Source organism: Protopterus annectens, chromosome 4.part0 (assembly GCF_019279795.1).
Source record: "Protopterus annectens isolate FY-2018-M chromosome 4.part0, PAN1.0, whole genome shotgun sequence".
Classification (NCBI taxonomy): Eukaryota; Metazoa; Chordata; order Ceratodontiformes; family Protopteridae; genus Protopterus; species Protopterus annectens.
In genome coordinates, this window is record NC_056733.1 from 451,645,777 (window position 1) to 451,717,865 (window position 72,089).

The following is a 72,089-nucleotide window of genomic DNA, read 5'->3' on the forward strand; positions in this document are numbered from 1 at the left end:
ACATGAATGTTTGTACTGGTTTCCTATGGAAGGCTCCAAATTATCTCCATATAGCACTGGACCAATTGCTTTCTGTTCTACTGGTTTCCCCTTAATTTGGATATCCATTACTCTATCCTGTTGTGTTGCTTTCTGGATTAGATTTTCTACACTAAATACTTCACTTTGCAGGTACTCCATAACCTCAGTTTCTATTTCTTTAACTTCTCCATTACTAATCTTGTTTCTGCTTTTCTTCTTTGTCTTCTTATTTTTTGTATTATAAAGTTTTCCATGTCCAGATTCCTTTGCCTGTATTTCTCTTCAAATATTTTTGTGTTGCTCTTTTTGTATTGGTTAGTTTTGCTTTCTCCTTTACACAAATATTACACCATATTAGATCTCTTTTCTTTCCCATGTCCATATTTCTTCCTTGGATGTTTCCTGATCTTCTTGTTTCTCTTTTCTTTGGGGACTCACTCTATCCTGCTGTGATGTAATCTGTGTTAGACCTTCTACATCAAATCCTTCACTTCACAGGCACTCCATAACTTCAAATTCTGTTTTTTAACTTCTACTTTAGTAATCTTCTTTTCTATGTTCCATCTTTGTGATATTATTTTTTTATTGTGAAATTTTCCATATCTGGATGCATTTGCCTGCATTTTTCTTCGAATATCTTTGGGGCTACCCTCTTTACATTTATTAATTTGGCTTTCTAATTTGCATAAATATTGCACCATATCAAATCTTTCTTTCTCATTTCCATATTTCTTTTTTATACTTTTCAAATCTCTTGGTTTTGTTGTTTATATTTTTGCATTTCCTCAGATGCTTCTTTTTCCAAACAGATCAAGATTTCTTGATCTATAGACTGTTTTTCACAAATCTGTTGTATTAATGAGCACAGATTTTAATTTGAGGCTTCTGACAGTTTTTCTTGCAGAAGTATTTTTCTTTCCTGTAATTTCTGTCTTAATCATTTTGTATATCTTGTGTCTGGAAATTCGGGGTTTTTTGCATAATAGTAACAATACATAATTTCTTTCTTATCCTCTATAGTCCACTTTATTATGGCTCTTCTTTGGCATATCAGTTTTTGTGCTTTTTGTGGACTGCTACTTCCTTCTACAACAGTGGGGTCATTCCCCCCCTGAGTCTTTCCTGACCCCATTGTAGTAATGTTTCCATATTTTGAGGATTCTACAAAGTCATGTTTTCCAGTCCTGGCAGCAGTGCACCTACCAGGACTGGACACTTTTTTATCCTGGGTCTTTTGCACCCAGCTACCTTTTTTAGTTTTTGACCTACTTCTGTCCATGATATATGCTATATAAATACAGTCTATATATTGGTGTCGCCTTGGTGAGCTTTTGTGAAAACTGGGTCCATCTCGTGAAGGTACTCACCAAGACTTGGGAATGAATTAAATTTCAGCACTACTACTCTCCTTTGCTTGCTGACTTTTCATCTCTCCATTTTGCTGAATAGCTGAAAACATGAAAATCAAAATAACTTTTGGGTCAAGTGATGCTATACAATGACAAATCATGCAGGCAGAGATTCCATGTGGAGAACAATGATTGGGGAGATACATATCACGGAATCAAGCTTGATGATTTCAAACCTCACCCACTTTGCACCTAACCAATTGAAAAAAGCCAGTCTACAGCTGTATTTTACCTTAGAAATTATCTAATTTGCAAGACATCATAATGCCCATCAAGTGCTTTAAACAGATATAAACCAAACCACTGCATGTAAATTATAAGCCTACCATATTCATGATAAGTAATTAATTCAATGAACAGTTATGTTTGCTCAAAAGAAAAAAGATCAGTTAAAAGACAACTATCTCCATTCTCATTTAAAGCCAAAGCTGTGGAACAAGCCAGCCCTGCGATTCTCTTATCTGGTTGTCCCTATCCTAAACCTGCTATATCGTACTAAGTAACTAGTCATTTTTTCTAAAACTGCTCAGCCACAATCTGTCAGAAGTTAAATAAGAGCTAATACCAATTCCTACAATTTTGGTTATCAGCAAAATGAGTCACACAGACTGTAGCATTTTGACTCACAGTGGCAAAATATAAGGAATTCTTTAACATTTGCTCCCCAATTCATCCCTTCCACAGAAATGTAGAAATGAAGCCCTGTCTTAACAGCTTAGTGATCTGCTGGCCTGAAACATTTTCTTCTGGTTGTCTTCCCTAATGAGTTCTTCTATTATCTCAAATCATTTCACTGTCAAATATTTTGTTGTGTGAACCATCATAAACTTTTAATTGTATTGTTTCTCTTGCCCCTGCAAACCTACATCACTCCCCATCTGACAAATCATCTCTTTTGGTTACCATGCTTCCTGGACCACATCATATTGTGGAGTAGGAGACAGATTGTAGTGGTCAGTCATCAACATGGGCAAAGTGTTTAATTTCATAAGGCCTATCTTCTTCAGTGATTATTGATGGAACTCCTAGCAACATAGCAGGGCCTGCATGGCAGACTAGTTCATCCATAGTCAGCCATCATTGATTTGTCCTGGACCAGTTGGCATAATGGTTCAGGTCTTCGCCTCCCATGTACAAGGTTCGATGCTGTTCTCCAGCCATTGCCAGTTTGGAGCTTGTATGCTTTCCCTGTGTCTATGTGGGGTTCAACCCACCTCTGAAAAACACGCTGAGTGTTTCCATCTCAAACTCACCACTGAATGGAACCATGGGCAGCAGCACGGACTTTACATGGTGCCCTACCGGGGGAAGAGTTATACAGACCAACTGCTTTGAGCATTTACTTTGATGAACAGTATCCTCAAGATAGGAGAACACAGATCACAGACTATATGCCGTGGCTGAGCTAATCATTTGACAGTGTAAAATATGGCTCTAGGTGATTTCGATGTGTTGATAAATGTTGCCAAAATGGGCATGGGTAGTTACTGGTGATAAGTGGGTTGAGGACCTGGCCTACTCTGACCTACGCTAATGGTGGTGGGGGCGTATGTTGCTTTATTGGCATGTGAGTGTGCCTGCCATAAAGTCCAGCAGCCCTGAGTTAATAAGCTACTGGTCAGCTGGTGTCTAGTTGCCCAGCCTGGGTTACCCGGTATAGCTCTGTTTAGTGAAAGCTGCAAGTAAAATCAATCAACCTGCCAAAGATGACCTGTGAATTGCTACACTTAATCTAGGTTTACTGGCAGGATGCAGCTTGGAAGTGGATGACATGATGATATGAAGTAGGATGGACATCTTATATATCCAGGAGACAAGATGAAAGGGCAGTGCAGTGAAGCCACTTGATTTGGGATCCATAGTCTACTACTCAGGAGCAGGACAGGAAAGATATGGTGTGGGAAATGTGGTGAGAGACAGGTTTAGAAGGCAGTGAGGGATATCATCAGAAAGTGACAGACTCATCATGGCAATCAGACTCCAGTGTAATGATAAGGCAGTATTCATAATCTTAGTGTATGCCCCACACCAGATCTGTGATGGTGAGGAAAAACATGCATTCAGACAGCAGTTGCAGCACCTACTAGATAAAGCAGGACAACATCAATTTGTGTTGATAATGGGTGACTTGAATGCACATGCAGTAGAAAGTAAGATGAGAGATGAGCAGTTGATTCAGATTAGGATGTAGCACAACTGACCCAATGTTTGCAGTGAGACGGATAGTTTTGAAGAAACTAGAGATAACGAAAGAGTCCAACTGGGCATTCTTAGACATGGAGAAAACATATCAGAAGATACAAAGAAAGCTGATTTGGGCAGTACTGTGATAGTTTGAAGTCCCAAAACCATTGGTAGAATTAATGCAGTCTATGTAGAAGGACCCGATGACTCAAGTACAAACAGTGTTCGGCTTCACAGAGGGGTTCCCAGTGGATGTGGGTGTGCATCAGGGTTCAGCTCTGACCCCACTGCTGTTCATACTGGTGATGGACTACATTAGCAAACAGGTTGGAGGGAACAGATCAACAAAGTTGCTGTAAGCAGATGATGTGGCATTACAAGCAGACACTGAGTAAGAACTTCAACAAAGGATAGGGGAATGGAATGCAAAACTGAAGGCACATAGAATGAAATTAAGCACAGATAAGACAGTGGTAATGGCAGCAAACTGGTGAAATCAGAAGAAGCTTAGACCCGAGATAGAAGGCAAGATAATGGAACAAGTGAATAGCTTAAAGTATCTAGGAAGGGTGGTTGAGGAGAAGGAAAGTCTGAATGAAGAGGTCAAAGCTAGAATCAGAGGGGCTGTATCCAAATGGCATAGAGTCTCAGTTATAGTCTATGACAGAAGAATGTCAAAGAAGCTGGAAAGTTAGTTGTACAAGGCAGTGGTGTAAGCAGTACTACTGTATGGTACAGAAACCTGGGCAGTAAAGGCAGAGGAGATGAGGAAGCTAGAGGTTATGGAAATAAAGTGCCAGAAAAGGGTGGTAGGATGCACACTGTAGGACACACAAAGAAATCAGGGCATAAGAGTGGAAGACAAAGTAGCTCCAATTTCAGAAAAGATCAAAGAGAACAGATTACAGTGGTTCAGAAACATGTGCAGAAAATTCAGAAGAGAATTTGGTAAAGAAGATTTGAGATGGACACAAAATGGTAAGAGGAAACAAGGATGTCCACCAAAGAGGTGGATGGATTGTGTGAAAGAAGATCTGTGACAGTCAGGCATGAGTGTTGAAGAAGGAAGGAGTGTGGAACTGAATCAAGAGGGATGGCAACAGTTAACATGATACCCCATCCTTATGTAGAAAATGGGGAAAAGTGGGCTGATGATGATGAGTGATTTCTCCTGGTAGACATTATTCTGTATCCAGTGCCATTTCCTTTCCTTTCCTGAGATGAGCAACCTGGCGTCATGCACTCAGTCCTAACCCTCCCACCTGATTCCATCAGCTCCAGAGTAACTAACTGAGCTCAGTTTATATGGGGCATAATTAGGATTTCTTCAGTTTGTGCCATAAAGCTGGTGCCAAACTCTCCTAGTGTTACTATTTCCACTGTTCTTCCTATAAAACAGTTACAGTAAACAAGTGAGTACTCCATATCTCATATATGCCTTTAAGATTCTATCTATTGCTTTTTTCTGTGTTTTCTGAGTATTAATTTAAATTTACCTATACACATGTTCATCGGTCTTCCTCAGACTACTTTTCACTGTCCCACCAGCACCTCCACTACCAATGATAACAGAATGAGACAGTGGATGCTTTAATCTTAGTTCCTGATCTGCTTCTATCTCTTCTAATAGTCAAATAATGAGTGTATCCATTCTCCAGAACTATTAGATTCAGTGTCTCATTTAGAACTTTCACCAATCTGTTAACTCTCTCCATAAATTAGTATCCTATAGTAACTTATACCAAAGTTGCCATTTTATTAAACCAAGTGCCATAGCAACATCAAATACCTTTGACTTCTTTCTACTGTTTCTGTCTTCTGAAAGAAACCAGTTATCTCTTTCCTAACAACTTGCACAATGCACCTTCCATGTCTTAATCCAACGTTATAGTCAAAATTTTCACATCAGTTTTAGTTTTTTCAGTCCCTTCTTCCCTTCTGGTGGCACAAATACATATGCACACCACTTACTATTAGGCAGCCTTCCATAACATTATTTATAAATACTACTTCCCTCTTCTCACTTTTTTCCCTGTGTCTAAGCTTCCCACATTGCTTTTACCCTTATTCCTTCAAAAGTCATCTAACTTAATAATCTTCATCAATAAATGGATTCCGTTCATCACCATTCTTACATGCCAGCATATATTTCACTCTCCTTATCATTCACATTATGCTGTTCACTACCTGTTTTCTTACATGCTTTTCAGTCTGCTTTCTAACCTTTATTTCTGCTTCTCCTGTTCTCTGTTATATTCTCTGCTTTCTTCCATAAAAGATTATTCTCCCAGCTTCCTTAATAACATTTCATTGTTTCCCACCTCTCTTTCATGTTCCCTTCTGTATTTTCATCTCCTAGTTGTTTTACTGATGTTCATAAACTGGTATTTCTTTATCTCCCCTCCAGTCAGTTCCACTCCACTGATTCCACTCTCATCCCTTGCCCATACACCCCATTCTTCCTGCTGTGAATCCATAGCCACATATGACATAAAAATACCTTACCTCAGTCTTTTCCCATGCCATTCCCCTGTTGAGTTTCTTAGTCTTCCAGGAATATGTGTAGGAGAGCTGCTTGCTTGGAACAATCTCCAGTAAAGGTATATTCACTCTTAACCCTATTTCTTTACCTTAGTATGTATATTTATCCCCTTTGCTGTTTTCTTTTCTTGATAATAAATCTTTCTTCTTCTTTGCATAACTGTACTCCTGCTTCCTAAACAACTTACCTTTATCAACATCAAAATTCATTATAAAATCTACCTATTTTTCATTATCTCCTATTCCAAGATGTGACGTCCCCACTCTGGGCCAGTAATCAAAGAGCCTGAATCATCAACACTGACACTGGAGAAGGACATTAACTTGAAAGAAAAAAATGGATGCACCCATTATTTCCAGATGCAGCTTTCAGAATCAAGCAAAATTTCCCTTAAGAGCACACAGGGAACACACTCAGACTGGGGTCTGGGTTTCACTATCTGTCTCCCTCCCCAGTAACACTCTCCACTGGCACAGTTGTAGAGTTGAGTCCTCAGCCGAGTGTCTGAGCCAAGTTCTCCAGCACATACTTTAGGTAAAACCAGTGCTTCATGTCCCTATTCCAAGTAGTTCACACACACACTTTGAGATTTGATTTTAATACACACACACACACACACACACACACACACACACACACACACACACACACACACACACACACACACACACACACACACACACACACACCTGGGAAAGGCTGGCACAGATTTACTAGCTATGCCCCCTTCTGCCCAGACTATAAGTTAAGTACACCACCACCAGATGTTCATAAACTGGTATTTCTTTATCTTATACATTCCATAGCCAGCTACTCTAAGGCTCTTGCATGGGTACACAATTATACTGAGTGAAATTATTATTAATAGAAATGATAGTGTTTGGCCAATGCAGTGAGGCTTCCAGGAGTGGCCACAGTGTTACCAAATAGATATAGGTCCCCTCAAAGTTTAAAATATTCTCTACAGGACCAAGCACAATGAAAACTTTAAATATATTTAATAATAAATAATAAAAGAACATGAAAATGTTAAATATCTATTTACAATAAACACCAGTGTTTCAATAATGGGAAATATTAAAACTAACACAGGAGGACAGGTTCACACAGTTACAGAAAAACAATACTTAACAAATCTCACTATTTTGTCCTGACTGATCTAAAGAATTATTATTCCCTGGTTACTTACCAGGGTGAGGCAAGATGAAGTAAATGAGAGATTCTTCTTTGTCAGGTTACAAAAACAGAGTGCTCTGAGACTTCAGTCTCACCTAGTATTAAACATTATTTTTAGTGATGGATTATAGAATGATATCGCATACAGCTGACCATCTGACTTCTGGTTCTCATGCTTCCCCCCTTGGCTAGATGCTGTCATGATTTATCACATATGTGTCAATAATGCACACACAGAGAGCCTTGCAGCTCCTGGAAGTCATAAAACAATTTCAAACCTCCACCCTTCCAAAGTAGCAATTAGTTCACCCCAATGACAATGCAGGAAGCTTCCTATTACAGACATTTTGTCTCTGGTTGCATTGAGAACTGTAAGATACAATCATTATGACCTAAGCCAGGTAATTTAATTTCAAACTGTTTTTAAAGTTTGAGATTAACCTATTCTCTTCCAGTGTCCTCTGTTAAAACATATATAGTTAAACAGTTTCAGTAATGCATGTATATTTCTTTTTCTGTCCAGCAGGGTACACTGTTGGCATATTTTTAACACAGCAGCTTTACAAATACATTTTTCAACAAAAGCATCTGTACAAATCTGTTTGATATATGAATGACATATAATTCTTTACAAAATTCCAGCTAGCTGTGTTGGCATATTTTACATATCCACTACCCTACTTCTTCTGGCATAGCTGGCATCACATTGTCATGCAAGATATTTGATTTCACTTCTCATACAATCACAACCAGTCTCCATTCTTTACCATTCTTTTTCTTACCAACTGCATATGGATGTCCATCCTTATCACCTCCGGTATCTCACCCCTCTATTCACAGAGTCATCCTAGATCATCTATTGTTTTCCACTTCCTGCTCTACACATCTGTAGCATACACCCCTCTTTATTCACATCCACACTTTGCTCTTATTAATTAGATATGAAATGCCTCATACATTGCAAGTCCTTACCCCAGTTTCATGTGTACATTCTCTCAGTATTGTCTTGCCTTTTACTTAACGCTCGCCAGAATATTTTTCTGTCACCATCCTATTCAGTCCTTCCATCTTCGCTTCTTCATTATAAATTTCCCACCCCTCCATCCAAGGTTAGTCAAGAAAGTCATTTTCTTGGACAAGAATGCTACTTGCCTACAATCACTGCACCTTACCTGAGAAAATAAACAAGCAGCACTTAATATATGACTGACAGCATCATCTCACTCCCTTGTCAAGCCATATCTGTTTGTGACATAATCCATTGGAATTACATGCCAATGTGAAATTATGTAAGCTAGTTAGTGAAGGCAATGTATTAGCACTGTGGATGACTCAAAGAACGATGAACACATTTGTCTTGTTTGGTTAAAACACTTCTTCAGATCTAAACATGAATAAAAGTAAGCTATATTCAAGAGTTAGTGTGTGATGTGAGTATATCAACAACCTCCTTGTCACACTTTTCAGAGGGTTAAAGAAGGAAAATTTGTGTTCTGGTTTGGGGCCACTTTATTGACATCAAACCTCAAGTGACAAAGTAGAAAAACAACTGTAATCTCTTGATTGACCCAAAGCCATCTGTAGAACTTTTTCACATCTAATTCTTAATTTATGAGGGATATATATATATATATATATATATATATATATATATATATATATATATATATATATACAAATGTATAAAGTTATGCACTACTGTTTGGTACAACATATCTATTGTCTAGTATAACAAAGCTTAGATGTGTAGGCTTCAACATGACAGTATGGTCTGATTGATAAGTTCCTCAGAGTTCAAACCCGTAAGTTATTACGCAGCATAGTGATCTGATTGGTTAGAGACCTCACCTTCCTTTGCCTCTTAGCTAGCAGTCCATGTTCCCTGTTAGTCAGTGCTGTGCATCATCATTGATGGACATTGTTTTCCAGTGGAGTAGAAGCATGTAATTTTAGGAAGCCGAGTGTTGAAGTGCTTCAGCACTTTATCTTTTCATTAGAATATTCATATGATAGATAATATGCCACCAAATCTTTTCTAAACCAGTGTATTACTTTCTACTACATGTTATTTCAAGTCCTTGCCTCTTGTGAAGGCATAATATGTAGGTCCATGATAACAAAATAGAATCCTGTATCTTAAATTTTTTTTTCATATCATCTATTATTATATTCTTGCAGCAATTAGTATTTTTTATATACATCTATTCATCACATAAACCACGCTCTATCTATACTGATTTTTTGAGTCGTACTGATATATGCTAGTGTGTCTTTTGATTACAATTGATTTGGTTTAGCAAACAAACTGCAACTGTATTTGAGAACTCAGTTTGGTTCTGAGTATGGTATGGCCATGATATGGGATGATCCTGGGTATAATATAGAGACAAGATACTCTTATTCAGTTCTTGGGTGCTTGCACTCTACATTTCTATTTTTTAAGTTTAGTTGAGTGCCTTTATATGAGTCAGTTGTCGTTTCATATATGGTTAGTAAATATGTTACGTACCCACCTGTCCTGAATATAGATTTCTGCATACATTTACATATGAACTTTGGATATCATCAAGGCATGTTGGGTATTCATACATATCGATTATATCTTTGCGTTGATGTTCTAGGGTTGGATAATTTTTAGATGTCCTGATATGTATTCCATCACATTTTCGATGATAACAATTCTATTTTTATTTTTATAATTTTAAGGAAGGTTGGTTAGGTTTATTTATTTATTCATTTATTTATTTAGTTATTTAATGACTGGGAGTGTCCGACTGGACGTAGGTCCATTTTCAGCGGAGGCCTGGGGAGAAAAGTTCCACAGTTAAAATAAGCAGACAGTAGTTACATTGGATTACATAGCGATTAACAATTTACATAGCAATTACTTACAACATATTTACAGATGAAGAACATAGTACATCAGTAGACAGCTAGAATCTTTATCTGTGAAGTACATAACATACATTAACAAATGTTACAAAAAGAAGTTCCTGCTGTATAATAAGTGCTGGCTTATGAGCATCTGAGCTTGCTATAATCAAAGTAGTTAGTGGAGTGGAAAGAAAGGTAATGGTTGGATGGGGAGGGTGATATTAGAGTGGGAGTTGCAAGGGCATAGCCAGCATGTGTTTAGGTGTACTTTTAGTAAAGTTTTGAAGTGGGTGCATGATGGTACGGAGGTAATTGTGGGTGGGAGGGAGTTCCATAATTTGGCTATGGTGCAAGAGAATAGTGCTTCACCAGCAGACTTATTGGCTTTAGTGATCTGCAAGTGATTTTTGTTGCTGGATCTTAGTGGTCTGGTGGTGCGATAGGGTTGGAGTAGATTCTGGAGGGATGGGACATTTAGTGGATGATTTACTAGTTTGTGGGCGAGTGAGAGTTGATACCATTGAAGAAGGTGAGGGAGTTCAAGCCAGCCCAGTTCAGCAAGTGAGAGACAGTGGTGACTATGGTAGGATGCCCCTGTGGCAAATTTGACGATTTTGTTGTAGCAGGTCTCTAGCTTGTTTAGATCGCATTGCCTTAGGTTGGCATATATTGGACAGGCATAAAGTAAGGTGGAGATAAGGTGGGAATTTGCTATTGAAATCTTTGGTGAGAAGTTGCTTATTTCTGTATAGTGCTCCTAGTTTTTTGTGGACTTTTTTTATGGTCAAGGATATGTGAATGTCAAATTTTAGTTTATTGTCCATTTCCACTCCTAGCAATTTGGTGTGTTCAGTTGGGTATATAGTGGTGTTGTCTTTTGCTGTGATGTTAAAGTGAGAGTTGTTTTGAGTATGTTTGGTGGGTTGGAAGATGAGTAGTTTAGTTTTGTTTGGGTTGAGTATTAATTGGGCATTGGATAACCAAGTTTCAACAGAGGAAAAGGCTTCCTGTGTGACTTTTTCCAGTTTGGGTAGGGACTGGGCTGAGCGGATGATGGTTGAGTCATCTGCATATTGTATGAGTGTGCCATGTTTGGTGGCAGATGTTAGATTATTGGTGAAAACAGAGAAGAGTAGGGGTCTAAGGATGGATCCTTGGGGAACACCTATGGAGACAGGTAGTTGGGGAGATATGTCATTCTGCCATACAATGGATTGTTGACGGTCAGACAGGTAACTCTGAAACCAGTTGGTGACTGATTGTGAGAAGGATAGGTTATTGAGGACAGAGATAAGTTGTTTGTGTGGGACCATGTCAAATGCTTTAGATAGATCTAGGAAAGTAGCAGAGGAGAGATAGCCATTGTTTTTATGCTGAAGGATAGTGTTAGTAAAGGAGAGTAAGGCAGTGGTGGTGCTATGCTTTGGTCGGAAACCATGCTGAGTATTGGAAAGGAAGAAGTTAGTAAGGAGGTACTCTGAGACCTGAGAGTGTATGCAACTCTCTAGTATTTTGGAGAGTGGAGAGAGAATAGCTATGGGGCGGTAATTGGTTAGTTCTGTGGAGGGTCAACCTTTGTGGAGGGGAATTATATGTGATACTTTCCACAGTGTGGGAACATAACTTTCTGACAGAGATCGGTTAATCAAGACGGATACTGGGTAGGCCAGAGCATCAGCTGCAATTTTTAGGTATTCACTTGGTAGGTTGTCTGCTGCTAATCTGGTGGGCTTAAGTTTAGTTAAGAGTTTTTTTTATGTTGGAGGTAGGTACAGGAGAAAAAGAGAAGGCAGTGGGGTGATTACTAGTTGAAGGTGTGGGTTTGAGGGGAGGGCGGTTGTGTTGTTTAGCTAGTGATAGTATGGTTTGTGTGAAGTGTGTGTTGAATGAGGTAGCAATATTTTCTGAGGAGTGAGGGATGTTAGGAGGAGGGGTACTGACTTTACCTGGGTGGAGGATGGAGTTTATGGAGGACCAGAATTGTTTGGGGCTGTGTTGAGAGGAGTCTAGGGCAGACTGGTAGTATTGGAATTTGTCCTGTTTTATTAGCTTTTTGACTCTATTGCTTAGTTCTAGGAATTTCTGTCTAGTTGAGGGGGTTTTGTGCCAGTGCTCCCAGGCTTTATCCCTGTTTTTCATTTCTGACTTAGTGGTTTTCTGCCGCCCTCTCCAAAGCAAAATTCACTGTTTCCATGGGACCAGATGGCGTCCTGGGTTGTGTCCTACATGAACTCCAAGAAGAACTAATCCCTCAAGTAAAACTGCTGTACAATCTCAGCCTCACTACAGGATATGTGCCCAAAGAATGGCGTACAGCAACAGTGGTCCCACTCCACAAAGGTGGCACCTCTACGGACCCTGAAAACTATCGCCCCATAAGCCTGACTAGCCTAGTCTGCAAGGCTATGGAGAGGATCATCATGGAACTCATAAACAAGGACATTGGGGACCTACAGACACTAGATCCTACCCAGTTTGGCTTCATCAAGGGCAGATCCTGCCTTTTGAACCTGGTCGACTTCTTCGAAACAGTCACCAAGGCCATGGATGAAGGGAAGGTAGTCCACACAGCCTATCTGGACCTTGCAAAGGCATTTGACACAATACCCCACTCAGGCATCATAGATAAGCTATCCAGCCTAGATATAAACCCCTATGTCACAAGATGGGTTGCAAACTGGCTCAAAGACAGAACCCACAGAGTCAGAGTTGCTGGAGCCATGTCAGACTCGAAACCGGTCACAAGTGGCGTCCCACAATGTTCTGTCCTGGGACCTCTCTTGTTCGGTATTTACTTTTCTGAGGTACAGGCCAACGTGGGAGGACTATGGCTCATCAAGTTTGCAGATGACTGCAAACTGGGCACCATAATCGACTCTCCAGCTGACACAAACATCCTTCAAAAAGGTCTCGCAGAGACGGATAACTGGTGCCAGAGCCATGGTCTAAAGCTAAATGCCAAAAAGTGATTAGTCATACCCTTTGGCAAAAACAATGTGCCCACAAATTACCACATAGGTGGTAACCCATTAAGTACAGAGAAAGTAATTAGGGATCTGGGGACCCAAGTTGATAGCAATCTCTCCTTTGACAACCACATTGCCAAAGTGGTTAGAAAGACCTTCTACATAGCCCACCTCATCATGAAAGGATTCACATCTAGATCAAGAGAGGTAATCGTGCCCCTTTATTCATCCCTCATCAGGCCCATCATAGAATACAATGCCCCCTTTGGAATGTACCTTACCCGACACCTGCAGCAATTAGAAAGACCCCAAAAGTACCTCACCAGGAGGATCAAGGGACTCAAACAGATGCCATATGCTGCTCGGTTAAAAAAACTCCAGCTCTACTCAGTTGCATACCGCCTACTTCGAGGCGATCTATACCTGACATATAAGGCTATGTCCAACCCAGAATTAATGGACATGCTCCACCTCAGTAAATCTAAATCTCTTAGAGCCACGTGCTCGAGGGACTTGAACCTCAGCACAGAAATAAATAAAACATGCTGGAGGGACAGATTCATAACCCAGAGGCTCCCTTCGTTCTGGAATAGAATTCCAATTCATGTTAGGCAGAGCACCTCACTGACTCTCTTCAATAAGAATCTTGATGAGTGGATGGGGGATCGTAGGTTTGTCCCGGGGATTACTTCCATGTCACTATTAGACAGAGGCACAGTAAACTAAACTTTAAAAAGGGCACAGTATACTCAAATTAAGGGGTGGTGTAAGCCAAACACAATCGGTCTAGGCTTATAAATGCCCCAGGGCAGATAGCCTAGTATGAACCTATGAACCTATGAGGAGGGTTGTGCTTTGATTCTGGAAAGTCTTATGGGGGCATGGTAATTAAGGATGCTCAGGAAGGTAGTATTAAAAAATTCAACTGCATCATCAAGACTGAGGTACTTTACAGGATGCCAGTTACATTCTTTGAGGGATGAGATGAATGTGAGTGGGTTAAAGTTTAATTTTTTATGTATTTGATGGTAGATGACAAGTTTAGCTTGGTATAGGTATTTTTTGAGTAGGAATGTCGGGGAGTGATCACTGAGGCTATCTGATAAGCAGCCTGTTATATATGACTGGGGGTTCTTACTGGCTAGTATCCAGTCCAGGGTAGTGTGCTTGCTGGAGTTTTTATTTATTCTGGTTGGCGACTAGACTAGTTGGGTGAAGCCATGAAGGTTTACATGATGGGTTGGATGGTTGCCAGAACAGGATTGCCAGTCAATATTGAAATCACCTAAAATGATAGTTTCTTGGGGGAGATGGTGGGTAGACCAGCTGAGGAGGTTTTCTAGTGGAGGGATGTTTTGGCCAGGTTGGGAAGTAGCATCCAATTATGTTGATGGTTTTGTTTTGGTTTATTTTGAGGTTGGTATATATTATTTCTTCATTGCCTATTTGTGGAGCTGATGATTTTAAGATTTGGATGTTTAGATGCTGTTTAAATATTATAGCTACACTGCCTCCTTTCTTGTTTAGCCAGTCTACTCTTAGTTTGCCATAACCTGTAGGAAGTATTTGCTCACTGGTAATGTGAGGTTTTAGCCAGGTTTCTGTCAGGATGACTATATCTGGGGAATACAAGTCCATGGTGGCATGGAGTTCATGGACTTTGTTGGATATACTTCTAATATTTAGGCTTAGTAGAAGGAAGTCACTTGGCTTTCTATTGGCTGTAATATGGGAGAAGTTGTGGTTTCTAGTCTGATTATTATTATTGTTAATGTTTAGAGCTATCCATTAGCTTCAACGTTTTCTCGTCGATGGCGCTTTATATCTAGTGCCATATGACTAGTTCACATTGGTGCATTAGTTAGTTTGTGAAGTCTGTTACAATTACTTAACAGTACATGCAGTTTCACTAGTTTTCTATAACATCATTTGATATAATTATTCCTGTTTTTATAATTTCAAGGAAGGTTAGGTAAATTTTTAATCAGCAGTGTCATATATGCCCTCTTGTTTATGGCACTGTTTATTTGGTGCCATATAACCATTTTGCACTCATTACTATAATATACGTGGTTTCATTAGTCCCCTACAATATTATTTATATAAGAACATGTGTTCTAATGAGAAGCCATGTGCATTAATCTATGCGCTTAATTATTAGATATGTGTATTATGGTGGTGATCTAGGGTGAGTTCAAGTGTCTCTTTGCTTGATATAACTGAGACACAACACTTAACATGCAGCTTTTAATATGGTTAGCATTCTAAATTTCTTTGAGTGTTTCTATATGAGAGCTTTATTGTTACATTTATGGTTGGTTTGTATGTGCTATACCCATCACGTTTATAAGGTGGATTTTAGCATAATTTACATTTGATCTAGGCTATTATTAATGCATGATGGGTATAGATTTATGTTTTTTGTATTTCAGCCCCAATGTCTTATTGCCGGACAATTTTGTAAATTTATGACATATACCATACTACAACATTGTTTTCAGTGAATACATTTTTGTGTTTATAACCCTAAGGAAGGTCAAGTCAGTTTGTAAATATACGTGTTGTTTACTTTGTTGAGCGAAATGCTATTCACGTTAGTGAATCCATTTACATGCTGTGATATGACTAGTCTATTTTAATGTACTAGTTGATAGGAGCTGTAATAGTTTACAATACTTCTAATTATTTGTGTCAGAATGTATATTCCCATGACAGATGCCTCCACGATCTATAGAGAAATATGCCAAATGTATTATGGTATTCTCATATCTATTTTTTTCATATACCTTGGATGGGGTTATTTTATTATATATTTTTAGTTATCAATAATTTGTGTTTTCATGTTTTTATATACGAATACGAAGTTATATTGAGTATGTATTTTCACTTTTATATTTATCAAACATGATTTTTGTAGCGAACGCTTTGCTACAAACAGGGATGTGTCCTTTCTTATATTATATAGATCAGTTCATTTAGGGCTGCTAAATTATTTACAAATGAGTTATCGAATATATATAATATTTATGAAATGTTCCATGAGGTTTTGTAAGCTCCTTAATTGTATAAGAACATCAGTTACATTGTGTATATATGAGCGAGTGGTTACTTCCCTTTTGATACAAATGTATCCACGAGGGCCTGTATGATACTATGCAACTGATCTAAAGGATGTGATATCATTTTTATAGCTTTCTGTGATTGGATTCTACAAACTTTTTAAATGTTTGCCACTAATATGTTGTATGGTCTGATGAAGCTACTTAGTGAAAGTGCTTACCGCTTACAATAAATACGCTTTTCTATCTTTATGCTTGTGATTTTTTTAGCATTGCCATATTTGCTGACTGCTGCTGTTGTCTTTCTCATTTGGATTTACTCTTATTTCATCAGCGGTCACAACATTGTCCTCTCAGGAGTTTGTTTTGGTGTTTTTTATAGTATACAAGAATGTTAACATGAAACTAAACATGGCATCTTTATCAGATCTCAAATTAGTGCATCATAAACATTCACATTTATAATCTCTTTTTTCTAAAAAAAGTAAAATGACATCACAGTCCTTTTAATCAAATAGAACACATAGCAAGCACAAAATATCCACCTAGCAGGAGGATGTAGAGAGTGTTAGTTGTTTTCCATGACTTGCTCGCATTGTATGCAGGAGCAGGCATAGCAGGATTCTTATAAATTCCATCTGATTTGTAGAGGGAGTCAGGGGAGTTAGTGAATCGGGTAAGTGAAGCAGGTGTGTGCATGTGTGTGTGTGTGTGTGTGTGTGTGTGTGTGTGTGTGTGTGTGTGTGTGTGTGTGTGTGTGTGTGTGTGTGTGTGTTTGTGTGTGTGTGTATGCTGTAATACTTATTCACACCCATAGACTAAAGAGTAGAGTCAGCAACATTGGGTGGGTGAACCATTAGCCATCAGAGATACCTCTTTAAACTTGTGCCTGAGCTGGACTAAAACAGAATAGGGATCATGGTAGGGGGAACTAATAATCAACCTGGGATAAGTTTTTAACTTCCTGCTTTTTAGAGGACTTAAACAGAATGGGGACTGAGAGATAGGAGGGAACTACTAGCTAACAGCAATAAGTCTTTAGCTATGAGCCTTCACTCATTCACTCCTGTGGAGTTGTGGAAGTTTGTAAACTTAACACCCAGAAACTGCATATGTGCTTTTTGACAAATCAAGTTATGGTCTTACATGTCAAACTGATGGCCATATCTCTACAGCCACAAGGGTTACTAAAGAAATGTAAATTGTAAACTGTTCAGCAAAAACAGATCTTTACAGTGGGAGCGGAAATAACCATCAAGTTCTAGGTCTTAAATGGATTTTATAAGTCATAATAAACATAGTCAATATTAAATGTGAAATGTAACCACTAACACTACAGACATAATATCAGCAGCATTTTGTTCATACATCTATGAGCTTTCCTTTGAGGGTAAGCAGATATGTCTGTCTTACTTGGTTGTTGTGATATTTAGACATACATGAATTCCAGCAATATAAATAGTATATGAACAGCAATTAATATATCTTTCACCATTTATTGTGGCCTTTAATATGAGTGGAATAGTCCTTTATAAATCCCTGGGAATACCTCAGCTCAGTGGCTGTATATCTATCACAATTGCTATTACAGATCTTAATCATGGGCGTATTTGGTTTCAGTTTGCTCTCTGTTTAAGCTGACAGTCTTCTACAAAACTTTGAGAAATCCACCTGTAGAAAGTCTTTGACTAAATGCTATGATCATGCTATTATATTAAGATGTATGATACTGTCCTGTCAATACCTTTTTACTGATATAATCAAGCCGCTTAACTGTCCAGATTTTCAAAGAATATACAGATTTTTATCTCATATTTTTGGCATGTTCCTATAAATTCATGGTTTTCTGGAAAATCACTAAAGACTGAAGGAAATAAATAAAGACATACGTTTGAGTGTCAAACTTCATCTCCTTCAGAAAATGCATGTCAACAAAAAATCCTGTCATTCTAGCAACATTCTAAGTTCTTAAGAGCAATATTTAAAATCTGCCCCTTTTTTGGGTCTTTGCCCCACCCCATTATTTTAGGCTTTGTCCAGATTTTTTGCACTAAGAGGTTGAGAAATATGCTTATAATGTATCAGTTAAGTGATTTGAACAGGTTAAATTATTGCTAAACTTTATTGCTACAAGGTATGACCAGTTTTATTACTGCAAGCCTGCATTTATTAATGAAAGTCAGTGGACAGGCTAAAAAATACAAAAAAAAAAAAAAAATTATTGAGTTATGATTTAATTTTATTTAATTTTTGTTTAACACGCTTCTTCATTAAAGCTTTTATTTATGTTTTCCTTGTTTAGTCTGCTTGTGCCCCTGTGTGTTGCGTATGATTACACATGTGGATGACAAGTGAGTGATTAAGTTGTGGTCAGTATGATGATTTCTTCATAGATATGCTCTTGAAAAATGTTGTATTCAAAGTATTATAAAGCAATCGGTAGTTTCATAACTACTTATGGAGTAAAACAACAGTGAAAAATAGAAAAAAAATAGTAGAATAAAAGGGTTCCATTTAGATGCTCAAAAGTTCTTTTACGCGAATATGAAAAGAGCGACAAGTATTGCGCAAGCCACGAAAACGCCAAATGTCCAAAACCATGAAATTTGAAATGTTGAAGTGTCACGGTTGGCCTGTCTGCGGTATAACTCCGTAAAGTAAGTGTGCAATAGTTACGGACCTTAGGGTTAGAGTGCGGGTTAAGGTAAGTGCATAGATAGGTAATGTATGTAAGGTTTAGTGTAGGGTTAGAATTAGGGTTTTGTTAAATGTATGTGTGTGGATTATTTATTTTGTTTTGGTATATCTCTGTAGAGTAAGTGTGCGATAGTTACGTACCTTAGGGTTATGGTGCGGGTTAAGGTAAGTGCATAGATAATAATGTATGTAAGGTTTAGTGCGGGGTTAGAAGTAGGGTTTTGGTTAGTGTATGTATGTGGTTTATTTATTTTGTTTGGGTAGGCAGTATGTAGTGGGAGGTGGAGTTGGCCGACTATGGGGATTCGACTTTTTGAATTTCATGGTTAAGTGCTTTCAGCATATTCGCAGTTCGCGCAATATGTATAGGTGTTTTCACATTCGCTTAAAAGGATTTTCACTAATATAATATAGACCCGAATAAAAAGTGTTTATTTTTGAAAGTTAGTGAAAGCTTAACGTGACAGTGATGATAAAATTATTTGGAAGCAGTAATAAACATTCTAAATTAGCAGAGTTATTTTCCTTCCTCAGTGACTTCAGGGGTTGAATACAAACACTTTTGTTTAAAACATTACAGACTAAATCATCTGAAACAGCATTTGTTTCCCTTTTTTCCCAAATGAGAGCACAATGAAAGCATTTATATATAGACTGCACCTCTTAAGCAAGATGCCGGTATCTTTACAGAGAATTGTTTACCAGTGTGTTTTTTCACATTGTTTATAGTTGTTTCGTCATTAACAATTCCATGTTATACATTTAGCCCTGCACACACACACACACACACACACACACACTATATATATATATATATATATATATATATATATATATATATATATATATGTATGTATATATGATTTATCTGCACTGCAGTCCATGGAAACATTGAGAGCTGCCAACAAATTGACCAAAATAAATCTGACCATTCTCAATAACTTCAGTCAGCTTAAAAACCTTACCAAACATAAAATCAGATCTGACAAAACAACTTTCTGTACTAACCTTCACCTAAATCATTATAACAACCCCCAAACTCTTCTAGAAATTGATAAATAATCTTCTGCGTCCAGGTCTTTCAGCTACACCTGCACTTACTAATACCAACAATTTGGACTCTTATACCCAACCAATTTAACACCCAATTTTTCAAACAGTTCTCTGGCTACTTAACAAACAACCACCAATCAACCCTCTCTAGCCCAGAAAAACCTAACAGAACTCCAATCTCTAACCTTTCTTCCCTTCTATAATTAAAAAAAAGACCTGCTAAAACTCCAAACAACAGCAGCTACTGACCGTTTCCCTCTAGAATACTTATAAATCTCTGCAGATGCACTGCCTTACCCCCATCTCTTTCTCTATTAATCAATGCATTATAGAAAGCAAGGTCCCAACATTATGGAAATAATCTTTTATAATACCATACATAATGGTGGCACATCCAGCAACTTCCCCAATCATTGCCCCATAGCAATTACTTCACCACTTTCCAAAAGCATTGAAAAATGTATTCACTCACAACTTTCAAAGTATCTAAACACCAACAACTCTATATCAAATACCCACCATTGCTTCCACCCAAAACATAGTGCCCTCACTGCCTTACTTAGTTTCACCAACCTAATGAATGAAGAAAGGAATAAAAAAAATATAAACACATCCATCTTCCTAGACCTCTCAAAGGCCTTTGACATGTATTCCCATCAAAAACTACTAAAAAAGTCTCAAGCCTTCAACTCTCCCAAGCAGCTCTATCCTGGTGTTGTAGTTACTTATCTGACCAGCAGCATGCTATTAAATGGGAACATGATTACTCCACGTTCCTTCCAGTCTCAGTGGGAGTACCACAGTCGTCCAGCTTAGGCACTCTGTCATTTGATATTTTTACCAAAAAATTTACACGGCTTCTAAACAGGCTAAACTAGTTCAATATGCAGATGACTCTGCCCTAGTTTGCTCAGCAGCAACTATAGAAAACCTGCTCAAAACACACAGATGAATCTTTTCTTCATCAATTGAAACTCGTCTACAAAACTACAACCTTAATTCTAACAGAACCAAGTTAATGTTATTCATACCAAACCATCTTTCTGCTCTAAAAAAACTCATTTAATACTACCTCCAGAAATAATACACTGCTTAAATTAGTTATCCTCAGTGCTGCCAGTAGTAACAGTAGACAATAGCCTTAGATATGACCAGCACATTGCTTAAACCATTAATGAAACTCATCAGAATATTAGCTTCCTGTACACATCAGCACAATACCGTAATAACAGGGCAAGGAAATAAATAGGAAGAACATACCTTCTTATTTCTACACATCCTTCATACTCACTGACCTCAGTGCAACCCAGAAAAAAAAACTAGAAGCATTGTATAACAGCATTGCTAGGTTTGCAGTCAGTGTCCCATTTAATTCTTACCACTGCACAGCAGTCAAATGGTTTAAATGTCTGGAGTTCCCTCATCATATTCACTTCCGTCAACTATCAACTGCCCAAACTTTAATACACAAAACCAGTCAGCTTCCCAGCTCACAAGTCCATCCTACAAAAATACAAGGCAAACACAGAACTGCATTCAGGTGATATAAAGCCCTTATTCAAACAATGTTACAAAGTTATGGAACTTTATACCACTACATATCAAACTGACAGCCTACTCAGCCTTCTTCAAATCTAAGCTATGGATGGTGCAGTGGTGCAGCAGTTGTGTTGTCACCTGACAGCAAGAGGTTCGATTCTTGGCTGGGCTACCTTCTGTGCAGAGTCTGCATGTCCTCCCTGCATCCATGTGGGTTTTGCCTGGGTGTTCTGATTACTCCAATGTTACAAAGGCATGCATCTGGAGTGTTTCTCCCTGGACCTCTGCTGAAATATTGGCTTCATTCCAAGTCAGACTTTCCAGTAAAGAAATGTTAAATAAATAAATAAAATAAATAAGCTCAGGGATCACTTCAGCAAGAATGGGTTCAATTCCTGCTGGACTTCTAACTAATTGTGACCTTACTCCAGTAACACCCAACCCAAATTCTTGCTATTCCTCTAACATAGCTTCACCTGTACATTACTTCCCTTTTCCTTAATAATATTTAACCATAGCTCTTAACATCCACATCATATACTCTACTACTGTTTGTCTTGTTATAACCTTCTTGTACCCCTAAATAATCCCTAATTCCTCCTCAACTCCCTGCCTTCTCTTTCCCTAAGCCACAACTTTCACTGGCACCCATATCCACCTCTTCTCCTTCCTTGTACCATTCTAACACCCCACTACTGTAACTTATCCCTAATTACCTACCTCTCTCTATTAATGTACATCTCTAATTATATGAAACTTAAAGCTCTATATACAATTTTCATATCTTGTGGAATAAATAACTATATGTTTGCTGTAAATTGCTTCCATGTTATTTTACTCACAAATGCCTAAGCTTATGGCTTTAACTATTTGAACCGAATATGTATCCATCTCTATCTTGACTTGTATGTGTTAACTCATCTATCTTATCTGTATGAAAAATAGGTATGCATGTATTTTGTACTAAACAGCGTTTCTCCCTAGGCCTCCTCTAAAAAGGGGAATGCTTTATCATCCCAGTCAAACCCTTCTGGAAAACAAAAACTCAATAAAAAAATAAATAAATAGAAAATGAATTTAGACTGGAAATCCACATTTAAAAGTATATGACTCATCTGTGGAATGATATGAATACTTTTATTGAACTAAAGTTATATGTTAAAAGGAAGTATTAGCCTAGTTGATCTTGCAAGCCATTTTAATCCTAGCCAATGCCACTTTCCACAAGATGAGGATCAAACACTGTACATTACATTTGTTAGGTAACCACCTTAACCATTATGGCAACTTCCAAGCTTTTTTGATCTTTTGAATACATATATGGGAGTTGACTGAGCACATGTAATGCCTTTTTTTCTTTTTATGATTTTCCACTTATCACTGATGATGCTCTTGACATGGTTGCCTGCCTTTTGTAAATGCTAAAACCATACTCCTGTTCCTTTGGCTGGTATTAAGATCTGTGTAAACCGAGGTAAATTCCCTTATTCTATACTTACTGTCTGCTATTCTTGGGAGTTACTCACATTTTTAAGAATTCTAATGGGAAGAGACATTTTGTCCACCATTTTCCAGTTGTGTTTGGTTTGAAAGTCTCTTTGTAACTTCTCTAAATTGTTTAGGAAGTTCTTCATATTCAATGGTGACTCATTTAACATTTAGCATATTTTGCATTTTCTTATCCATACTCTTTCCCCTTGCATTTCCAGCCACAGTCTTTTCCAGCTTCTCTCCAGCCTGTTTTCCTAAATGATGTGTTTTAATCCTTTTATTCCATTGACTTGCAGAAGTCTTTTTTTCTGCTGCCAGTCATTTAAAAGACTTTAAACCATACTTCCCATCTCAGACACTTCTATTTGCTTGAAGAGGTAAAACTTATTAGGCATTTGATTGTATAATCTTGTTTCGTTGTATTTTGTTTATTTTACTGCTTTTGATTCTTTCCGTATTTTTCTTTTGGCCATGGGGTGGTCACTGTTAACATTAGCTCATTTCTTAGCTGAATTTTGTTCATTTCGAAATATTATCCTTATAATGTTCTGTTTTAATACTTAAAAATGATCATATATTTTGTTGCTGCATTTTAATCTACAGACTCAGATGTGTTGTTTTTTTAAGTTATATTGACCATACATTCTTTATATTTACTGTACCTCATTTTATGTTTTGGCCAGACTTACATTTGCTGAATTAGTGGGATTTATATCATATTATCAGGTTTTCAGAAACTCAAAATTCATGTGGTCGAGACTATATATTCAAGTTTTAGAAAACATCAACCCCCCCTGCATAGGGGACTGCATCCCACACCCCTAGCAAATTACATATACCAACTCCAAGATTGCATTACAGTGGGGAAAGGGTAAATTCCCCAATCCCTACTCTACCACATTCTAGACAGACATGCCTTAACAGGGAATTTACCCTTTTCCCCACTGTAATGCTAGCTCGCAGTTGGCATATGTAACTTGCAGGAGGTGTGAAGGGTATAGGGGGGCTTGCCTCCCTACAAAAACATACATTTTTTTTTTACATTCCAGTTTTCCTAAACTGAAACATATGGTCTCAGCCATAGAAATTTTGAGTTTTTGATAATATGAAATAAATGAAAGTAGTCCTGTATTAATTGCTGCCCTGGCCTTACTGGTTGGATTAGTGTTTATTTACTGTATGGCAAATATATTTTCCAGGTGTGGGACAAAGTAGAGGAAATGTTGGAAACCCTGTGGTGAAAGGTATCCATCTCCTTCCATCTCGGTATGAACAGCTGTCTCAAATCACAGGCAGACACACACACACACACACACACACACACACACACACACACACACACATATATGTGCATTATATATAAAATATACACACACACACATTTTCTGTTGCCCCTTGTAAACAAACCAGTTTTAACTTCTGATAAGCCTGTTTCAAGGGACCAGTTTATCATCATAAGTATTATAAAATGCTACATTACTGACTTGAAGTGGGCAGATAATATTGTATTACTAAAACTGTAATTTATTATAGCAACCTGGAAAGTCTTTTTTTTTTGAAAGAGTGTCTTTTTTTTCTCCAGCAGAAAGAGTTTTTATGTTTTTTTTTTCACAAGAAAAGCAGTTTCATTTTGCAAAGCTAACTTAACAGTGCTATGCCTGAATGTTTCCCCTCACCAAGACAGACATGCACTACCTAAAGACAAGATTTACTGACTGCATAACATTCCTAGAAATGTAATGCTGGGCTGTGGTGACTGAAAAACTGTTTGTAGTTGTCAAACCCTTGTCTACACCCAGACGCATAATTTAGTAGGCAAGGGCTGGAAGTTAACCTGAAGCATTCTCTTAAATTTAATAGCTGGACATTGGGTACAGAGACACCAGTAAGGTTACAAATGCCTGACCTAATGCATATATTAAAGTTGTTGTGGCTAGCACCTCATGTAAATAATATAAGTGAATGTTTAGTTTAAAAGGACCCTCCCTAGCAAATAAATAGAAATGGGTATTCTAGGGTGACCTTAAATCTTCTGAGCAGCTGCCTGGATTATCTGAAAATTTTATTAACTGAGCTTGCAAACTCTAAATTAGACAAGTGTATGTTAAGGGATGATAAGCCTTCAGCCAAGTATGCTGGTTTGCCTGTAAATAACAAGCTCAGTATGTTTGTTTTAAATGACTATGTTTTTAAAAGACACTATATCCATGTACTGCAGAGTTACGAAAAAAGAGTACTTACGTAATAGAAACATTAGTACTAGCTGCCACATTGTCCTGAAAGCATTACTATAGAATGTGAACCTAATGAATTTAATAATGGTGAATTTGTAACTCCCTGAAGTGCATTGTCACTATGCTTCTACTGACTTTGTTATGTTTAATATTCTGGTTGAGGAAAAAGAAATACAGAGATTTCTGGATTCAGGGAGCATTATTACTAATACTTAAATCACAATATGTTTGCTAGTATTAATCAATTAATAATCAGAGAATTGAAGTGATATGTGTATACAGGGGCAAGAAGGAATGCCTTTTTACAGTTAGAAAGACTGACTCCATTAGGTAAAGTTTAACACCCTGTAGCTCTCCTTCCTAACTTAGCACACAATGTGATAATTAGTTGATTCTTTCTCCAGCTTAAAGAACTATGATATTGTGAGGACAAAATGTTCAAGCAGATATGCTGCCAGCAGTGCATATCCAGACCTAGTAAACAAAATAGCGTAGAACAAAAAGATAAAATCAAGATATGATTTGGCACTGGGTAAAAGGACTACAGGAGTCTGAGGCTGAGTCTTGCCAAAATACTTTAGTAGTTGAAATAACAGACATCAGCTTATACAATGACAAAGAAAGAGAGTTTTGCCAAAAGACTCAAGTAGCTTAAATAATGAGAGAAGTTAGTGTATGAACTTACAGGAAAAGACTTAAAGTTATGAAAACACTAAGAAAATTGGTGATAGAAGTAAGATGAAACAGATGAGTCTCATACTGAAAAAGGGAATGGAGAATCACAATAATAGTCTAAGCTTCTCCCTGCTACACCCAAAGTAGTTAGTGAGTTTGAAGCAGGACTCTAAGGGTAAAGAAACCCAAAGTAGTTGGTGAGTTTGAAGCAGGACTCTAAGGGTAAAGAAAACAACAAAAATACTAAATGAGAGGCAGAAAAAGATACTGCCAGTACCATTAATGTAAGAAACCTGTCTTCATGAGTTGATTGGCAGGGGGAAAGAAACTAGATCAAGGATAAAAGCCTATGTGTATTTGTTGCAAAAGAGATCATGGACTCTCTGTTTAATCAGAATACAGAGGAAACTACTACTGACCAAAATGACCTCTAGCTAAGCCATGACATTTTCAAGAAAGTTCAGTGGGAAAACCATATATTAAGTAAAGCCAAAGAGAATATAGAAAGAGATGTGATCACAAAAGAACAGAATAGCCAGGCTTTATACTTTCAGCTAAGAAATGGCCTGCTCTACCTGATAAACAAAGAGTAAATACTAAGCTAGACATGAATTCCAAGTCCTTTAGAACATATGTAATAAAGTTGTAAAATAGCCATGCTTTGTGTGGTCATCTATGAATGGATAAAAGAAAAGACAGAATGTTGTGCTGATTTTACAGGCCATACGTAACTTTTCTGCAGCCTGTCAAGAGAGTAAATGGATGGCTATCAGTCCCAGGTGTAAGAACTCTTTGATAATCTTACTTGCCCTGAATACTCCATTTGGACACATAGCAATGGACATTATGTGTACATTTGCATAAATCAAGGGACATCAGAATATCCCAGTTATTACTGATTATTCAAAAAATATGAGGCAGTATTTCTACCAAGTGAGAATGCAAAAGCCTTAGCAAAACAGGTATTATTATTATTTCTTTTATTAGGTTAGGAATTTGCTGAAAAATTTTCACTGATCAGGGCACTCTTTTAATATTCAAAGGAATGAGCTTTGCCATTTTTTAATGAAACAGCTAAAGATATCTGTATACCACCCTCAGATGAGATACCTGAGGACTTTAACAAAGGATTGAAGTCTATGTTATTGAAAGGCATAGTACTGTATGGGATAGACTGGGAACAACAACTGCTCACATATTTTCACTTTGTTGTAAGAGAAATACCCCAAGTCTCTAATACATTCACACACATATGAACTACTGTATGGCAGACATCCACTAAACTTTGCTTGATGCTGCAAAATAAACATAGGAGGAAGAAAATGCATCTTTTAATAGTATTATATGGCATTTGTCATATGTGTAAGACAGTCTAAGAACTCTAATGCATATAGTAAGGGAACATAATGAGAGGTTGAAGGAGTCACACTATAAATCATATAATAGAATTGTGCATCTCAGAAAATTCAGACCAGAAAGTAAAGTACTTTAGTTAGCACCTTCTACTGAAAACAAATTCCTTGTAAAAGTTGCAGGGGACTTTTGAAGATGTAGAAAAAGTAAAATGAATGACATGGTTGGGCAAATGAGAAAAAAGGAAACCAGAGGATAGTAGTCAATCTTCTGAAACATAGGAGAAAACAAGTTTCTGTGATAAGTATGTTTGCAGAAGAAACTAAGATCTCTATAGGATGCCCTGAAGTAAAAAAGAAAAAATAATAAGAGAGAGAGACAGCCAGGTTTCAGAAATGGAACATAGTACTATATGTGCTCAGGAGCAAGGACGTAGTCTCAGAGTTTCCTGGTAGAGCCAGGTTAATACAGTAGAATGCAGAAACTATGCCTGGAGAGAAAGCACATATGAAACCACAATGGATACCAGGATTCCAATACCAAATATTCAAGGAAGAGGTACATACATAATATAATTAAATTTGGAGTCATACAAAAATCCCAAAGGGAGTGTAACAGTCCCATTGAAGCAATGCATAAAACCCAATATCTATCTATAATATTGTTTCAATGTCTTTAGAAAGTTAAATATGATCTATAAATGTTTTTGCTATCCTATGTCTCGAATGGACAAATTCAATGAAAACATGAATAAGGCTAGCTTACTGGCAAATTCCACTAGATCCTGAAGATATGTAATTTCTTAATTCTCTGCAACAAGCTGGATTGACAGCCAACCCACCTAAGTGCAAGTTAAACATGGTAGAAGCCCACTATCTGGGTTGTATAACAGGCACTTGGATATAGTAAAGCCACAAGCTGAAAAAATAAGACAGTTCAGAACTGTCTCTTGCCATCTTCAAAAAATAAAATAAATAAATAAACTTTAAGGCATTTAGGCCTGGTGAGTTATTGTAAATTCATCCCTGACTTTGCAGCAATCCTTTGCCCGCTGAGTGATTAAACCAAAGGTAAGGAATCATTGAAGGTTCAATAGTTGGTTGAAGGAAAACAAGCTTTCAGTAGTAAACTGAAATTGTGTTCAGATGCTAATGACTCCTGACTTGTGCATATGATTCCTGGCCCACACCAACACCTCAGAAATGGGCATCATTCCAATATTCTCCTAGATGCTAGAGTTGAAAGGCTATCTCATCTGCTACATCAAAAGAACTGTCATCAATGCTGAGAAATCTTATTCAGCAATAGAATAGAAGTTTCTGCTGACCAAATGTACCCTCGCCACCCTCAAATAATACTTTATATGAAATCACTTCATACTGCATAAAGGTCCTGTCCCTTTTCAATGGCTTTATAGACTAGAAAGGCAACTGTTTCATTGGATGTTGAAATTCCAACCATAAAATTTTAGCATTATTCATTTTCTAGGCCACAGCCACATTCATGAAAATAGGCTGTCTGCTGATTATGACCAATGCAGCTGGGGCTTAAACTAAAAGTTCATTACAAGGGGTCATGTAGAATAAAGGTGGTTGCTTCTCCTATTGAATACAATGACTAGACCAAAACTGAGCAGGCAGAGCGTAGGGAAGCCAATATCTAGGCATAAAAGACAGGGTCTAGGAAATACTATACCCAGGTCAAGACAGAGCAATCAGATCCTAGGAAATACCATGCCCTGGCCAAGACAGAGCAGGCAGAGCCTAGGAAATTCCATGCTCAGTTCAAGACAGAGCAATCAGTTCTTAGGGAATACCATACCATGCCCAGGCCAAGACAGAGCATGAAGAGCCTAAGGAATACCATGCCTAGGCCAAGGCAGAGCAGGTAGGGGCCTAGGGAACCAATGCCCTGGCCATGACTGAGCAGGAGAGCCTAGGGAATACCATGGATTCTTCTGCAAATAGCACACTTCACTGCAATTGCATTTTATCATTCTATTAAGTCCAAACTGCCTTATCATTCCTTTGTTGATTATGCCATCAGTGTATGTACAGGACACAAGAATACCTATTGGAGCACCAGCTCATGAATGTCATAATGCAGTGTGTTCTTTTCAAAGTGAAAAAAAAATATTTATGTATATTATTTCAGTGATATAAGTCATCTATCTTCATTAGCACTAGTCCAGGTTCATGTAACAACCATGGTTTTAGCATGCCAGTCAAGTGACCTTGGGAAGTAATGAATGGTTATAGGCCTGCTTGCATCTCTCAGTGAGAGATAAAGGAGGGACAAAGGCTTGGAGATACAAGATGTTGCTCTAGTACTCTCTGCAGAAGAATATGCAAGAGACTGTAAACAAGGTCTCTGAGCAGAGAGCTTTCAGTTATAGGAATGCACTGTAGCAACAGCTGTGTTTTTTACATGTTGCTCCAGTGACATCCCTCATCTGAACCAGTAATCAAGGAGCCTCAATCTTCACCTTTAATACCAGTGGGGAAAGTGCACTTAGAACAAAGATAGATACACACAGTAATTTCAGATGCAGCTCTCTGCACCAAGCACAATTTCTCTTAAGAGCACACATGAGACTCACTCCAGTCCTGGGGCTGGACTCTCTCTCTATCTCTACCTCTTTAGGCTGCAAATAGGAATCCACACTGACCACTAAGGAGTTCCATGTCCATGTTCCAAGTAGCTGACACACACACTCTGAGATTTGATTTTCACACACATGATCCTGGGAAAGGCTGGCACAGATTACCTACCTGCTCTACCACCTCTGCCCAAGTTATGAGGTAGTTCCACTGCCACCAGCCAGCTACTGTAAGGTTCCTAACAGGATGTCGAATTATACTGACTGCAATTAATACTAATACCAATGGTAATGTTGACAGAACAGCAAGACTTCCAGGACCATGATGCCACAGCACCATTAAATAAATATAAGTACTCTCAAAAGTTAAATATTTCCTAAAATGACCAGCCACAATGAAAAGTTTAAATATATTTAATAATCAATAATAAATGAAATTGAAAATATGGAATCAGATCTATTTACAATAAACACGAAGAGTTTCAGTCACAGGAAATATTAAAAATGACACGGATGAAAAGATTCATATAGATACAGAAAAACAATACTTAGTTAATCTTACTATATTTGACTGTAGATGGTGAGAGAGAGGCAGTGAGGAATATCATCAGAATTAGGGACAGACTCATGGCAATTAGATTCCAGTGTAATGACAGGGCAGTATTCATAATGCCCCACAGTAGGGTTGTGATAGTGAAAAAAAGATTGCATCCAGACAGTAGTTGCAGGATCTATTAGATAAAGCAGGGCAACATGAATTAGTGTTGATAATGGTTGACTTGAATGCACATATCAGGACTGACAGAACAGGGTATGAGGACTGCCTGGGTTCACATGGCTACAGGAATAAAGAAGGAGAGGCCATTCTAGACTTATGTCTGGCAAATGGCTTGATAAAAGCCAACACATGGTTCAATGGTTCAGAAAGGGAGTCACTCACAAGATCACATACAAGAGTGGCCAACATGCAACTCAGGTAGATGCCCTCCTAGTAAAGAAAGAGCACTGGGATAGAATCAATCCCCAATTAAGTAGTTGGCCCACAGCATAAACTACTGGTTGCCACAATAAGCTGCAAGCAGTGGACAGAGAAAGCTCTAAGGTCAACAGAAACCAGGCTGAAGACCTGGAAGTTGACTGGTGAGAAAGTACAACAGTTCAAGGAATTACTCAGGGCTCTAGCATCCCAAGAAGAGGAAGAAATAGGTAGAGTTGAAGAAGAATGGCAGCACCTCAAAAAAGCATGTGTGAGGACTATAGATCTGATATATGGCTGATCCAGGTATGGAAATAAGGTACATAAGGAAAATTGGTGGTGGAATGCAGAAGTTAGGAAGTCATCAAAAGAAAGAAGGAATGCAAGAAAAAGTGAGAGATAGAAAAGATCGACCAGGTTAGGATGGAATACTGGTTGGCTAGCAAAGAAGCTAAGAAAGGAGTTGCAATAGCAAAGAACAGGGCATTCGAGGCACTCTACCATCTTCTGGAAAGTGACTAAGTAGGTGGCATGAAGAAACTATATCAGGTTGTAAGGCAAAAACAGAAAGATAAAGAAGATAGTCAGATGTCTTTCATAAGGGATGCCAGCAACACCTGTTCACCAGTCCATAGGACATCAAAAGCAGATGGAAGGAGTATTTCCAGCAACTTCTGAATGAAGAAAACTCTATAGAAGCTTTACTGCCCCAGAAACAACCAACAATGACAGAAGAGAGAAGAAGATGAGCCCACCCTGGAGGAAGTAGGAATAGCACTAAGGAAAATTAAGTCAGGAAAGCAGCAGGCTCAGACGAGGTCACAGCAGATATGACACAAATGCTGGGTGAGATAGGGGAGAAATGGCTCCTGAGGGTACTCACAGCAGTGTGGAGAAAAATGCATATTCCAGATGATTGGAGAATAAGCATAGCCATGCCAGTGTAGAAGAACAAAGGGGATATCAAAGTGAAAGTGAACTTTATTGTCATTCAGACCGCACAAAAGTGCAACTGAATGAAACTGCATTACTTCAAACTCAATGTGCATACAACATATACTGATAATATTAATACAACAGTAATATAAATACTAATGCTAATCCACCAATAACAGCAGTAAGACATTTATGAAGTGCAGTCACAAGCACAATGACATGCACCAAGACTATTCCACTTACATGTCTGTCAGTACCCAAAATATTGCACAGATAATATATTACACAGATCAGAATCAAACAGATTTCAAACTGCATGGAATGCTAACTTGGCATATTGCAATGAATGTTAACTTGCTTTATTTGCTGTAGTATTGTTGTATGTTCTTCTCAATCTGTATTAATTGTTGTATTTGGACTATTTTATTTTAAATATTTTCCTTTCTCATTTTGTATAACTATCATTACTATCTGCTGTACCTATATTGTTACTGTTTCATGTATATTTTTTTGCTTTTTTGGAGCTTTTCTCCCCAGGACTCCATTGAAAACGGGTTCTTTATGGCCCAATGGACTATCCTGGTAAACCAACTGCAATAAATAAAATAAATAAACTTGGCATATTTAATATTGCACATAAGGTATAAGATTGTACTTTCACAGAGTTATTGCATATGTTTGCAAATTACTTCAGCATTGTAACTCCAGACCTCGATGACCAGCATGGTGTATGTTATTACTGGTGTGCAGAAGTCCGACGACTTGTGAAAAAAAAAAAAATGCTTCTATTAAATCTGGTGGCTTTGCAGTGCAAGCTACGATATCTCCTGCCTGAAGACAAACACGAGAACAGAGCATGGGCATGGTGAGTGCAGGCTTTGACTATTTTCATGGCTCTGCTGAGGCATCGAGCAGAGTGCAAGTCCTGGATAGATGGGAGTATGCACCTGATAATTCTCTCTGCCACTATCACCACCCTCTGGAGAGATTTGTAATCTGAAACCATGCAATTTCCATACCACACTGCGAGACTACTAGCCAGGATGCTTTCGATGGTACCCCATGGAAGGTTGTGGGAACTGAAGGTGGTACTTTTGCTCTTCTCAACCTTCTACAAAAGTGTAGATGCTGTTGCACCTTCTTGACAATGTGATTAGTGTTTATTGACCAAGACGTGTCTTCAGTGATATGAACCCCCACAAACTTGGTGATCTTCACCCTTTCCACTCTTTCTCCTTTGATTGTAAGTGGAGAATGAGCCTTGCATCTCTTCCACAACTGTGGGCACTACAGGGGTATTAAACTCCTGTCACATTGCATGAAAGTTCTGGAGAGGGCTATTGATAAACATAGGGTAGTGGAATGTAAGATGGTAGACGAGCAGTTTGGCCTCAGATCAGGATACAGCACAACTGATCTAATATTTGCAGTGAAACAGATAGCTGAGAAGAAGCTGGAGATGAGGAAAGTGTCCAGCTGGACATTCCTGCACTTGGAGAAAGCATATGAGAAGGTCCCAAGAAAGCTGATTTGGGCAGTACTGCAGTGGTTCTAAGTCCCAAAATCATTGGTAGAATTAATGCAGACTAGGTACAAGGGCCCAATGACTCATGTACGAACAGTGTTTGGTCTCTCAGAGGGGTTCACAGTGGGAGTAGGTGTGCACCAGGGTTCAGCTCAGAGTGCACTGCTGTCCATACTGAAAATAGGCTACATTAGCAAACAGGTTGGAGGGAACAGATCAATAAAGTTGCTGCATGCAGATGATGTGGCATTACAGGCAGACCTGAGCAAGAACTTCAACAAAGGATAGGGGAATGGAATCAAAACTGAAGGCACATGGGATGAAACTAAGCACAGAAAAGGCAGTGACAATGGCAGAAAACTTTAGAAATCAGAAGAAGCTGAGAATTGAGATACAAGGCAAGATAGTGGAACAGAAAAATAGTTCAAGTATCTGGGAGGGGTGGTTGAGGAGAAGGGAAGTCTGAATGAAGAGATCAAAGCTAGAATCAGAGGGGCTGCAGCCAACTGACATAGAGTAGAAGGTAAGAGGAAACGAGGACATCCACCAAAGAGGATGGATTGTGTGAAAGAAGATTTGCGATAGGCATGAATGTCAAAAAAGGCAGGAGTGTGGCATTGAACCAAGAGATGGCAACAGTTAACATGATACCCTGACCCCATGTAGAAAATGGGAACAAGGAGGCTGATGATGATCTTTAAGAAAATAAATAATAATACAAAACCTGTTATTCTAGCAATTTTTTAAAAATGTTTATAGGAGTAATATTTAAAATCTGTCCCTATTTTGGCCCTTTGTCCGCCCATTATTTTTAGTGTTGTCCAGATTTTTTTCAAAGATGGAGGATGACCGGTATATTCCTGGCACTTATGCATCACAAACTCACCCACTTCTCAGAAACATCCAGAGAGCACTGGACTGCCAAGGAATAGCTCTATGCCATTACCAACTTTTTCTCTGTCCTTGGTGCAATAGACTGCACCCATGTACAAATAAATAACCCAGAGTCAGATGATGCAGAACACTACATCAATAGAAAGGGCTGGCCATTGCTCAGTTGTCAGATACTGTACCCAGCATATGTCCACATAATTGATTTCATAGCTACACTTTGTGGCAGTTTCAAAGATATTGCAATATGGTAAGAAAGTAACTTAAGGCTAGCTTTTCTAGGAGGAGACATCCCCGAGCATCTCCTTCTTGCTAGAATATGTTCACAACAGTAATGTACTCTGACTGAAGATGTGATTCAATTAAGCAATGTTTCTAATTGTCTGTATGATGTTTCACAGAGGTCCGTACAAAACAGTCAATTAGATATCATTTTTTGGCTATTTTATTTATGATGTAATAAATTTGATATTGCACTTTGATACAAGTTTAACAAATGCATTTCTTTTTTTATCTGCCATACTTCTTTAAAAGCTTTAATTATACAATTATATTATTAGCACCTTGATTGCAAGAAATGAAATTGACTCCATATAGTATTTAAAGAAACTGCTCCATAAGCTAATTACTCTGATGAAACCCAGTATAGAACTGGGTGAAAGCGCTAAGTCTTTTCTGTATTTTTTTGTCCATTTTAATTGTATTAAACAAGAACTATATGTAAGAGTGATGCTGTGAACTGTCGTGTCTTCAACAGACTTGTTTCACAGAGGTGACTTAAGTTATCCACTGCAACACTGACTTATGGTACCAGTCACAGCCCTATCAACTACTTAGAACACATGTAGCAGAGAGCACTCTGTGACATGAAACACCATTGAGTGAGTGTTTTGCATGCTGAAATCATGATTCATATTTCTGGGCACATATGTGGATGTACTGCAATACACAATGGAAAAGACTGCACAGATGGTCACTCTGTGAGCAATGCTGAACAATATGATAACATCTAAACGTCTGCCAGCCCTAGGAGTCAGTGAACTCCAGATGTCTTATGTGGATCATTCACAGGATGATCAGGAAGACTTGATGGTGAGAATGTCCAGGTGTAGGCCATGAAGGTTGCAGGTGAATATTGTAGCTCAGGTGGCATGGCAACATGTGGCTCAGAATTTTGAGTCATGACAAGAGAGATGTACATACACAGTAACCTATCTATAAGATGTCAATAGAGAACATTAGACATGCCTTACTTAAGTGTAATATGATAATAACTATAAACTTCTATATTCAAGTGAGACAAATATATGTTGATGGGTATAGACAAATACATGTAAATGAAGCAATGTAGGCCTGGTACATGTCTATTTCCGATACCTGTATATGTAAAGTGAATGGCCAGGTTTGCAGTCGGCATAGGTTTACTGACAGTGTGTGTAGCACAATAATATGACTATAATTTTGACTGTCTGCGTATGCATCTGTGGAATGTAGCATTACAAAAGATATTATACATAGGGGTGTAGTATAAGATCTTTACATACAATGAACACATCACAAGAATACGTTCTTGTCTCTGACATGATGCTGTCCTCATACAGCACTTTTGTTATTAAAACTAGGGTAATATATGTCACTAAAGCCACATACCTGTCAAGGGACACACAAATAATTCTAGCTACGATTTTCTTAGCCTTTAGTGCTGTAATGCACAACAGTATATTGCACATATGTGTGCAACAACAGGATAATGAGCATTTTATTAATAAGGTTATGGTATGTATTTAAGTACACATGTGATCATGTATACATGTAACAGCATAACTGAGTAGCACTGTAAATTACACGGATATTGAAGGTGCAAAAGGAAAATGCATGTGCAGGGTGTGTTAATGCAGATACAGTAGCAGTAACCACAATAATGTGCCAGATATAACACAGGTATATGACACTTGTGCATGCAATAATGGCATACAATAATGAGCTGTTGTAAGATGAAAATACATAGTACATATGTTGTGGATATGAACACATGTTAGTGTAATATAAGTATGAAAAGGTATGTGACATTGAAGCATCTGTAAAACCAACGTACATTCATATCAGCGTCTATTCAGTTCAAGGCATCGGACTTGCTGACTGATGTACAGTATGACAGAACAGTCTGTCATTCCATCATGTAAGTCATACAGTAATAGATATCCTGTGGCATCAGACATGTCAAACACCACAAGTCTGCACAGTTTGTAGTGGTCACCACAGCAGTCATTACTGCCACATGGTCAGGGTAACAGACCAAGACAGACACTGGGGTAACTGTTACTGTTAAACTAATGCAAATGAGGGCACCCATGCTGATGGCTCACACCACAGTCCTTGCCACATGAGGAAACATTATGTGTGCGGTGCTCTAACACTGATCTGGATGTGGTGACATGTGTATGTGGGGACACAGTGTGGGTCAATGTAGTGACACAGGTACTGTTGGAACATACCTGCTGGGGTCAAATCACAAAAACCTACCACAGCTGTGCATGCAAGTTGCAGCACAGACACTGCTAGAAGAAGGCCATGTGTGGAGTGTCAAAAGGTGGTATCCTTCTCCCTACTATTGGTATGGTGATCATTTATATCAGGGTATGTAGTGCCTGAGTTGTTTTTAAACACTGCTGCAACAAGTCATTTGACAGAGTGTTCAACAGATATCACACCCTCATGCTGTGCAGTCAGTAGTCTCATGATCTCTGCATGCCTGTTCTCATGACCCTCATGTAATGCATAGAGCTGGTGTGCTACATAGTCAGTAGCATGAGCAAGTGCATGCAGGTCATTGCCATGAGAATGCGAGGAACATCCATGCACCTGTAAGAGCAGATTTACACTATCAGACGCATGTCCATGCATATTGGCTGCCCAACTATGTTTTATCCTGCAGATATTACTTGTCCATTATGAAGCTGTGTCACGTCAAAAACAAAGGAATGATGAATACCACAGTAAATGTCATCAGCACACACAAAAATATATGACAACTTATTCCTATACATAAGTTATTATTTAGAGTATAAGAATATAGACATACATGTAGCACACCTTATGCTACTGCATACATGACTATACCTACCAATATGAGAACTTCAGCATACAAATAACCTAAATACCATTTGTTCCATACATAATTAATGAGCTTCCTTAGCACTGAATGCTTCTGAACCACATTCATGTAAGTCCACATAAATTCAAGGACCTCTGCGCATTAACAAATAGTTCTGCATAAATGTTCAAAGTTTTGTGCAAATGGCCAATAGTATCCTATCTGTGTGTGTACGTCTATATGAAATTTTTGACTAACACCAGTGGGCTGATGCCAACTCTTTTGCACCATTTAAAACATGATACTGGTACACTTCCAAATCATTCCTTTCCTACCTGTTAACCTAGTAGTACCACAGTGAGCAATTTTCTGAAGGTGTTTTTAACTGCTCAGTTTACATAGCATACTGTGTCTATATATGTGACTGTATACATGCTGTATACATACATGTGTCTACATACTTCAGACATATGTAAAGAATGACTGACATATCAACTATGTTTGCGATTATCTTTAGTAAAATGGGTAATAACAGCTGACACATGCCGATACAACAGAATGACTTTCAGCAGTTATGCATAGCATAGCATGTGCAATTCAACAAGTAGGGTTCTGTACTGAAGTATGAGTAGGGTAATTGCACTGGTTTGCATCTAGCATCTTCTAGACAGGTGTCACATATCATTATGTGCTGGATGACTACACATGCATGGTTGACTATACATACATACAGAACACAAATCATACAGAGTAAAATATATGCCATGTGGATACCACATAGCTTCAGTTTTGAAATTGCTGGCACTGGTTATGGATCCTAATGGCATTCTAGGAGCTCTGCCATCTTTGCTTCCATCTGGGTTTTTTTTGTTTTATATGCCTAATCCACTTCCCTTTGCTCACTTCCTTCACTTGTTAACCACATCCTACAGCAACTCCCCTCTATGGACTGAACCTACCCTTAGGGAGCATCATTGACATGATCCCTCCTACCTAGGATGAACACCCCCATCCCACCCTCCCTGAGGCTCCAGCTGTTGCCTGAGTGGCAAATTAAACCCTGGTTGTCTAGGCCATAGTCAAGTCTTTATCCTTCTACACCACTGGAGCAGCTACTGCAGTCATGACACTGTTAATATATTATAACATTGTTTTAGCAACTAAAAATAATTACAATTTGCATTACATGAGTGAGTTGCATTTATGACACCATCAGACACATGTCTATGGCTAGTTTCACCATTTTTATTGTTGTGCATTCCAACGGGTACAGACAAGACTTCCAAGAACCGCTGAATGTTCATTGTGCTGATGCACCTGCTGGAGGAGCAATGTCAGGAGAAAAGTATGGGCTGCATTCGTGTAGTCTGTTGAAGTAACTGGTGCATACCTCTGTAACCATTTGAAATGCTGGGACCCACTAGAGCAAGTACTAAAATGTGGAGACTAAATGACTGAAACTACAGACTTACATATGCTATGTCCAAAATGTCATTTCTTGGAATATTCCCTTTTCTTCAAGAGATGGCAATTTTGGAGTTGGTATATAAGTTTGAGAGGTGTGAGAGGAGTTGCCCCCAACAATGGGGTGCAGGGGGATTGCACACCCTCAAAAAAGTAGTTTTAAGGAGAAGAGCAATTTTCAAGAGTCACTCTTCTCTGGGTTTTCAGTCAGTTTTTTTTTTCAAATTTTCGCCACTTGGCAGTTTGAGTACTAACATTTCAAAAGGAAACCACATACTGCTGGTGTATCTTTTGTTGGTTCCCTGTACGTCTGGGTATCCTGGGGTGGTAACCATTTGTAAGTGTATATACTTTTCCTATCATACAATGCTATTTCTGCTTTTCAACATTTTAGTTTTACTTCTTATCATACATCCTAAAGTAATGCAGAAGTTTTTCACTGCAGGTTATAGATACACCATTTGGTGCTGATGATTCTATTTTCATTTTTACTTTTTTGACACAACATAAAAGATGGTCACTTGTTATGTACTGCCTCCCATAAATGTAATATGTTTATATTGTATATTTGTTATTATATTCTGTATATGTGTGCTGATTTAGTGCTTGTTACGGAATGTAGTATCCACAGCTGTAAGTGTTATCACTGTGGATACACAACACTATCAGCTGATGAATATAGATGTATGAAATTGGTACGCAGTTGATGTTCTCCACTGTGGTTATATATTACTACTTCATGTGCTGGAATTTTTTTTTTTGTCATCTTAACTTGTCAAAAGATTGCAAGAGGCATAGCTCTGTGTTACAGCTTGTGTCTGTTCACTGTCAGTAATGCACACAGACTTATGTGGTTGTTGAGTATGTCGATTTTATATGAATATATTGAGGTGTTGCCATTTTCAAGTATAACAGTATACTCAGTGATGTTTTTCATTGCAATGACATATGCCATATATATCATTAGATAAACATATGATGGTGTGTATTGGCAGACAGAGGTGTTCAATGATGTATACATGTTTTTATTTTGAGATGTTGGACACATAATTAGTATCTCTCTCTGTGAGTTATTAGATATATAGTATAATGTTATGCAGACACTGTGCTGCACACACTTAATATATTCATTTTGTGACCAACATGGACAGGTCAGAACAATCCATTTTGCTTACAAATGGAAAGATGGTACAGTAGTGCATGTGTTTGCATAAATGCTGCTGTACTAGCATACACATTACACATGTGAAAATGTAAAAATTACAATTTATTCATACAGGTAGGTGTAAATGGAGGATACATATCCCTTTCATGCTATCTTTTGTTATTTTTCCATTGATATGATGATACATATAGAACATTGCACTATTATAGGTTCATAGGTTCATAGTTCGATACTAGGCTATCAGCCCTAGGGACTATACAAGCCCATCCAAAAAAGGTACCCTGGCTTTTGCCACCCAAGAAAATAATTTTCCTGTGCCACTGTCATGCAGAGCCACAGAAGTGATCCCCGGGGTGAATTTCCTATTTCCCATCCAATCATCAAGATTTTTCTTGAAGAGTGCTAATGAGGAGCTTTGTTTGATATAGCTAGGTAGTTTATTCCAGGGTATGGGAAGTCTCTGGGACAGGAATCTATCCCGCCGGCATGTTCTGTTTATTGTGGTGACAAGGTTTAGGTCCCTAGATCATGTAGCTTGGAGGGATTGGGATTTCTTTAAGTGGAGTATGTCCAACAGCTCTGGGTTTGACATAACTTTGTATGTTAGGCAGAGATCACCTCTGAGTAGGTGATATGTGATGGAGTAAAGCTGAAGTTTTTTGAGACGGTCTGCGTAGGGCATCTGTTTGAGGCCGGTAATCCTCTTTGTGAGGTATTTCTGTGGCCTTTCCAGTTGTTATAGATGTCTTGTGAGGTGCATACCAAAAGGGGCGTTGTACTCTATAATGGGTCTAATGAGGGATGAGAAGAGGGGAACAATGACCTCTTTTTTTCTGGATGAGAAACCTTTTGTGATGAGGTGTGCCACATAGAAGGATTTCCTGACTACTGTGGTGATGTGATTATCAAAGGAGAGACTACTGTCTACCTGTGTCCCAAGGTGTCTTATCACACTTTCGGTGTTAAGTATACTACCGCCTATGTTGTAGTTCATGGGTACAGAGTTTTTACCAAAGGGGATGACAATGCACTTTGTGACATTGAGCTTGAGTCCATGGCTTTGACACAAGGCATCTGTCTCAGTGAGACCCTTTTATAGGATGTCCACATCGTTAGAGTTTCGATTATGGCTCCTAGTTTGCAGTCATCTGCAAACTTCATTAGCCAAAGACCTTCTCTGTTAGCCTGTACTTTAGAGAAGTAGATACCAAACAGGAGAGGACCCAGGACTGAACCCTGTGGTACTCCACTTATCACTGGTCAGAAGTCAGATTTAGAGTCTGCTACTTTCACAGTGTGGGTTCTGTCACTGAGCCAATTAGCAACCCATCTTGTTAAATAGGGATTTATACCTAGTTTAGTGAGTTTATCTATAATTCCAGAATGCGGGATGGTGTCGAAAGCCTTGGCAAGATCTAGATAGGCTGTGTGAATCACCTTACCCTTGTCTACCACTTTGGTGACTGCTTCAAAGAAGTCTATCAGGTTTAGGAGACATGATCTGCCTTTTACAAACCCGAACTGGGTGGGGTCCAGAGTTTGGAGATTACCAATGTCTTTGTTTATAAGTTCCATGATGATACGTTCCATGGCCTTGCAGACCAGGCTCATCAGGCTAATGGGGCGATAGTTCCTGGGGTATGTGATGGCTCCCCCTTTGTGGAGTGGGATAACCATCGCAGTGCACCATTCAGTGGGCACAAAGCCTGAGGTGAGGCTATGATTGAACATGGTACTTAGGTGGGGTGCCATTTCGTTCTGTAGTTCATGTAGAACGCAACCTGGGATGTTGTCTGGTCCCATGGATGCTGTGATCTTGGCTTTGGAGAGTGTGATTTTTACCTGTGCAGCCATAATTACAGGAACTTTGCATTATTCTAGTATAGAGATGGGCCCTTTATGGGGTGGGGGGGGGGATAAAGTTAGCACTGAACCTATCTGCCAGGATGTTGGCAATATCAGTTGGGTCCGTATATTTAGTGCCATTGTGCTGTAACTCAGAGCAGATCTGCATATTGCCATTGAGATTCTTGACATAGATATAGAGTGCTTTGTGGTTGTCTTTAGAATCAGTGGTGATTTTGTTTTCATAACTAGCTTTGGAGGATTTTATTTGGGATCGCAGCTTCTTACTGAGGCTGACCAGGGAGCTCCTTCACTCATGGGATTTTACTCTCTTTGCAGCAGTTTTGTCCTTCTGTTGTACAGTTTGTTTATGGTAGGGGACCACCAGATTGGCTTCCTTTTTTTGAAGGATAGTGTCTTGGTTCTGTTTGGGATAGCACGATCCATGCACTTATGTAAGTGCTTATAAAGTGCAATTGTGTAGGATTCAGTAGTCATAACTGTATTGTCCATCTGCATGGGTGTCATGACATTCACCACTTCTGTCTTAAGAAGCATGAAGTTGGCTTTGGAGAAAATTTTTACCATGGTTTCCTTAATGGGGGGAGGGGCAGGATGTGGATATCTAGGGTGATTAGCTTATGGCAGGATCGGACCAATGAGGCATTGACTTCAGGTGTGGAACACCGGTCACTCATGTTGGTAATGACTAGATCTAGGATATTGTTGCCCCTGGTGGGGGTATGGATAAGTTGATCCAGGGCATTGGAGTTTATGAATTCCAGAAAGCGCTGAGTGAAGGAGTTGGTACATGAGTAGTTTTCACAGTTAATATCGGAGTATTTGAAATCGCCCATTATTAGGGTGTTTGGTTGAACTGTAATATTTTCCAGTACATCAAGAAAAGAGGAGTGGGAATCCTGGGGCATGGTGGGGGATCTGTAGCAAGCTACAATTTGGATAGCAGTTTTGCCCAGAGTTAGTTGCACTTGGATAACCTTGGATGCATTATGCTGAGCAACTAGCCTGGAGGTATGAATATTCTTAATGAATATGGACACACCTCTGCCTTTGGTGTTCCGGTCCAGGTTACTTGGTTGAAAAGTGTGGCATGAGTTATAGCTTGGTAGTGCAGGGGTGCTTTCCGGAGCCTTGAACAAGGTCTCAGTCACTGCACAGATATCAATGTTCTCCATTTTAAGAAGTGCCTTGAATGAGTGCATTTTTAGATTTAGACTTCTAGCATTGAGTAGCATCACCCTCAATTTTTGCTTGCCTGTTCCTGTTACAGTGGTGAATTTGTCATTTGAACCTTGCCTAAAAAAGGCACTATAGGGTTGGCAAGAACCATAGCCAGTATCCGGAATCCCAGTGGTGACAGGTGCAGGCCATCTCTGACAAAGCATCATGGTCTGTCGACAATGTCATCCCAGGCAGACAGATACTGGATCCCTGTAGAATGACACCAGAAGCTTAGCCAATTGTTGAAGTCAATCATTTTGTCCTTGTACTGCGGTATCATTCTGGGTGATGGCAGAATGCTACTCAGGTCTAGGGTCATACCTGCGTAGGCTACAAGATTGGAGAGCTATTTCACGTCTCTTTTCATGTAGTCCGGGGAGGTACATCTCAGGTCATTCACATCAACATGGACAAAGACAGAGTCATATTTGTACTTGTTGTGGAGTGACCTGAGTGTGTGGGTTATGTGGCGGATCCTGGCACCCGGCAGGCAGCTGACAGTAACCTTCTTCTTGTTTAGCCTGGTGAGTGAGACATCAGTGTGCCTGACCATAGAGTCACCTATGACTAGTGTGTTGGGTACGTTGTTTTGCCTTATTGGCTGTGGTTGAGTGGCACACTGAGTCTGCGGGCTATGTGTCATTTGGGTAGAGTTGGGGGGTGGAGGTTGCTTGCATTTCTGCTTTGGAGGTCTCTGTTGCTTGAGCAGATTATCATTGAGAGCCTCCACAAATGTTTTTGTGTTTCTATGTGTGGATTTTGGTGGTGTAGATTTAGTGCGACTATGTGATGAGTGTGGTGTAGTGCAAGTGTTTACCTTCTCCTCTTGACTGTCAAGTTTAGTCTTGGTTGGAGAGAGCTTCCCCTCCAGTTTGGCTCGATAAGTGCATCTCTTACAGGTTGTAGTGTTGGGTGGTAGGAGGAGAGGGTTGTCTGTGTACATGAGGCAATTTCTACATTGCCCCAAGATGCCCAGATTCATCAAATAGACAGGAGAGAACACTAGTAGCTGGCCCTTGGACATGCCTGAATAAATAACTATTTTCCTCTAGATAAGTGAGGAAAGTGAGAATAAGAGCTGTTTTTCTCTAAGCAAGTGAGGAAAGTAAGTACAAAAACTGTTTTCCTCTAGGTAATAAGGAAGGTTGAGTGCTGTAGTAATTAGTAGCTTATTTGGTGCTTACAACAAGTTCTGAAAGAGTGCTGATCACGAATAAGCAAATTCAAGTGCTAAAACTAAGAATATGTATCTGGACTAAACTAATTACAGGAAAGGGGGGAAGCAAGTGCAAATGCGGGCTTTTAAATCAGAAAGTTGAGAGAGATAGAAAAACTGCCCAAATGGATAATAATTACAATTTCTGGGCCAGAACCACTCCTTATGTGGTAGATAGGTTACCTAGTGCTTACCACTCCCACTGATAAGCAAGAAGGCTTCTGTCCAACACAGAAACTTGGGGGGCTCAGAAGCTTAAATACAATACTGGATACAGCAAATCTGAATATGGACTACACTAGTTACAGGAAAGGTAGGAAACAGGCTTAGAGTGTTTTTTAACAAAAAAAAATAGCTAAAACAGCAGTAAAAACAATTCAAATGCAGTGCAAGCTAGCACACGAGTATGTAGCAATGTTAGACCAAACAGTTAAAAAAATGCAATTAAATTAAAAATGACTTAAAACAAGTGCAGAATGAGTCTAATAGGTAGAATGAGGTAAAGAGATGGGACTGGGGAAGGTGTCCCAGATCAAATCTACAGTGGGGGTGTGGCAACTGCAAAAGCCTCCAAATTTAAACAACATGACAGGAGTACAGAGGTGTGCAGGAAAAAAACACTTTGAGCAGAGATCTGAAAAACTATACAGCGAAGCAAAAATAACAGTGCACAACTCTGAAGTCGGCCAGCAATGATATAAAATTAGTCAAGCAACAATTAACAGTACACAACTCTGAAGTGCCAGAAAAATATACTTAGCTCTGTATATCTCTAGATAATTTGAAGAGCACACTGCCAGGACACTGGAAGGCTCCAGCAATGATATGCAGGCTGTTACTAACAGGGTCTAATTTTATGCAAGTAATCCTTGAGATAGTCAGATAACACACAGGATGTAAAACCAGTTATATCAATTTAAGACACAGCAGAAATAGGGGGAGGTGGGGAAAAATTATTTTAGCAGAAATCTGAAAAACTATACAGTCAAGCAAAAATAACAGTGCACAACTCTGAAGTTAGCCAGCCATTATATAAAATTAGTCAAGCAACAATTAACAGTGTACAACTCAGAAGTGCCAGAAAAATATACTTAGATCTGTATATCTCCAGATAGTTTGAAGAACACTCTGTCAGGAAACAGGAAGGCTCCAGCAATGATATGCAGGCTGTTACTAACAGGGTCTAATTTTATACAATAATCCTTGAGCTAGTCAGATAACACACAGGATGTAAAACCAGTTATACCAACTGAAGACACAGCAGAAAAAGGGGGAGGTGGGGAAAAACACTTTCAGCAGAGATCTGAAAAAATATACAGTGAAGCAGCCAGCAATGATATAAAATTAGTCAAGCAACAATTAACAGTACACATTTCTTAAGTGCCAGAAAAATATACTTAGCTCTGTATATCTCCAGATAGTTTGAAGAACACTCTGTCAGGAAACAGGAAGGCTCCAGCAATGATATGCAGGCTGTTACTAACAGGGTCTAATTTTATGCAATAATCCTTGAGCTAGTCAGATAACACACAGGATGTAAAACCAGTTATACCAACTTAAGACACAGCAGAAATAGGGGGAGGTGGGGAAAAACACTTTCAGCAGAGTTCTGAAAAACTATACAGTGAAGCAAAAAGAACAGTGCACAACTCTGAAGTTAGCCAGCAATTATATAAAATTAGTCAGGCAACAATTAACAGTACATAATTCTGAAGTGCCAGAAAAATATACTTAGCTCTGTATATCTCCAGATAGTTTGAAGAGCAGTCTGTCATGACACAGGAAGGCTACAGTAATGATATGCAGTCTGTTACTAACAGGGTTTGTTAAAGTGACAGTACAACATTTCAGTAATGTAAATGTATCTGGTGTGTGTTGCAGGTATTGCTAATGAAGTCTTCATAATGTGCATGTGTCATAGTAATGTGTGTTTAATTTGGTACATTGAAGAACAATACACAATGTAGCTTAGTTTTGCTGTGTTCCATACATATGTTATCTTAGGAGATTTTTACTCATCCATTCCTGGAGAATGTCACTCATAATAAGCTCAGTTGACAACAGTGTGGTAAATGGCTTGCTTACAGTCACGCTGTATGCATATGAATGTCGATAAATCCAATCCATGTAAGCTTGACACAGGCATTAGCCCATGCATACTCTACTGTTTCATTCATGCATCCATCAGTCCATCCTTCCACAACCCCTTTTTGCCATTTTTCCACATAGGGTCAGGGAGCCCCTTCAACAGTGACAATCATGTAGAGCAAAGGTTCACACCAAAGGATGGGCTTCTTTCATTTCACATACCCACACACACACTAATTCACACTTACACCCAATTTAGAGTGTGCAGTCCACCTAATGCATGTCTATGGAGAGTGGGAGGAAACCAGCTCACCTGGAGAAAACCCACTTGAGCAAAGGGAGGACATCCAGACTGCATAACGAAGGCACCCCAGCAGAGAGCCACTATGTATGATAACTACAATACAGTCCTTTAATATGTTATAACTCTGTCAGCTCCCCCTTTAACATTAGGTTGTTATGGTTATGTCTACATAGCACACAGACCCATATTACTGTACTTGTATAATACACATGATCCAACACCAGTTAGATGACTACATGTCTGAGTGGTGCTATAACTGACATGGGTCAGCTGTCTTTTAATGTAATGGTGGCCTAGATTGTGTCACACCTTGTGTGTCTACTGCTAAAGCACAATGCATAGTGAGCCTCAGCATGTTCTATTACATTATTTTTATTTATTTTATTTATTTATTTTACATTTGTTGACCGGGATAGTCCGACTGGATGCATGTCCATTTTCAGCAGAGGCCTGGGGAGAAAAGCTCCAAGGGTAAGCAGATACAGCATTACATAATACCAGCAATACATATTACAAACAGACTATTTACAGAAATTACATAAGTAAGCAAGTTAAACAAGTTCCACAGGTTACAGTTAATCCTGAGCGCAAGTCAGGATTAAATTAAATTACACAGTAAACTGGTTAGCAGATTTTTACACATTCTAGAGAGAGTTAACCAGGCTTGATACATTGAAATAGCCAGTTAAGTGTCAAATGTTGTTTGAGTCTAGTTTTAAATTGACCTAAGGTGGAAAGTAAGGTAAAATCAGCTGGAAGAGAGTTCCAGGATCTACTTACAGAGTTTGCAAAGAGAGAATCACCGGCTGTGTTATTAATTTTGCTAGTCTGAATTAGTAGTTTGTTAGAGGATCGAAGTGGTCTAGGATTGTTATAGGGGGTGATAATATTTTTAAGTGCAGTATTGTCCGGATTATAGAGGATTTTATAGGTCATAATCAGTTGGTTATACTGGATTAGGCTGGGTAGTTCAAGCCACCCAAGCTGATTAAATTGATGCAATGATGTGTCCTAAAAGGCTGCCCAATGGCAAACCTGGCAATGTGGTTGTAGCAAATTGAGAGTTCGTTAAGGACAGTCTTGTTTAAATTCGAGAGTAGAGGGGATGCATACAAAAGGGTTGAAAGAAGGTGAGAGTGAGCTATGGCAATTTTAGCTGGAGGGGTTAGGAAGGCTTTTATTCTGTAAAGTGACCCTAGGTTTTTATTGATGGTTTTGATAGTTTGGTTAACATGTAGGTCAAATTTTAGATTATTGTCTATGATGACACCTAATAATTTTGTAGAGGGGTCAGGGGAGATTATTGTGCTATCATTTGATTTTATGGTAAAGGTGAAAGTGGTAGACCTATGTGTTGGTGAAAATAACAGCATTTTAGTTTTTTTGGGATTTAGGATCAGACAATGTCCAGAAAGCCAGTTTTCTATCATATTAAAGGTGGTCTGGGTGGCTGACCATAACTCTACTGGAGATGTGGCTGAGCAAATCAGAGTAGAGTCATCAGCATATTGGATACAGCTGACTTTTGGGATGACAGTATAAAGGTCGTTAATGAAGATGGAGAACAGCAAGGGCCCTAGTATAGAGCCTTGTGGTACTCCAAGGGTGCCAGGTAGAAGGTTAGAGAGTTTGTTCAGCCATTGGACAGCCTGCTGTTGACCATTCAGGCAGGATTGAAACAATTGAAGAGCTCTAGTATCTAGACAGAATGTTTGCAGGGTGTGGATTAAAAGTTGGTGATCAACTATATCGAATGCCTTGGAAAGTTCCAAGAAGAGGGCTGAGGATATATAATTATTGTTGCGATTATGGTTTATGGTGTTGGTAAAGGCTAGGAGGGCTGAAGTAGTGCTGTGATGAGGACGGAAGCCATGCTGAGTGTCTGCCATAAGGTGATTCTGGATTAGGTGGTGCATGAGTTGTCTATGAATACATTTTTCCATAATCTTTGCAAGTGGAGAGAGTATAGCTATTGGCCTATAATTGGAGAATTCAGTAGAGCTGCCTCCTTTGTGAAGTGGGATTACATAAGATATTTTTCAGATGGTGGGAATTTTAGCTTCTACTATGGTTCGATTGATTAGTATTGAGATGGGGTAAGCAATAGCATCAGCTGATTTTTGTAGGTACTTGGCAGGGAGTTGATCAGGAGAAAGTGTAGTGGGTTTTAATTTTTTGATCAAGGTACGGATAAGTGAAGTGGCGACTGGTTGGAAGCTGAACGTGAGTAGGTTTCTAGGGGTGCTACTTTCAGGACCAGGGGAGCTAGGAGGTAGTTGGCTAGCTAGGGCTTGAATTGTCTCAGTAAAGAATCAGTTAAAACTGTCAGAAACATATTCAGGGGTTTTATCAATAGTAGCAGCAGGGATTGGGGTTGAAGTCTGTCCAGGATGTAGTCGATTATTTAAACCTGCCCAAAACTTCTCAGGGTTATTTTGATTTACTGTCTGTAAATTACAGTAGTATTGTTTTTTGTCTTGTAAAATTGATTTTTTGGTTTTGTTCCTGGATTGCCTGTATTTAATGTGATCTTGAGGGTCTTTAGAAGAACGACATAAAGCCCATGCGTTGTTTCTAAGGGTAATTTTGAGTTTAGACACTTTAGAAAGCCATGGCGCAGTTTTTGCCTTGGTTCTCTTTGAACGAACAGGTGCATGCAAATCAAGGATCTCAAGGAATTTGTTGTTAAAGTATGCTACTGCTTCCTCTAAGGGGAGGTGTTTTAGAATAGACCAATTACATGAGTTTAGTTCTTGTTGGAATTTGGCAGAGTCAAAGTTTTTATTGCTTCTAACCTTTCTGAGTTGGGAATTAATGGCTTTGTGCTTAATTACATATGTGAGAAGGTGATCGCTTAGGCCATCAGGGAGTGTACCAGAGGTGTACAGTTGGGAGTGACTATTTACGAGTACCCAGTCAAGTATGCTTTATTTTTGGTTGGGTTACCTATCCTGGTAGGGGTGGATATGATTTGTGTAAATGCATGCAGGTTAATATGGGTGGTTGGGGATTCTGAGGAACAGGTGCCCCAGTCTATGTTGAAGTCTCCAAGTAGTAGGGTTTCTTGGGGGTAGTGACTTGATAGCCAGTGCAGGATATCTTCAAATGTAGATATATTGTTACCCTGGGGAATATACATACAGATGATATTAATGCATTTATTTTTATTAAGTTGCAATCTGGTGGCAAGAATCTCTGAGTTATTAATCTGAGGTGGTTGTATTACATCTAGGGTGACATTCAACTCAATTTGGCTTTGTCAAGGGCAGATCCTGCCTTTTGAACTTGGTCGACTTTTTTGAAACAGTCACTAAGGCCATTGATGAGGATAAGGCAGTTCACACAGCCTACCTTGACCTTGCAAAAGCCTTCGACACAATACCCCACTCAGGCATCATAGACAAACTCACCAGCTTAAATGTAAATCCATATGTCACAAGATGGGTTGCAAACTGGCTCAAGGACAGAACCCACAAGGTCAGAATTGCTGGAGCCATGTCAGACTCTAAGCCAGTCACAAGCGGTGTCCCACAGGGCTCAGTCCTGGGACCCCTCTTGTTCGGCATTTATTTTTCCGAGATGCAAGCAAACATAGGAGAATTGTGGCTGACAAAGTTCGCAGATGACTGCAAACTGGGCACCATAAATGATACTCCAGTGGACACAAGCATCCTTCAGAGAGGCCTCATAGAAACGGATAATTGGTGCCAGAGCCATGGCCTTAAACTGAACGCCAAAAAATGTATAGTCATACCCTTTGGGAAAAACAAGGTACCCACAAATTACCACATAGGTGGTAATCCATTAAGTACAGAAGAGGTAATCAGGGACCTAGGGACCCAAGTTGACAGTAACCTCTCATTTGACACTCACATTGCCAAGGTGGTTAGGAAGACCTTCTATATTGCCCACCTTATCATGAAGGGATTCACATCTAGATCAAGAGAGGTCATTGTGCCCCTGTACTCTTCTCTTATCAGGCCCATGATTAAGTACAATGCCCCATTTGGGATGTATCTTACCCGACACCTGCAGCAGTTGGAAAGACCCCAAAAGTTCCTTACCAAGAGGATAAAGGGTCTCAAACATATGTCATATGCTGCCCGGCTGAAGAAACTCCAGCTCTATTCAGTCGCATACCACCTAATCAGAGGTGATCTATGCCTGACGTACAAGGCCATGTCCAATCCGGAATTAATGGACATGCTCCACCTCAGAAAATCCAAATCCATCAGAGCCACGAGAGCAAGAGATTTGAACCTCAACACAGAAATAAATAGGATATGCTGGAGGGACAGATTCATATCCCAGAGGCTCCCTACACTCTGGAACAGAATCCCAGTCCATGTTAGGCAGAGCCCCTCACTAACTCTCTTCAAGAGTGTATGGGAGATCATAGGTTTACCCCAGGGGTCATCTCTGTGTCACTACTAGACAGAGGCATAGTAAACTAAACCCTAAATGGGCGTAGTATTCTCATCCCAAGGGGTGGTGAAAGCCACACACACTCTGGCTAGGCTTATAAATGCCCTAGGGCAGATAGCCTAGTATGAACCTATGAACCTATGAACCTATTTATAGAGTACAGCTACCCCACCCCCCTTCCTCGAAGCACGATCCAGCCTGTGTATGTTGTACCCAGGTGGTAACACTTCATTGTCTTTAGTGTTAGGTTTTAACCAGGTTTCAGATAAACAGAGAATCTCAGGAGAGTGGACATCCAGAAGTGCATGCAATTTATGTACCTTGTTATTAATGCTTCTAATATTGAGATGACAGGCTAGGAGAGAGTTAGTTGGCCTATTAATTGTAGGTTTGTAGCTTAGATTGTAAGTAGAGGGGGTATGTGTATCTGAAGTGAGTGGGCCAGGGTTGGGGTGAATATCACCACCAAGTATTAGGTTGAGTCTATACTTGGTGATGAACTTCAGGAATTTGTTTATTAGTTTGTGGTAGTGTTTGGATCTAGAGCTAATGTGCCTGGGGTTGAGATGTTGATAGACTGAACAAGATGTTGGATAGGATATGGTACTGTAAGTATGGTTGAAGGTGGAAAGATTTACAGCTGGGGTGATAGTATGGCCTTTTGGGACCTGAAATCCTGTTTTCATACAAGGTATGAAGGTATGGTGCGAACAAGAGCGGTAGTAAAGAGGAGTATATCATTATCTGTGATTCAGCTAGTGAGTTAAGGAACTGTTTTACCTGGTGATGCAACACCAGAAGTTAGAGTGGTGAGGTAAAGGTACTGGAAGGGGGATGGGAGAATGCCAGATGAAAGCTAATAGGTGCTATTAAAATGTAGGTTGACAAATGGGGGTGGGTGGAATTACCCCAGATGAAAGCAGATAGGATCTAGAAAGTGGGGGAGTGGCTATAGTACTATAAATTTAGAGGTACTGGGGGTGGGAGGGAATTGCCATATTGGCATTTTATTTACTTAAGATGTGTTCCAGGAAGATAAGGAGCTCATCACTTCTGCTTAATGTCACATTACTGTATGTGAGGGTGAAAGTTGATGCCTCACAGCATGAGGTTCTCCCATTTGATTTTTGGCTGGAGCGCCTTCTGTGTGGAGTCTGCATGCCCTCCCCACAGTCGAGTGACGTTAAAGACATGCAGGTAGGTGCAAGGATGAATGGATGTGCCTTCCTTGAAGGTTGGATGTTGGGCTGGCAACTTGGCACCGTAAAAATCCACTGCCAATCATTAGCATACCTGAGTTCCGCTGTGGCGACCCCTAACCGGGAAAAGCTGAAAGACATTACTTATATGTGAGGGTGAATATATCACTGCAGAGGATGTCAAGACATGTTGCATACACTGTCACTGTACTGTCTTGTTCTACATACATTAATCATGTTAGCATGCACATTATTGAAGGGTTGGTAAAACATTTGTATTGTTGTCAGTTCTGTATATCACAATTGTATGTTATGTGGTCTTTTATCCTTGCTGATATGATATGGGGTCTGTAGTATTTGTGTCCTTTTGTTTAAAATATTGAAGCCACTGTGGTGTTGCAAATGTTATGTGACTGTCAGTTTAACCAACACATCAGTATGACATGCAATGGGGTGGAGTTGCATATATGTACAAATATGACATTGCTCAAAATACCTACATAACCCATACATGGGTACCTCCAGACTTTACATATGTTTATGGAGCTTTTCATCTTAGGCCCCCACTGAAAAGGGTCTTGCATAACCCAGTCAGACCTTCCCAGTAATTAAATACAAATAAATAAATAAATAGACACAGACCGTAAGGCAAGAATTAATTATGTGAATAAAAAATCTCAGAGAAATGTACAGTTACATGGAAATGCATACTTAATATTCTACCTGTTGGTTGAAGTATACTGAACTGAGTTTTGGCAATATATCAAGATAGCTAAGATAGTTTTGAAAACTAAATTAAAGTGTCTTGTTTTCTATAGGCCACTCTGCTTTGGTGTGCACCTTTGCTACAAATTAGAATCATTTTATGCACTATAGTAATGCAGATATAGCTACTGTGTTCTATTGCATGATGCTTCTGTTCCATTTTTTTATCATGCCATATTGGCATTTTATTTACTTAAGATGTGCTCCAGGAAGATAAGGAGCTCGTCACTTCTGCTTAATGTCACATTGCCTGAAAGTCTAAGTTGTATACCTCATATCCTATCGTCCATGATTTTCATTTACATCCTTGAATTTTAGCCTTGTCTAGTTATTAAAAAAAGCAATAAAAGTGACAAAACTTTACTACTACATCTTAGTCCGTTTCCCAGTTTTAGAAAACTTTGCATTTTGTATATTAATATACACGTCAAATCCTTAGCTTATAAGGAGAAAGCACAGCTGAAAATTCTATCAGCTGCATACCTTAATTTATAACCAGAAACTCCAAAAGTAATCGGCATACAATGAAAAGGTCATTAAAAATGTAAGTATCATTTACGGCCATAATGTTTACTTACATCCAAAGCTGAGTCAATTACTGTATTGATATATTGACCTGTTTTCTACTGACTATTTTAAAACTTGAATGATTGCAAAGCTTGATTAAAATGACATAGTAAACTAACTTCACAAACAAGGGTAAAGGACAGAATGGTGGCAGTTGAATGATCACACTACTAGTGTGTGCATATACCTTTTAGAAAATGAGCAAGGAAACTCAAGGTTAAAAAGAATGCACAGATGTTTACTTACACTTTTCTGAATGACTTTGTGTTTTTTCCTGTGTCAGTCTGCAACCTTTTCAAGTCTGGCATATCATCCTTGCCCATTAATCAGGCTTGCTAGGTCTCATAGCTGAGCCAAGGATATACACAGAATAATGTACCTTTCTGGAGATTCACACAAACATATTTCTAATTATAGATAATAGTGACCCAGAAAAAAGAAGGGTTTTACAACCCTCTGTCATGTAATTACAAAAAAAGATTTATTGAAATAATTGATCCTGTCATGTCAGAATTTCACAAATGTAAGGTGAAGTAAATCATTCTTTTAATACCCATGTTATTCTGAGTACATGCCACTGAGAAAATGGTTTGCTTCTAGAAGTGTAGTCATTATTTTATTAGATCCACACAGCATTTTGTGGGATTAACATTTCTCATTAAGGATCTCAAAACTTGGCTTCTTTATAACCACTTAAGTTCATTGATTGTGCTTACATGAATGTTTCACCTTCACGTAAGTACTGTAGACTGTCTTACTGCTTCTGATGGAGAAAGGAAAAGGCCAGTTTAGATTTGTCAAAGGGATGGCTCACTAAAGGTGAAGTATAGCTCAGAAGTGTTTGTAAGATATGAATATACAAATCCAGTAGGCTAGATAGGCAAGTTATATAATTCCAGTTACCTTTATCCAGTAAAACAAAAAAAAAGAATGCACTGACTTCATTGGTACTAAGGATAATTCCTTAAAGCAATGTGTGTGTGTGTGTGTGTGTGTGTGTGTGTGTGTGTGTGTGTGTGTGTGTGTGTGTGTGTGTGTGTGTGCGGGTGTGGGAGAGATAGATAAATATATATAGGAAGATTGATATTATAGCTATATAAATAAAGATATAGATATATATAAATGGCGTGTGTGTGTGTGTGTGTGTGTGTGTGTGTGTGTGTGTGTGTGTGTGTGTGTGTGTGTGTGTGTGTGTGTGTGCATGTGTGTGTGTGTGTGTGTGTGTGTGTGTGTGTGTGTGTGTGTGTGTGTGTGTGTGTGTGTGTGTGACAGATAAATGTAGAGAGAGATTGATGTTATAGCTATACAAATAAAGATATAAATATATACAAATGACACACGTGTGCATGCACGTGCGTGCATGTGTCTCTCTGTGTGTGTGTGTGTGTGTGTGTGTGTGTGTGTGTGTGTGTGTGTGTATGTGTGTGTGTGTGTGTGTGTGTGTGTATTTTTTAAAGTAACAAATGAATATTTTGGCTGGGGGCACTAAAGAGTTTAACTTCATACAAATGTCTATACTGAATGTTGAGGCATTTGTTAACATTAAATGAGTTAGTGTTGTGAGAAAAGAAAGTGCTAATGATGTTACAACCTCATTTTATGCATATTACACACAGGGCTTTCCTATTACCATTTTCAATTGTTCTATAAATGTAGAATTTGATGTAGTATGGCATGCGTACATTGCCTTACAAAATAGGGAGGCAAAAATTTGGACATGAACCACAGCCAGCATTAACAATGAAATGAGTAGATTGTTTTGAAGAAATTTGAGTTCTTGGTCAGTGTTCATGACCCAACTGCAATGAATAATCCACATACTTTCAGAAAGATTTAGTAATAAATGTATATTTGCAGTACTGGTATATGTGGTCTACCTGGACTTTGTCAAGGACTTTGACTTGGTCCCATACAGGCAGCTGATAGGGGAACTGGGGCTGGTTGGGTCAAGACCAAGACTGAGCAACTAAACTGCCACATAATAGAATGATAGGCCACAGAGTCTTGTGGTAAAACAAATGATGCCAATAATATGTGTAGCACAGTAGATGTCTCTCCTCGTTCAACTGTGTATTGTTTCTTTAATGAAAAATCAGGCCCTCTGGCTGGCAGTTTTGCCAAAATTAAGTGTCAAGCACTGATTTTCTAACAAAATAAAATGGTTATTGGTATAATAAATACTTCTGTATTCTGTATGATTTAGTTACTGTTTTCCCTCCAATAAATGTATAAATGTATTTGATTCATAATTAGGAAAAGGAACGGAAAAGGGAAGGGTAATATGAGAAAGAGGAAGAATGGCAAGGTTTGTATACATATAGCATTTAAATAACTGTTGGCAAATAGCTTTGGAGGATTTAAGAGTCTTATCAATAACAGCTAACAATTAAATCTTCTAATGTATTAAATTCTGCAAAATTCACTAAAGCACAATGGTTTCTTCATACAAGTTTATTTCGGTACAGGGTAATAAACAAAACACAGTTAGATAAACATGGAGCAGCCCTTATTAGGGATCAATAGCTTTGGTAATGCTTTTACAACTACTACTGTCTTTGTTGCAACTATGAATTTCATCTAAAGCATCTCAAATGAACATCAAATCACAGCTGGTGTATTCATTGACATGACTAGAGCATTCTGTACAGTCAATCAGTCTCCTGCTAAATAAACTGTCTAAGCCTAACTTGAGTGATAACATAATCTTATGGTTTGAAAACTAGTTAAAAGATAGAACTTCTCAAGTACACTTACTTGCTCAACTAATTCTACCCTCAAGTTAGGAGTCACAACAGTGATCTGTTTTAGGCCTGCTACTTTGCTCCCTGTTCATGAATGACCCCTGCTTAGACCTCTGTTACTATAGGCTTGTTCATTATGATGATTATATCCTTCTACTAGACTCAAACACTTATGCCATTCCATATAAAACACCTAGGAACATGACTCATTGATCTCTGTAATTAGGCATTAGAAAATAAGGTACTTATCACCCTCCAAACAAAAAAATAATATTATGATATTTTCAACACCTCAACAATTATCCTCAGTGCAACTTATGACACGCAGAGACAAAAAAGACAATCAGCCATCAAGTTTCAGGGCAAAATGTGTTAGGAGTTAATCTGAAACCCATTGAAATGTATTGGGTGGACAAAACACATTGTGTATAAACTTGCATACAGAGACTAAATTGTATGTGAAGAATCATGATATGAAAGCAGTTTTACTAAGTGGAGTCCTGTTTATGTACATAAGACCAGCATTTTAGGAGTATTATAGTGTAGTTATATGTAGAGTGGGGTGCGAATAGAAAGAAGATAAGTCTGCAAGTGAATTCATCCTCAAGTCTTGGTGAGTACCTTCATGAAGTGGACCCTGTTTTTCACAAAATCTCACAATCTCACCAAGATGACACTGACATATAGACTGTATTGTATATAGCATATATCATGACAGAAGTAGGTTAAAAAATAAACAAGATAGCTGGGTGAACATAACCTAGGATAAAGAAGTGCCCAGTCTTTGTTGGTGCACTTGTGCCAGAACTGGAAAAAATGACAGTGTAGAATCCTTAAGATACAGACACATTCATAATCATTAGAGGCCAGTTGGCCAAGTGGTTAAGGTCTTTGCCTCCAATGCACAGGTGCAAGGTTCAGTCCTGACCTCCGATCAATGCCTCTTTGGAATTTGCATGTTCTCCCTGTGTCTCTGTGGGGTTTCTCCTACCTCCAAAAAAAATGTTGAGTGTTTCCATCTCAAACTCTCCATGGAATGGAGAGTTGTGGGCAGCAGCACAGACTCTATATGGTGCCCTATAGGGGTGTGAGTTGTACAGACCAACCACATTAGGGTATCTATTGGGGTGTGCAGTATCCTCAAGATAGCAGAAAATGGATCACAGACTGTGCGTCATGGCGGGGCTTGCCAAGTGAGTTGAGGACCTGGCCTACTCTGACCTATGCCAGGGACCCATGCTAACGGTGGGACGTCTGTATGTGCCCCTATTGGGCAGTGTGTGCCTACCACCCAGCTTCCCGGGGGGTCAATAAGTAACTGGCTGGCCAATGTCTAGTTGCCCAGCCTGGGGGATAGCTCTGTTGAGTGAAAGCTGGATGTAAAACCAATCAACCTGCCAAACAAAGAATTGCTACACTTAATGTGAGTTCACTGAAGTGGGAAGTGGATGACATGATGATATGGAGGAAGCTGGACATCCTATGTATCCAAGAGACATGATGGAAGGGCAGTGCAGCAAAGCCACTTGGGATCCAGAGTCTACTACTCAAGAAGGGACAGGCTAGAAATGGTGTGGGAATTGTGGTGAGAGAGAGGCTTCAGAAGGCAGTAAGGGATATAATCAGACAGACTCATGGCAATCAGAAAATGATAGGGCAGTATTCATAATCTCAGCCTATGCCCCACGGATAGTGAGGAAAAGAGTCATTCAAGCAGGACAACATGATGTTGAATGGTGATTTGAATGCACATACGGAGACAGCAGACAGAACAGGATTTGAGGACTGCCTGGGTCCACATGGGTACAGGAATAAAGAAGGAGACCCCATTCTAGACTTCTGTCTGACAAATGGCTTGATAGTAGCCAACACATGGTTCAGAAAGAGAGACAGCCACAAGATCACATACAAGAGTGGCCAACAACTCATCAGTGATTGCAAAATCATCCCCAGTGAAACAGTCAGCCCACAGCATAAACCACTGAGATCAACAGGCACCAGGCTGAAGACCTGGAAGTTGACTGAAGAGAAAATACAACAGTCCAAGGAATTACTCAGGGATCTAGCACCCAAGAAGAGGAGGAAATAGGTAAAGTTGAGGAAGAATGGCAGCACCTCAAAACCACGTGTGTGAAAACTACAGAACAGATATTTGGCTGAGTCAGGTTTGGAAATAAGGTACTTAAGAAAAGCTGATGGCAAAATGCAGAAGTCCAGGAAGTCATCAAAAAAAAGGAGTGCAGAAAAAAGTGAGAGATAGAAAAGAGTGATCAGGCTAATATTGGTTGGCTAACAAAGAAGCTAAGAAAGGAGTTACAATAGCAAAGACTAGGGTATCAGAGACACTCTACCAACTTCTGGAAAGTGACTCATTAGGTGGCACAAAGAAACTATATCAGGTTGCAAGGCAAAGGCAGAAAGATAAAGAAGATACCCTTCATAAGGAATGCCAGCAACAACCTGCTCACCAGTCCACAGTACATCAAAGGCAGATAGAAGGAGTATTTCCAGCAGCTTCTGAATGAAGAAAACCCCACAGAAGTTATACTGTTCCAGAAACAGCCTACGATGAGAGAAGAAGAGGAGTCTACCCTAGAATAAGTAAGAATTGCACTAAGGAAAATGAAGTAAGGGAAAGCACCAGGCTCAGATGAGGTCACAGCAGATATGATAAAGATGCTAGGTGAGATAGGGAAGAAATGGCTCCTAAAAGTACTCATAGCCATGTGGAGAGAAATGTGTACCAAAATGACTATAGAACAAGCATACTTGTGCCAGTGTACAAGAACAAAGGGGATATCCACAACTGTGGCAGCACAGAGGATTCAAACTCCTATCACATTGCATGAAAAGTTCTAGACAGGGTGATTGATAAACGGATATGCAGAGTAGTAGAATGTAAGATGGGAGATGAGCAGTTCAGATTCAGATCAGGATGCAAGATAACTGACCCGATGTTTGCAGTGAGACCGATAGTTGATAAGAAGCTGGAGATGAGGAAAGAGTCTAACTGGGCATTCCTAGACTTGGAGAAAGCATATGACAAGGTCCCAAGAAGGCTGATCTGGGCAGTACTGCAGTGGTTTGCAATCCCAGAAACATTGGTAGAATTAGTGCAGGCTATGTACAAGGACCCAATGACTCAAGAACGAAGAGTGTTCGGCCTCATGGAGGAGTTCCCAGTGGGAGTGGGTGTACACCAGGGTTCAGCTCTGAGCCCACTGCTGTTCATACTGGTGATGGACTACATTAGCAAACAGGGGACAGATCAACAAAGTTGCTGTATGCAGATGATGTGGCATTACAGGCAGAGTCTGAGCAAGAACTCCAGCAAAGTATAGAGCAATGGAATGCAAAACTGCATGCACATAGGATGAAACTAAGCACAGGTAAGACAGAGGTAATGGCAGAGCAAACTGGGGAAATCAGAAGAAGCTTTGAATTGAGCTAGAAGGCAAGATAGTGGAATAGGTAAATAGCTTCAAGTATCTGTTAGGGCTGGTTGAGGAGAAGGGGAGTCTGAATGGAGAGGTCAAAGGTAGAATCAGAGGGGCTGCAGCCAATTGATATAGCATTTCAGTTGTAGTCTATGACAGAAGAATGCCAAAAAAGCTGAAATGTAAGATGTACAAGACAGTGGTGCGACCAGTGCTACTGTATGATACAGAAACCTGAGCAGTAAAGGCAGAGCAGATGAAGAAGCTAGAGGTGATGGAAATAAAGTGTTTGAGAAGGGTGGTAGGATGCACTCTGTGGGACAAACAAAGAAATGAGGACATAAGAGCAGAAGCCAAAATAGCTCCAATTGCAGATAAGATCAAAGAAAGCAGATTATGGTGGTTTGCACACATGCAGGAAAGCAGAAGATAATCTGTTGAAGAAGATTTGGGGCAGACAGGAAGAAGGTAAGAGGAAACAAGGGCATCCAGCAAAGAAGTAGATGGACTGTGTTAAAGAAGATCTGCGACAGTCAGACATGAGTGTCGAAGAAGGCAGGCATGTGGCATTGAATCAAGAGAGATGGCAACAGTTAACACAATTCCCCAATCTCATGTAGAAAATGGGAAAATGAGGCTGATGATGATGATAATGAATGAAGCATTCCTACAATGGGGCTAGGCCAGGCCCAGGAGCAGGATGACCCCCTGTTGTAGAACGAAGTAACAGTCCACAAAAATCATAAAAACTGAGCAAAAATCAACCATAAAGATGACAGAGTGGATGATTGAGGATAACAAAGAAATCATGTACTGTTACTATTATGCAAGAAGTCCAAAATTTCCAGATGGAAGATATACAAAAAGATCAGGTGAGAAATTAGAGGAAAGAAAAAAATATTTCCACAAGAAAAAACGCCAGAAGCTTCAAATAAAAATTTATGGTCATTAATATAACAGACGAAAAACATCATGTTGAGCAAGAAACATTGGGCTGTTTGGAAAAAGAAGCACCTGATGAGGTGCAAAAATATAAAGAAAAAATGTAGAGTTTTTTGAAAGTTATAAAAAAGAAATATGGACATGGGAAAGAAAGAGAAATCTGATATGGTACAATATTTATGCACAGGAGAAAGCTAAATTAATCAACACAGAGGATGGAAGAGGAAACAGATCAACAAAAATATGCAGAAATATAGATGTGATAAAAGCAATGTGCAGTACCAGAACAGATCAGAATCTATTGTGTGTTATCACAAAAAATAAAGTAAAAATATCAGCACAGGCAGAAAAACTTAGAAGATTTCCAGATAAATATAAAGGAAAAATACAAAACAAGCAGTTTATTGATGACCCAAAAAGCTTTATAGAAAATTGAGAAACAAGCTAAAAGGAATTGAAACACTATTAAGAAAAGAAGAAATAGATACATTTTGGATAAATATCTATGGAGATCCTGTGGAAAATAACAAAGATGTTAAACTGATAGAAAAGTAAAAGAAATAATAAGTTTAAGCATACAGGATATAAAATGGGATGAAGTAATGGCCAGACAGATTGAAACAAAATTAAGAAAAGCTCCTAACTGGAAAATCCCAGGCCCAGATGCAGTACCTAACTTCTGCTAAAAGTATTAGCATCTTTATATGAAGATTAAGTCATGAGTAAGAACTATATATATGTGCACCCAAACAGACACAAGCTTGGTCAACAATAAAAAACAATACTCTTACTTAAGAGGTAACTTGCAAGCTATCCTAGAAACTATAGACCAATAACTTGCCTTCTGACGAGGTATAAACTATACACTGGAACTGATGCCGACAGAGTTTATAGTCCTTTAGAAGAAAACTCAATCATGGGGATAGAATAAAAGGGTAATAAAAGAAAGTCTTATGGAACAAAGGATCATTTGTTGTTAAATAAAGTCATAATAGAGAACCATAAAAAGGGGAAGAATCTAAATATGGCATGGATAGACTATAAAAAAGCATTGGACAGTATCCCATATTCATGGATAAAAGAGTGCTTAAAAATGTATAAGATACAACCTACACTGATTGACTACATCACAGCGACCATGAAACGGTGGCAAACCACTTTGCAGTTAAGTCATGATAAAGAAAAAATTATTATTCCAGGGATAAAAATTCAAAGGGGGATATTGAAAGGTGACTCTCTGTCACCGCTGCTCTTTTGTCTTGCCCTTAACCCATTATGCTGTCTACTTAAGAGGTTAGGTCATGATTGCAATTTGGCTCCCAGAAAACCACAAAGTATACAGACTTCTCATCTTTTTGTAGATGATTTAAAACTATATAGTTCACCAGATGAGGAAGTGAAAACAAAACTGCAAGTGGTCAAAACTTTTTCAGATGACATAAGAACATCATTTGGTCTTGATAAATGTGCAAAAACAACCATTAAAGCAGGAAAGCTGAAGCATCAACATCAGTTTGGGACAGGAATGTGATATAAAAGAACTTGAGCAAGAGGGAGTGTATAAATATTTGGGAAATGAAGGGTCAACAATAAAACATGAACAAATGTGAATAAAACTTAGTAAATAATATTTTAGAAGACTTAAATTAATACTGAAAACAGCACTGACATCTAGGAACAAAGTCCAAGCTATAAACAAATTTGCTCTTCCTGTCCTAACCTACAGTTTTGGAGTGAATGATTGGCCCCAAAAGGTGTTGGATAGGTTGGACAGTAAAACAAGAAGGATACTTCATGTTCATCAAATGATTTATAAAAATCAGTGCATGCCAAGATTATATATTACCATTCTGAAGGAGGTATGGGCCCCCTCAAAATTGATTACATGTATAGATCTGCAATTGTGGAACTGTATACATATCTGCTGACCTCACAAGACCCACATGTAGTGAAAGTTTTGAAACATGAGAATAATAAGTCTAAAATGACTTCCCTGCTTTAGTTTACTAGAAGCATATTGGTGAATGGGAATCATACCAGAAGTACATAAAAATCAGGCAGCCGCCTGAATATGCCAAAAAATAAAAGAAAGAATATAAGGTGAAGGATCAGATGAGAAGGCAAGAAATGTGGAGAATGCATAAATACAGATGCAATTATAGAAAAATCTTGGAACAGCCTAATGTTGATCAGGATCAAATGCAGGTATGTTTAAGGAGAGGTAACTTTAAATCAAAAGGCAAAAGGTTAATATGGGTGACCCAAGACAGAGGACTACATACAAGCTGGTTTACAAAGTCCAATGAACATGTGGGTGAAACAAATAGATGTAGGGTTTGTAAAACAGAATTGGAAACAGTTGCACATCTTGTTGCTGGTTGTGATGTACTATTGGCAGAAGGACCGTATACTGGAAGGCAAAATAATGTGGCAAGACTGTTGCATTGGGTTTTGTGCAAACAAAATATTGAAGTAGCTGAAAAAGACTGGAAGCAGCCACAAAGCATTATAGAAAATTATGAAGTTTATATTTCATGGGATCATCCATTACCAACAGTTCTAAAAATAGATGCAAGAAAACCAGATATGGTAGTCCATGAAAAGAAGACAAAGGTACGATTGATTAGTGGAATTGCTACACCCAGTGACTATAGTGTCTTAAGTACAGAGAGACACAAAGTCATAAAATACCCTGATTTGCAGGAAGAAATGAGAGCAATGTAGAAGAAAGATACCCATACATTTCCAGTAGTAGTAGAAGCAACAGACCTTACAAAAAAAGAATTTACAATCATATTTGATATGTTACCGATACATGTAACTCTGTGAATTGCAGAAGGAGTATTTACTGGGCACATTATGGGTACTGCAAAGAGCAGTTCTGGCTAACATCAAAGATTGAAATAATACTAATTTCATAAACTTTAATCATACCTTGACTTAGGAATGGGGGCCATTCCCATCGTGGTATTAGAAACCCAAAAGACTTGAAGAAATTAAAAAGACAGTATTAATTCATTTCAGTCTCATATGTTACATTTAAGAGATGGGTGTGAATTAAAGAATAGCTAACTAAGTGCATTGTATTATGAATTTAATTAGGTTGTGTATCAATTTATACCTTTCATCCTGTCCATCCTCGTCACACCCAATGCAAATCTTAACATCTTTAACTCTGTACCTCCAACTCAGGCAGGAGTCAGAGCTGGAGGTGGCAGAGTTAAGTTAAGATTTATATTGGGTATGACAAGGATGGATGGGATTAGGAATCAATATATTGGAGGGTCAGCTCAGGTTGGATGGTTTGGAGACAAAGCCAGAGAGGCGAGATTGCATTGGTTTTGACATGTGCTGAGGAGGGATGCTGGGTATATTGAGAAAAGGATGCTAAGGATGGAGCTATCAGGTAAGAGGAAAAGAGGAAGGCATAAGATAAGGTGTATTGATGTTGGGAGAGAGGACATGCAGGTGGTTGGTGTGACACAGCAAGATGCAGAGGACAGGAAGAAATGGAAACAGATGATCTGCAGTAGCTACCTCTAATGGGAACAGCCAAAAGAAGAAGAAGGTCAATGCATTACCTTTGATGTTATGGTATAAAGATTCTGGACAAAAATCCAGTGAATCACTTATTCAATGTTCCTGTATTACTGATATACAGAAAAATATTTTTATTTATGAAAGAAAGTGGTTTAATAAAAGATAATTAGAAACTGATGCACAATGAATTATGTGTTTGTATGGCCAAAGGTGGCAATGACATTAAAATGTATGCATCTGCAGCTTGTTTTAGGTATATTTTAGTTGCAAACTATGAATATACTATTTTAGCATGCATATTTTTTATGTTATTAGAACATTTTTGGTCAATGCATAAAGGTGTATTAATATCTATTGCTAAATAATAAAGGTTCAAATTAAGAAACCCTTAGCCACCTTTTTATTGCCATGTATAGTGCTGAAGATCCACTCAGTGTTTTGGTGGCAATCATATGAATGCTAATATATAAGTATGTTTTTTTATGAATGAATCAGTGCAGAGTAGGTGTCTGTCATACTGGCACAGTCTGAAATGAATATATCTTCAACAGAATTATCATTTGAAGGATAGAAAAGTGTTGGCCAAAATGAATGAGCACATTAGACCAATTATTCCCTAACAGAAGTGGATTACATGTACTAGCATCATAATGTATTGAAGGTAGCTGATTCATTAATGAAGCTAAGTTTACTCTTGTATGCAGTAAAACAAAACGTAGACCATTTAAAGACATGCAAGTGACTAAGCAGGGATGGAGGCTTAAAATGTCTCATTGAAAATAAAATATTTTCTTGCAAACTAAAACAGTCCCTGGGATTCAGAAACATGGTAGCCAAATCACACTGAGTTGGCTGCTGTTTATCCTTTGAGAACAACATGGCTCTATGATCATTAACAATTAAAAAATGGGTAAAGCTGTGTGAAAAGAGCAGCTAATTAAGAAATTCACTCACAGCCTGAGCAATGCCTGCAGTGAGGGAGTGTATTCTCCAGTGATGGCTGAGGAATGCAATTATAAAATCTAAGAAACATGGCTTGTATGCACATACCAGTATTATGGCTCAGCACATTCACACAAGCATGGAAGTAGCTATATAGAGAAGGACATTTTCAACTTGAAAGGGCTCACTGCACTTTTTTTCAATTTGTTTTTAATCAGTTTACAAGGTGGAAACTAGAGCATGAAGTTATGGGAAAGAGTAGTGGAAGCTAGGTTAAGAAGGAGGTGATAATTAGTGATCAGCAGTATGGTTTTATGCCAGGAAAGAGCACTACAGATGCAATGTTTGCTTTGGGAGTGTTGATGGAGAAGTACAGAGAATGTCAGAAGGAGTTGCATTTTGTCTTTGTGGATTTAGAGAAAGCATAAGACAGGGTGCCCAGAGAGGAGTTGTGGTATTGTATGAGGAAGTCGGGAGTGTCAGAGAAATATGTAAGAGTGGTACAGGATATGCACGAGGGTAGTGTGACAGCAATGAGGTCTGCGGTGGGAGTGACAGATGCATTTAAGGTGGAGGTGGGATTACATCAAGGTTCAGCTCTGAGCCCGTTCTTATTTGTAATGGTGATGGACAGGTTGACAGATGAGATCAGACAGGAGTCCCCATGGACTATGATGTTTGCAGATGACATTGTGATCTGTAGTGAGAGTAGGGAACAGGTGGACGAGACCCTGGAGAGGTGGAGATTTACTCTAGAGAGAAGAGGAATGAAGGTCAGCAGGACTAAGACAGAATATATGTGTGTGAATGAGAGGGAGGATAGAGGAATGGTGAGGATGCAGGGAATAGAGGTGGCGAAGGTGGATGAGTTTAAATACTTGGGATCAACAGTTCAGGGTAATGGTGAGTCTGGAAATGAGGTGAAGAATCGAGTACAGGCAGGATGGAGTGGGTGGAGAAGAGTGTCAGGAGGGATTTGTGACAGATGAGTACCAGTATGAGTGAAAGGGAAGGTCTACAAGAGGGTAGTGAGACCAGCTATGTTATATGGGTTGGAGACAGTGGCATTGACAAAATGGCAGGAGTCAGAGCTTGACGTGGCAGAGTTGAAGATGTTAAGATTTGCAGTGTGTGTGTGACGAGGATGGACACGATTAGGAATAAGTATATTAGAGGGTCAGCCCAGGTTGGAAGGTTTGTAGACAAAGCCAAAGAGGCAAGATTACTTTGGTTTGGACATGTGCTGAGGAGGGATGCAGAGTATATTGGGAAAAAGATGCTAAGGATGAAGCTGCCAAGTAACAGGAAAAGAGGAAGGCCTAAGATAAGGTTTATGGATGTGGTGAGAGAGTACATGCAGGTGGTTGGTGTGACAGAGCAAGATGCAGAGGACAGGAAGAAATGGAAACAGTTGATCTGCTGTGGTGACCCTGATGGGAGCAGCCGAAAGAAGAAGAAGAAGAAGACAAGGTGGAAACTAGAGCATATGACTGTACGGAAAAGGAGAGAGAAAGCAGATAGAAAACCATTAAGGGAAGATGCTAAGGAGTGAATTGGATGGTGGCATACCTTTGAACCTTTATAAGCAGAAAAAGTACAAGTAGAAAAAGTATTAGATAATTAAGGAAAAGGCATCAGAGTAGTGTCAGTTTTTAAAAGCTAGTTTTATTTACTTATACATTCTCAAAATGCTTTTGAATTTTATGAGATATTGATAAAAAATGTGAGATCACATAGGGTGTCCTTTAAAAATAAGGACAGTTAATATGTAAGTGGGTGAGGGAAGGGCAGCATAATACATTTTGTGGGACAGATGTCCTTTTTCTCTATAAGAAGAAAGTTAAAAGTCCTCTAATTAACTTGTAGTCCTGCTAATGTACTTAGCTAACTTTTACTTTTTTTAATCACTTCTTACAAAGTCCTACCTGCAGTCTACCTAAATACCCCTGTAGATGTCCATCATAACTAAACTAAACTAATCATCAGCCTATCAACATCAGAGTTAGATAATGTAACTGAACAAACCTACTTATGTCTATATTTCTTGGCTGGCTAACTACTTCAGAAACTGAAACTCAGCTGCCTTTATGTTCAATACGGCCATCTTGTAATGTTGTAAACTATGCACCCGCATGTAAATGCAATTACCATTGTACTTTTACTTTGTCAAATGTCTTTCTTTATTACTTTATATATTGTCAAATGTGTTTAATTTCGTGGAGCTTTTCTCCCCGGGCCTCCACTGAAAATGGGTTCCTGATCCAGTCAGAGTTTACCAGTCAACAAATGTCAAATAAATAAATAATTAAGTGGAGAAGGAAGTATGGAAAGTTGATGTAATGGTAAGAGGATAGTTAGCAGGGGCACTTGCACAAACATTGGCAGTGGAGATACAGACACACTGACAAAGGGTGGCACAGTGGAGTCAGAGATATTGGAGAAACAGAGGAAAGACAATGATGATGGGGAAGACTGTACAACAATCAGAGAATGGCATAGACACATAGGGCAGGGAAGAAAAGGGTGGGAGATAGATAAGAATGCCCAAAGTACCACCCAGCCATTGTATGACCAAGTGGGAGGCTAGACACCTTCTTGGACACTCTCACCACTGAGGCCTAGTTCTGATGGAGTGATGAATAGTGGACAGGGACTCAACTCAACAAGCCACAGGAGCAGCCACTCTAGGTAGATGATACAGGCAGTAAGATATAGGTCCAGTATTTCCTGTACCACATCATACAGCTGCCTCTTGTGACATACTGGTCACCTCCATTAGCAGAGGTAATGGCAGGAACAACAGCTGCCCTAACTGGTAAAGTCGCACCTTATACAAGGTTAGAGGCCCTATTATCCACTACTGATGCTGGTTCTGGGGAGGTGGCCCTAGAAGGCTGAGATGTATATGCTCTAGGTGATGTACAGTGTTGGGGGCAGGTGGTCTATGGCATACCTACACCCACTGTTCTGGATGCTGCTGCATACAAAGGAAAACCAGATGGAGAAAAATAATATAATAACCCCAAAAATTATTTAATTTTAAGGATATAGACCAAGAGTGTCAGGGATAGAAATGCAAACATATAATGAAGTGCTGCATTACAAAATTATTAGATTCAAATACACTGAGAACAGCTGTAATATATACATAATAAAACATTGGTGAGAATAGCCAGGGTATAATGGGTGGACCTAATAATATAAAAAGGAGCTTAACTGCACTTTGCTGGTCTTGCTGGCTCATAATAGAGTAACTGTATTACTCATTTTCCATATGTGCTTGACTATTGCTAGGTGTTTAACTGGAGTGGCTCAACAGGTAAAACAATCGCCTTTCATGTTGCAACATTGTTCACCACCTACAACATCTACATCTTTGGATAGCAGTTTATTCCATAGGGCAACACACCCACAAGAATCCTACCCAATGCTGAAATTTAGATAAAAAAGAAAGGATATCGAACACACACACATTTGTGCCTTCAATATGAAACGCAGCTGTTTTAAGTGTTGAACCATTCTGACAACAGTATTGCAGCTGAACACACAGCAACAATCAAGTATACACACAAAAGGAGTCATTCTGTGGCCTGAGTTCAACAGCTGTCAGGCTGTGCACCATAAAGAAACAGTGATTAAATACTCCCCATAGTGAAACAGACTAAGAAGTCTGTAGTGCATAGTGGGTGCTTTTTCAGTTGTTGTATTAAGGAATGAATAAGCATATAGTTACTGTACATATCAAGAACTGCCGCTGTGATCTCAGCCTCCCATCTGCGATGGAGGTCTGGATGTTACTTTTTGAGGTCACTATATTAGTGCCTGCACTGCTCACCAGTTCATGGAATACCAGTGGTATCAGTAATAGCCATAGATAGTGTCAGACATCCACCTTATACAGGGGACACTCATAACTATCCCACACCAAATGGTCACAGTTGTCTCAGTGTAGCAAATGTAAGAAAATATTTGTCCTCTGTGAGAAACAGCAGTGAGCCCTACAACTATTACTGCATTCAGAAACCATGGTGCAAGCCTGGGACATAGCAGGAAAGTGTGGCTGGCTTCTCAATGTCACATCAGTTTTTAAGAATGAGAATCTGTGAGCAGTGTAAAGGAGCTCATTAATGCAGCCAGTGACAGGGAACAACATGAACAATGCCATTCTGTACAAGTACTAAATGGGGCTTGGAGATGTGAAATATGGCAGTTATAATTCTGCTGTGCAGTAAAGACTGCAACATGTAACCAGGCAGTGTTCTGTTGTGACTCCATTAAGAGCATGCAAGAGCCGTGAAGTGCACATAAACTCCTTTTGATATTATCAGATCTACAAATACTCTGCACCTTGCAGATGTGCAGGTATATGCATGTGTTCACATAGACATGTCTGCAATGTTATACTTCTAGGCACAAAGCACAGAATGAGAACTTCAGAGACAATCATGAGATGAGCTCTCATTGGCATAATCATCACACTCAGAGGGCTGAATCAGCTTCATATATACAGTACATACTGAAATCTGAAGACAGCCTCACACTTGTAGAGCTAAACTGACAGAACAAGCTATACCTGTTGAAGGCAATAATGCTGAAAGGTAAAACTCTACATGCTGAAGGAATGTGCTGCATTTTACATAGTGCCATTTGTCTGCAGACGTTAATGAATACTTTTGGTAGATATATCTGCTGAGGGGAAATATGCAGAGCCTGCTGTGTGTTTTAACAAGTGAAATGTACTCACTGCAGTGTACAAAGTGTATCTACAAGTGCTAAGAAGGATAATGGGAGGCACACCCCAAACCTGCTACACATATACCTGTGTATGACTCTTTGCTAAAATACACATAGGTGTGTATAATAGTAACTTGGTACTAACACACACACAAAACCATTACAGCTGCACACTACAGGCTAAGGTGCAAGTGGGTGACTGTGTGTTTGTAGATGGCAACGCTAGCTGGTATTAACCTGTGATGTTCCTATACAAGGGCAAATATATATATTCAAAATGCATCATGATGTTTAAAAGATTGCTATCAGACCCATTACTTGAGTGGATTAAGACTATATGTGTGTTTGGGAAAAAAGTTGTTTTTCCTGTTTGTGTGTATCTGTTAGTGATTGTTGGTTATAAAGCATGCCTCTATGTATCCTATACAAGGGCAAATATATATATTCAAAATGCATCATGATGTTTAAAAGATTGCTATCAGACCCATTACTTGAGTGGATTAAGACTATATGTGTGTTTGGGAAAAAAGTTGTTTTTCCTGTTTGTGTGTATCTGTTAGTGATTGTTGGTTATAAAGCATGCCTCTATGTATACCTTTAACAGTGTCAGTTGAGTGTACAGGACGGGTATGAAAATGTACATAGAGTAACTGGTCAAGGGGTCCATTGTAGCATTATCAAACACTGTTTTTTTTTATCCTCACAGCAGTATATACCAGATCTGAAAAAGCAAATTTTCAGATGCAGAGAATGAGATGTTGCTACATACCCTCCATCTCCATAGCCAATGGCTCTACAGGCAGGAGACTGTAGAGCAACCTGACTGTGAACATGCTCAGCAGGATCTAGTTGAAATCAATACTGTCTGTAGCCAGGGCTGCAGCTATGAGTAGGTGTAAGCTACTGGCATTACCTGTGATGTGGAAATGCATGCTCTCCACCTTGCACAGGAAAGTAGGGGAATAGGAGGCAGGGCAGTCATTAAAGCCACCTTTGACATAGACAAAGAAGTTTCTAGCACCTCTCAGAGAGAGGAATTGACACATGACTGTCCCATGGCATGGTGCTGGTCCTCAGAGCTGAGCTGCAACATGCCCCAAGAGTGTCCATTGAAGATGCCCCAGTGAGTATTGCTATGTCTGTTTTACATCATGATTAATTTGTATTGCTTACTTTATTGCTGAACTTCTCACTATTGTTGTATGGTGTGATTACTAATAGCACATCAGGCACCTGCACAAGATAAGTGCTCTAGCCAGTGTTGCTGTTCAGCACTCAATTAGTAAATCTGCACTGGAAGTAGGGTAGAGGTAATTGGTTATACTTATACTGGGTTCGCTGCTTTGATGCCTTCACAAACCATCTGATGTATGTGCAGAGGCACAGGTGAGTATTAATGCAGCCTTTGCACATATGGTACATACAGTGCAAGATGTGAGGGATGTCCTCCAGTAGTGCACATTCTTTATGCTTGACATTTTTAACAGAATTGTTTGCTGGTGCAAGGTGGATTTCCCAGGTTTTCAGGTTATGTGGCAAGTTTGGTCCTTACAGTAAAACCACATCTGCATCCACAAATGCTAGCAATAGTGGATGTGGACAGTCAAAGCCAAAGTCACACAGCATCTGCACTTCCACAGTGATATCACATGTGGAGTTGCCTAAGGGCAGGAGAGAACATCCTTAAGGATGCTACCGTTGTGGCAGGGACATGTCTCATAATGGATGCCACTAAATAATACACAACACGTCTGCATGCAGTCTGAATCATCATACTACCAGTGAAATTCTTGATAGATTTGTCTGTTTTGGGCTAGGGCATATATGGGATGTCTGCTCATCTTCCATGCATGCCTTAAACCTGTCCATTAGATTGAGTCACAGTGCAACAAGAACTGCTGAGGCTATCTCCCAGCATACTCACATGCATGTAACACTACAGCCCTCAATGCTTCACATAACCAGGCCAAGTAATCAGTGTCAGTATCCTGTCACAAAGCCTTGTGAAGTAACCCCTCCAGTCCCATGTCACACACAGTGCAGTCATACAACTACAGTTTCTACAACACTTTTCTCTGTGGAAGACATTGCATACTTGTGCACCCTTCCTCACTTTTGCATATGATGATAACTTTGCCTTTATCTTTGTACTTTGCCACTTGGGTCACCTACGTCTGAT